Here is a 72,089-nt window from a genome sequence, read left to right as displayed (position 1 = left end):
TCTGTTATATTCTTAGCAAAACCAGAGGAGAGGATGTAAAAGCCCTTTGAAAAAGGTGAGACAGACCATGTCATGTGACATGTGAAAGCTTCAGATTTCCTTATTGCGCCTACCTTTTAGTTGCACAAGAGGATTATCTTCTTCCTTGCAGTAAATGGCTTTTGTTCCATGAAATGTAAGTGATTTCCACTGCCTCTGAGAGAGAATTTTTGATTCAACCATTCCTGATTTGGGCTATCCAATTCAATTATGTTTGATTGGGCCCTGCTCACTGATGGGCCAATTGCAGAGTCATATCATCAATATATGCCATACATTATAGCAAATGGTTTTTAAAATTGTTACAACAGTATGATTATTTAGAGTGGATAATTATTGAAATTGTTATAGGACAATTCTATTGTGTGAATAATTTTAGTATTTATACTTTTGAATAAAAAAATCTATTCATCTGTTTTTAGGTTACTGGATGGATTTAATTGAGAAACATCCTGATGAAGAAGTAATCTTAAAAAAAAGAAAAAAAAAGTATAGTTCTTTGTTATTTCTTAGCCTTGTGAGTCAGTTTTTTTTTACTATGAAATATCAAAAGAAAATATGAAAATAAAATCTATTGTTGAGGCTAAGATTTTGTAGTTACTAACTTAAATTTTTTGCATTCATAAAAAGCCTTGTCCTTTTTGTGGAATGTGTAAGTTATTCTTGCAAATTTGTATCATGAAATAATTTCACATAAAAAACAAATTTATCAACTTTTTTTTTAAAGATTTATTTATTTATTTATTTATTTATTTATTTATTTATTTATGATAGACATAGAGAGAGAGAGAGAGGCAGAGACACGGGAGGAGGGAGAAACAGGCTCCATGCCGGGAGCCTGACGTGGGACTCGATCCTGGGACTCCAGGATTGCGCCCTGGGCCCAAGGCAGGTGCTAAACCGCTGAGCCACCCAGGGATCCCCAAATTTATGAACTTTATTTGAAGTTATTGTTTTAAAGATTTATTTGTTTGAGAGAGAAAGAGAGAGAGAGAGTGAACAGGGGGAGGGGCAGAGGGAGAGAGGGAAAGTGAATCTCAAGCAGACTCCCTGTAAGCATGGAGCCAGATGCAAGGGCTCAATCCCCATGACCCTGAAATCATGATCTGAGCTCGATGCTCAACTGACTGAGCCACCCAGGTGCCTCTTATATGAAGTTAGTTTTATAGATTTTATTTTGCAAAGGTTCCACTGCTCTGAAAAACTGCTTGTAAAGTAGTCTACCTTAAAAGTTTAGCAAATACCTTATCATTTGTATTATAACACTCTGGGCTTGGGATCAAATAAATTATCTGCATTTTAGTAAAAATAGCTAATTCTGGTGTTACATTAATAACCTATTAATTTGCACATATGGATTCAGGTTTATAATAACAATGCCTACCAAAATGTTTGCTAAACATTTTGATAAAGTAAACAATATCATAGAGTATTTCCAATGTCTTTGCTATTGTCAGTGGATATGCAAATAGAAAATATTCATTACAAATGATCCTCACCTGTTCATTGAAACAGTTTTAGGAGTTTGATATTTAGACATAATAGCGAATGAGCAAATCAAGTTAAAAAATAAGCATAGTAATCAAATCAGAATTTCTGAGTTGTTAGATAACATATAGGTCAACTAATCCAAGCACTTATGTGGTGATTGAGTCCTATTACTGCTAGGTGCAGTGCTCTTTATGCAATACAAATTAATATAATATCTGGTTTTTGCTTTCCATGAGCTTAGATAATGGGAACTGAATTATAAACATAATGAGATTTAACTAAAAAGATTTAAATCAGTTGAAAAATGGGGATTTCTGGGTGGCTCAGTGGTTGAGCACCAGCCTTCGGCCCAGGGTGTGATCCTGGAGTCCCAGGATCGAGTCCCAGGATCCAGTCCCACATCGGGCTCCCTGCATGGGCCTGCTTCTCCCTCTGCCTGTGCCTCTCTCTCTCTCTCTCTCTCTCTCTCTCTGTGTCTCTCATGGATGAATAAAATCTTTAAAAAGAAAGAATAAATAAATCAGTTGAAGAGATCACCAATAATGATGGCTGAAAACAGTATATTACCATCTTCCAAAATAATCATTAAGTAATCTATTCTTTCCAGGGGAAGCCACCCAATCTATTCCATAAATTGTTATTATATGGAGGACAGTTCCATATACATTTTTTAAAACTTGAAGAACATTCATTTTGATAATTCAGCTCAAATTTCTCTTAATTTAGATGTTTTGGGAACATCTCATATAGGGCATCCCTTGAGACACAATACATATTTCAGTATGCTAAATCAGAATCTACGCATTGTTAAGGATGATGTTAGACTCTCCAAAGCAAGACCTTTTTTGATTCATGTGACAAGAGCTAGAAAGATGAGACTAATACAAGACAAGAAGTGGGCAAAAGAGATTTCAGTTGAAGTTTTTTACTTTGTGTGGATTACAGGTTGAAATGTAAATTTTTGAAGTACCACACTGTAGCAAGTAATTGCCGAGGAGGCTATGAAATGCTAACAGTGCTAGTCAGGTGGGGGCAGAGGGCCATGGGGATATCAGTTCCCTTCATCCAGGATTTTGAGCTCAGACTCTTCCCATCTCTTTGCTTTCTTTTTATAATTACAACAAAACAGGCTCTTCTCTCTTTCTCCTTCCCTTTTCCCATTCACCCCAACAGAAAGAAAGATCTCTGACTCTTGCGGTAAGTTCCGGTCACCACTACTTTTTATAATTAATTCCTCCTCCAAAGATTTTGACACTGAGACTCAAGGTCTTTCCCCCTTTCACACCTTTTTCAGATATCGCTATCTTATGTTGTCTCCAGCAGTGTAACATATTCTATTGTAAAGGGCATGACATGATTATTTTACTTTAGTGCAAAGGAATCTGAGGGTTGAATCTATAATTGAATCAAGTAAATTAACAGTTATGCATTATTCAATTACTAAATCTATCTTCTGAGTTTTGCAAGCTAAGTCTCTAGTCACAACCATGTCCTCTTCTTTGTTTTGTTCAATAAATAACTCCATCGAGAATCCACTTTTACCCTACCCTTCCAACATTTCAGCTCTCTGTATTAAGAAATGTAAGAAGTTATCTTTCAAAATATATATACTGTTGTATAATCTTAGGTATGTAAAGTATTTTGGAAATTGTCTCATCTCTCTCTTTAAAATGCGACAAGAAAGTTCAGAGCTGGAGAGATAATCATCACGAAGCAATTGGCAGTACTGCGATTCGGCAGGAATCCCTGAGCTCCAAATGTAATGCTCTTACTTACTACTCTTCTTGTTAGTAATACACTAGCATGTCCTTTTCCCTGTAGTATTTTTTTTTTCTTTTTAAATTTATTTATTCATGATAGTCACACGGAGAGAAAGAGAGAGGCAGAGACACAGGCAGAGGGAGAAGCAGGCTCCAAGCACCGGGAGCCCGATGTGGGATTCGATCCCGGGTCTCCAGGATCGCGCCCTGGGCCAAAGGCAGGCGCCAAACCGCTGCGCCACCCAGGGATCCCTTCCCTGTAGTATTAACTCCAATCATTACTATAGGGAAGCTTCTAGTCTGTAGTAAGATTTATCAGGAGTCTGGTAATGATTCAGTGTGATGTATTTTTGTTATCAGGTAATAGAAAATTAAACCAGATGTGAATAGCCATTCTGTATCATTAACTGGTGTTTTGTTTGTTTGTTTATTAACAGGTGTTCTTGATCTCATAGTGGGTTATTTTGAGATTAGACTTCAATTCTGAATTATTAATAACTAAGAGGGGGATAAGAAAGTTATTCTAAAATTTCCATACACTTGCTTCCTCAGGTTCTGGGATGAAGTATGAACTTGGTGCACAAATATACTTTTCTTTTTTTTTTTTTTTTTTTGGTGGAGTAGCCATCAATAGCACATGTCATGGTTGTTTAGGAAAAAGACCTTCCTTTTCTTTCTTTTCTGTAGCTTCCATTTCCTACCACCTGTCTCCTATCTCCTGAATGCCAGTGTGACTAATGAGTGCCAGAGGCAGCAGATGGGAAGGTAAGCTTTCCCTGTCTGCACTCTTATATTAGCCAGTAGGACTTCTTGTTCCTTCTTGTTCCTTCCCATAATATTCCACTCAATTGATCACTAAACAGTCAGATACAATGTGAGAGGCAATTGGTACTTGTTCGATAGAAGGATCTGCATCAGAATTTACCCAAGACTCAGCTGAAAGCAAGGTTTGACTCTACTTGCTAATCTCACTTAATCCGCAATCATGAAAGTCCTTTTGAGCTCGCCTGTGATGCAATGCATCCGTAGCCCACTTCCTGTGCTTTGCCCCAGAACTGGCTAGTAGGAGTTTAGTAGAGTTAATACGGTTTTACAGTAGATCTACCCTAACTCTGACCTCAGTATCAGCCTCATGATGCTACTGGCCATATTAAATTGCTACCAGGTTCATAAAGGAATCCATCCTTCCAGTTGTGTAAAGAGGCTCTAAATTGCGGTAGGCAGGCACTCCTGAAACAGTTCCCAATTCAGTATCTCATTTTCAAGTCAAAGGAGCAGTAAAATTACAAGGTTCTTCTTTTCTTTCCAATGGTAGCCTTCCTTTTGGTCATTTTGCTTCTTATTAGAACCCCCCACACACACACACTAGGGGGTCAGTGAAAAAAGAAGCAAAAGTCAATTCGGCCTGTTTTGGTGGTAGTGGATAACAAAATAAGCCACTGTACAATGCAGAAGATGTGGGGGTTATGGGAGTTCACCTTATAGCTATGGGAAACTGGGAAATGCCTATATACAAACAAATTTTCACTTTTGTAATCATTTATATTTACTATCATCTTGACTATTAATTTTTTTATCATAAAAGCAGGGGTAATAAAAACCTAAGCATCAGCTATAGGTATGAAATAAAAATAAACTCTCCCTCTCTCCCACAATCTCACTCCCAAGAAGTAATCTATTTGGGGTATTTTTATTTTGAGATCTCCTATGGTAGGCTCCATTACTCTAAATAATATACTCTGTCTCTACTGTTTTATTTAGCAACTCTACACAGTATCTCTTACTGTCAACTATAAAAGATAAAGTTTAGCCCATTTATATTTTCCTCTCTTTATGCTCATTTTAATTATTTTTAGCTTTTCTATCACTTACCTTTATGATTTCAAACATTAGATTTAAAGATTTATCTACACACACATACCATAGCTGTCTATCTATATCTATCTTTACCTGTAGCTACTATTTTTAAAAAATTTATTTATTCATGAGAGACACACAGAGAGAGGCAGAAACATAGGCAGAAGGACAAGCAGGATACCCACCCCTGCCCTGGGGATTCCAGGATCATGCCCTGAGCTCAAGGTAGATGCTCAACCCTTGAGCCACCCAAGCGTCCCTGTAGATACTATTTCTTGACTGTTCACTATGTAAAGTAAAAAATCAGTGTCCATTATATTTCAGTGTTTTGTTTATGGAGTTGACTCTAAGAATTGAAATTCAATGAATTCTGTAAATATTATTCATTTTAGATGAAGCAAATATGAACGTACCTGTGGAGAAGGTAATATTTTCTTTGAGTCAAAAACTAGAACCTCGTGAAGAAGAATATACCTCTAGTAAAAAACTCTTTTTACTCTCCATTAGTTGTTCAAAATCATGACACTTTTTGGTTCGCTTCCTGTAGACATTATAACTTTCATATATTTTTTCCTCAAATCTCTTTTTTTAATATTTTTATTGTTAAAAGAATCATATAATTTTACTTCATCCCTAAAAATCCTAATTATGCTATTTGATATAGAAAATTCATTTTCTTCTTGAAAATATTTTTTTTTCGGGATTCTTTAATTACTTTTCCTTATTTGGCTCAGTTGCTTTCAGCCTTATTCTCAGTAACTATGCTGGGATTTTTACCTCTCCCACCCTTCTAGTTCTAGAAGCCCGTGTATTGCTCCTCTTTGGATCCTCTTTCAGTTTGCTATAATCATTCCAAATAAAATAATCTTTCAGAAATAGTGGATAAAAGATAAGTATGTGTATGCTTAGAATATGGTGACTTTGGACTCATGCTTTTCTGATACTCTGAGTATAGTGTTCTATGTTTATATGGGGTGTGTGTGTGTGTGTGTGTGTGTGTGTGTGTGTGTTGAGAGAGAGGAAAGAAATGACATTTGCTGCATTGCCTTTGGTATCTATTGATATTGATTAGAGGTCTGGTGGCAATCTGTTCATTATTCATTTTTAGTAACAATAGACCTTTGTTTTTCTTGAAGCTTTTAGAAATTTTTTCCCTCTTTGAAGTTGAAATTTTCTTTCACCCTGCTTGTCATTCTAGCAGCTCTAAATCTGAAGACTTGGATCCTACTTCAGTTCTAATGAGTTCTATTATTTTGAAATTTATTCCTCCTTTCCATTTTCTCTGTTCTTTCTTTGGAGAACATGCATTAGCTATGTGTTGAGTATCCTACAATGATTTCCTAACTTTCAACTTTTCTATTACATTTTTTTATCCTTTTATATGTTGCTTTACATTCTGGGAAATTTCTTCAAGTGTTTATTATAGCCCTCTTATTGATCTTTTAAAAAAAATGCTGAACACATTCTAAATTTCCAAAAATTCCTTCTTATACTCAGATTTTTAAAATTTTGATATAGTAGCCTATTTTTATTTTATGGAATCAATATCTTCTTAATCTCTCTGAACATATTAAATAAAATATTTTCAAGTTCTAAACTATTCCTGTTCATTTTGAGGTCAATGGTTTTGTTTACTGTGATTCTTCTTTTTTGTGTGTTACTAGTTTTCCTCAAAATCTGAATATAATCAATTCTAAGATTTTTTTCCCCAGATTTTTATATCTCTGAAATCAGAATGTATCTTAGAATTAATACTACATTACAGTTTAGCTGGTGCTTTTTTTTTCCTTTTGTGGTATATAAAATAATGTGTTCTACAATTGTTACTATTTTTTTAAAGATTTTCTTTATTTGCAGAGAGAGACAGCACAAGCAGGGGGAGTGGGAAAGGGAGAAGCAGACTCTCCACTGAGCAGGGAGCTCGACAAGGGACTTGATCCCAGGATCATGACCTGAGCAGAAGGCAGACCCTTAACTGACTGAGCCACCCAGGCACTCCAATTGTTACTATCTTAATTGAAATGAAACAAATGATTTAGTCATCTTTAAAATATGTAAGAGTTAAGTCAGCTGGCATGGGTTTCTTATGTAATTATTTAGGCTTGTTTCTTCTAAGAGTATTTGCTCTCTAGGTAGTTGAGTGGGTTGGCAGTCTTCACTTTAGGTTGCACAAGTGGAACTAGCAGGTAGCTATGTCTTGTTCTAGTTTCACACTGAAGTGATCTGTACTCTGGGTTGTGGCACTCACATGATAGCTTTGCTTTTCCCATGAAGATCTTTCAGTTGTTTCATGTAGTTTTGAACCTAAGGATAAATGCTTCTACTATACTCAGGTACAGGGGTTAGAAGTTAGACATTAATTTTCATCATTATTCTCTGGAGAGATTATCATCTTTATTTTTGCCTTTTTACCCATTCTTAATCTGCATACCATCTGATTGTTCTTAGAGGTTGTGAATTCTATTAGATCTCCCCCAGATAGGGGATCCCTGGGTGGCGCAGCGGTTTGGCTCCTGCCTTTGGCCCAGGGCGCGATCATGGAGACCCGGGATCGAATCCCACGTCAGGCTCCCGGTGCATGGAGCCTGATTCTCCCTCTGCCTGTGTCTCTGCTTCTCTGTCTCTCTCTGTGACTATCATAAATAAATAAAAATTCAAAAAAAATTAAGATCTCCCCCAGATAGTAGCATTTTCTTGATAGTATTTTGACTCTGGTTTCCTCCACTTTGATTTGTCCATTAATATGATCATATTAATTTGTGCTGCTTCTTTATTTAGGTCGAGGATTGATGAGTGTCACCCTTGCCTGCACATTGTAGTCCTCTGGAGAGCTTTATAATACATTGATCCTTTGATCCCACTCCCAGAGATTCTGAGTTTTGAGTATAAACTCGCTAAATCTAAGGTACAGTCAAGATTGAAATCTATTGGCCTAGAGCAACTCTGAAATCCAAAGCATCAAGGAGAGGCAGCATGAAGTATTACTAGTAATACTAGTACTATTACTATTACAACTTCTATAGCCAAATTGCCTGAGTTGAAATTCGAACTCTACCATTTTAGTATTTAGTATCTGTGTGGTCCGAGGCAAGTATATTTCTCTGTGACTCAGATTTTTGCATTTATAAATTGGGGGCTATAAGCATAACAGTGGTTCATGGGATTGTCATACAGATTCAATAAATTAGTATTAAATAATGCTTAGATCACAGTGTTATATAAACATAAAATAATAAGTATACCAGTACTGAACATTATTTTCTCCTCTCTTACATTCTTAGCTTCTCACTCTCCAACACTTTGAGCTCTGCCTTTTCTCTGAGTCCATCATTCCATTAATAGTTTCATCGACTCCCATAAGTATATGAGATTCCATAGTCCAACACTTAGGCTTTTCTTTTTCTTTTTCTCTTTTCTTTTCTTTTCTTTTCTTTTCTTTCTTTTCTTTTTTTCTTTTCTTTTCTTTTCCTTTCCTTTCCTTTTCTTTCTTTCTTTCTTTCTTTCTTTCTTTCTTTCTTTCTTGCCAGCACCCTTGATTTTTCAGCCCTGTTGTCATTCTGATGCTGCAGACCACCCATTGAGTCATCCTTCATTCCTCCTCCTCCGCCCCTCACTTGGACTATTGAATGCTGTTGAGAGATATGATATCATTACTAATTCATAGTCTGGCATGTTACATGGGTTCTCAGCCAAGCTACTCAAAAGAATATTGTACACTTACCTCCCTTCTTGTCTCAGTTCCTCCTGTCCCCTCTCACTCTTGTTCTACTGAAATTGAATGTCCCTCACACTTCAGCAAGGCTGTCTGATGATCTAATTGCCCAATCAAATGAACTCTTCTCAATCTTCAATTTGTTAGGCTTCTCTATGGCAACAGACATAATGTGCGCTTCTCTCTTAAAAGTAGTTTCTCCTTTGACATCTAATATATTGTTCCCTTCTTGTTCTACTTTTTTCAGACTTCTCTGTGGGTTTCTTTTCTTTTGTCCACTCATTTAGTGTTGATACGTCATAATTTGTGACCTTAGCTTTGTAATCCGATGTTTCCTCCACTGCCATATTCTTGTGCTGCCATATATAAGCTTCAGCTCATAAATATTTATCTGTAGCCTGGAACTCACCCTGAGCTCTACTTCCTTAGATAAAAGTGTCTACTAGAACTATTCCATCTTCATAGAGTAAAGAACCTCAAAATTGAGCTTTCTTTTCCCCACTTCCCAATCTTGTTTGCTTTCAGGTTTTATAAATTTCAGTAACTAGTGAATGACTTTCAAGACAGAAGTCTAGGAATCACTCTTGATATCACACCTCCCTTCACTTCACACTCTAGATGAGTGTTTAAGTGCAGTTACTTCTACTTGTGTAAATCCTCTCACGTGTCACCCCATTACCTACTTCTGCTGTTGTATTAACTTCTCAGAATTTAGTCTTTTATTGGCCAAGCTTTCTATAATTCTCTTTACAAAAGAATTCTTCTCAAAGATCTTGTTAAAGAAAGTAAATATTTACCTGTTTCAAAATGAAGATTAAACTCATTTTGTCTTATTCTTTATAACCACTTTAAAGAGTTATTTGACCCATTTTGTGTGAAAGATTATTTCATCTTCTAAGGAATGGAGATCAAGCAATTATGTTTATTTTGAAGATACAGCCCATTCTGCACTGAGGAAGGGAGAAGCCAGCTTTCCTCATGCTAATAGTTGGAACCATTGAACTCTAGTTTTAATAGGCCACCCAGGTTGTTATTGTGACAGAAGAGAAAATAATATAATTTTCAGGAGAATTCAGATTTTTGTGTCTTTTTTTTTCCTAGTAAGTAATATAGAGGTTCTCAAGGTGTAGTCCCTGGAATGGCAGCATAATTATCATCTGGAAACTTCTCAGAAGCACAAACTGGGTCTGAGCCCAGATCTGAATTAGATGTTCTGGCCACAGCACATTGGCAATAAGTGTCTTTAAAAGCCTTTAGATGGGCAGCCCTGGTGGCTCAGAGGTTTAGCGCCACCTTCAGCCCAGGGCGTGATCCTGGAGACCTGGGATCGAGTCCCATGTCGGGATCCCTGCATGGAGCCTGCTTCTCCCTCTGCCTGTGTATCTGCCTCTCTCTCTCTCTCTCTCTCTCTCTGTGTCTCTCATGAATAAATAAATAAAATCTTTAAAAAAAAAAAAAGCCTTTAGGCAATTCTGATGCAAGCTAAATTTTGAGAACCTTTGACTTTGAATAATGTCTGCCATATAGTGGGTGTTGAGTAACCATTTATTGAGACAAAAGGGTAAGAATTGGTATCAGGAGATAAAAGGGCCTTGAGGTTACTGGTTACTCTATGAAGGGGAATATGGAAGGGCCCAGGAAACTTGAGTCAGAATTCTCTCCAGTTAGTTGCTATCTTCCTGTGAGAGGGACTTTTCAGGCTGCCTGCACCTGGGACCTGAGCCCTTCAGTTGTCTGGTCTTTAAAAGAGTAGACCCATCTCTTCATTTGCACCAAGAACTTTTTGCAAATTTCCAGGACAGCTGTAACTCCAAGAGCAGCCCATGGGATACAGTCAGGGAGGTTGCCAGGAGCTTTAGCATGGGGATATCTGTGAGTAGTCTGAGCTGGATCAGCCAGGGGAGGATACTGTCCTCACAGGTGGCACCATTTGTGATGGTGTTAACATGTGAGTTTGTCTGCAGCTTAGGTTACATCACAGACATAATGGCACACACAAACTAGACCCAAGCATTTTTCCCCATCTCACTTTTACTTAATTCTAGATGACCCTCTATCACCAACAGAGTGGTTTAGGAGGTCAGAAAGAAGCCCTTCCTAAGTGCTTGGCATGGCAGTGTGACCTGTAATCCATGATTAAAACTCAAAGGCATCAGAGAAGCTCAACTGGAACCACTGAAGGTGTAAATTTTTTCATGGCTAATACACCAGCAGGGTAGTGATTCTGAGTTATTTTTTTAAGATGCTCCAGTCTGTTGACCCTCATTGTTTTCCCCAAAAAGAGCCATGAAACATCATCCACAAATCCATCCTTCTTAATCCAGCTTTCTTAAAAAAAAAAAAAAGAAAGAAAGAAAGAAAATGAAAGAAAGAAAGAAAATGAAAGAAAGAAAGAAAGAAAGAAAGAAAGAAAGAAAGAAAGAAAGAAAGAAAGAGGAATGACCTCATTTCTAAAGGGAGAGTTCTGGATCCTGCATGACATAAATATAGTTGGGGAGAAGGGTTTTATTTACAATTAGAAGTGACACTAACCCACCATCCTTAAGAAAGGTTGTCTCTTGTTTCTGAAGGAAATAATTGTGGAAACAAAGTTTAGGGATGAGGAGTGCTTGTTTAGTGCTAGCAAAGAAGCATGTGAACTTAAACACAGACTACCACTACGATGCCTCAGAAGCACCTGATTAATGTGCCTGGGGAATGCTAGTGGCAAATAGGATGTCTCAGAGGCTCCCATCCTGACCTTGTATTGAGCTCACTGGCATCCTCGAACTGATTAACACTTTAATCTTTGTTCTGATTGCCTAAGTATTGTTGAACAAGTCTTTGGGCGAGAAGAGAACCGAAGAGCTGGACCAGTCATCCTCCTGAGGGTCTCTGAGGTTAGTGAGAAGGGTTCTGCTTCCACCCTGACGCTGAAGGCCTGGTTCAGAGAACACTAGCTAAAGAGCTTTCAACATAGGAGGTGTTAATTAGATACACTTGACATCAGTGTGGACTGGTGTTTCTCAGTGAACATTCCATTTTAACTCAATCAGCTAAAAATGGAACACTCTCCCCAACTCTGATAAATAGTGGTCAGGGTTGGGGGGGGATAAAAAATTGTGGTTACTTCCTGCAAAAAAATGTTGCCCCACCCTTCCATCCACAAGAGCTGATATGGAGGAAAACTGTAGCAATTGCTGAACCTCTCAAACAGAGCTCTGTGGACGTCCTGGGAGTCAGCTGTTGATGTCCTTGGCTATCAGCTGCTAAGACAAGCAGATCCCAATATCCCACCCAGAGAGGACTTGCTCAGCCTGTTCTCACTGGCATGGTTCAGAACATCCACAGTGGATTTGTAATAAGGGAGGCACTCTAGACCCAATGTCTTTGGAGGAAGCATGAGCTTAGGGGCAGAGCATGAGCCTTCCCTGAACAACTTTGGAAGAGGTCCATGCGGCGCCATCTTTTAAGCTTACATTTTTCCCAGGAGTACTGGGGTTTCTGAATATAGGTGGCAGGGCTGGGAGAAGGGAGTGGGCTTTCTCATAGGTCACAAGAAACCATTATATTTAAATTGTTCCATGGAAAACATGTATTCTGAAGAATAACCTTACTGAGGGCAGAATTAGGCGACTGTTAGGCCAGAATTTTTTGGAATGAGAGTTGTGGGTGGTCAGTGGTTGGAGTCGGTGGGTTGTGGCCAGAACTGGAAAGTAAGCAGGGAGTCTTGCTGTGAACTGGAACCAAATGAAACTGGTTTGAAATGCGAGGCCCACACTCTTTGAAGAACAAAAACTTAAGGACCTTCCATGTCTTTCTGTTCACATTCTGAGCTTTGATGCCTACAGAAAGTCCAAGGCATATGCTGTGATAACTCACCTCCTTTTAGGAGTCAAACCTCTCAAAACCCTCAAATTAAGCTCCTTGAGCTTTGATTTCAGGGACTTCCCAAGACTCAGGGAGCGGAAAGAAATGGAGAGTGCAATTATAAGCCAAGAGCAATGTTTTCTCTCACCATGATTGAAATGTGGAATGTGTTCAGGGTGAGAACACAAATAGATCTGAATAACCCTGACCGTTTGAAAAAGGCCCAGACATATGTCATGTATGAAGTTAAGGACCTGAGAGTGAATAAATAAAAGTGTTGCCAAATAGTGTCATAACCTCTGAATCCATGTAATCCTTTTGTGTTCCTCACCATGGTGGTGAATAGGACAGTAGTTCTGAGACACTGATCTTGTGACTCTGCTCACAAGGTCTTCAGACAAGAAGGCCCAAATCCATGCATTGGATAGAAGGTCTTCTAAATTGAAACTCTAAACTCTAAATCTAAATTTCTGTAGCCTTAGCTCCCATCACATTCGTGGTTCCTCAGACAGTGCAGGCCCATGGTGAATGCTCAGTACAAAGGCACATAAGGCAGAGTCTTCTTTTTGGATAATACCTCATCTTTCAAGGACCATCCAGGGCTATGGAGCCTTTTCCCACTCTCTCCTCCCTAAATATAACATTTATTATCATATACTTCTATAATAGCAACCATGAGACTTTGAGCCCCTTATGCAACAAATACATCATTCCGCTCTGTATCCCCAGAACCTAGCATAGTTCCAGGTATTCGGAGAATAGATAAAAAATATTGAATGCATGAGTGAATGAATAAAATAAACAAGAAAGCTGAAGGACAAGGATGCTTCGTGCCTTAACCAAGAACATATTGTAAAACCAAGGCCAGGACTGAAAATTAAATATAAAAATGTTAGCCCCTGCTCTGTTCGAAACCCCACCACAAATCTATGTTACATGAATCCCTTTTCGCTTTGTTTTGCATTGAATATCTATAGCTATATATAAAGTGAACGCCTGGTGAGTGGGCGGATGGTGGTGTTCACTCTTATTTAGTGAAATGTGAATATGTCAGAATTACAGAAAATAGAAAGAAAGAGGTTTATGCAAAGCTGTCAAGTCGCATGTCTGTTTTTTTCTAAATCTGAGATGGTGCTGAGATGGTTCAAACTTAATATTCACATCCATTTTATCATATTAAATATGATCATTAGCAAACAGTGTTTGGATGGTAGCTATTTCCTAACTGACAATAGCCATCCGGTGGTACCCACTTTCCCATATGCCTGAGACTGATACAATTCAGATAGTCTGGAAAACAGTGGGAGGAAGGAAGCAATTAGAAATGAAGGGGAAGCTGAGGGCAGAGGGGAGGCACCAATTTTGTCTCACGCAAGAATATCCCTATACCTATTCTTTTGAAACTTACGGGTGGGGACAGAAGTACTATTTTTAAGTCTGTTTCATATCCTCAATTGGCATGCAGTCTTGCCCATAGGATGACTGGCAGGAAACCTTGAGGGTGGGCACTAGTGTTTAAAATAAGCTCAGGCCATAGATTAAGAAAACAGGAAGAAATTAACTCTAGAATACTGTGGAAGTAGAAGAAGCTGGAAAAGTGGACGATGGTAATGCTAAAAATTCAGTGTACCAAGCAGTGTTCTATAACAGCTACTACCTGCCCCCCACCCTTAGCAGCACTTCACTGCCACCAGCAATATCTTTGCCATTTGGGGCTGAGGGAGGTGAATGGGTGGGAAGGAGGCCTGTCCCTTAGGAATTCTTCCTAAATCCTGCAAAAGATTCTTGAGCAGTAACATCACCCAGAAAGACAGAGGGAAAGAAAGCATCTGATAATAATTTGTGAATACTGAGGATCCAAAGTGAGGACGTTTTGATTGCATTCCTAATTTTAGGACTAGCTGGTTACAAACACTGAATGTCTGTTCACTGAATTCCTGTCCTTTTTAAGCATTCAGCTGGATTACATCACCCAACTTTTCCCCAGGTGGATAGGGGTTGTGTGCTGAGTTCTGGCCAAAGGAAAATGGGCAGAAATGGCTGACAGCATTTTACAGGCCCATGTCGTAATCCACAACTGGGTCTTTCCTCACTCACAGCCTGGGTGGAGAGGAATCTGAGCCACCTTTGAGGGAGTTGCCCCCAAACAGGTAGGGTCTGGGTCCTCATATGATCTACTTATAAAGCAGTCTACCAAACCCAACACTCACCCCTCATGAGCCAGTTGGATTTTATATGTCATCCTATGAATCCCTTGAGGTATGGAAGTTTATCCCTTGCAGAAGAGCTACAGCTGCTGCTTCCAAACCTTTCACAAAAATGACTCATATAATCTCACAAAGCCTGTCCTCCCATGTACTGTCACTCTCAGGAGCATCTTCTTCACATCTCCCTCCCATTCGGGTATGCAAGCAAACCGTACATTCAGAATGTCAAAAACTCACTTGTGGCTAGAATAGTAATGATATTTAAATAGCCAAGGAATCAACAGAGCAATTTTTTGGAGAGAAGGTATAAAGAAGTAAAGAGACATGATGAGCAATGCTTTTAGGCATTGTGGCATTCTGTCTGCCTTTGATGCATACATGTAATTTCAACTAAAGTGCTAGACCCAAATGCAGGCAGCCTTCCTCAGAGTTTCCCAAAGCTCTGGGATTTAACTAGAATAATGGGGCAATTTAAACAGCTTTTGGCTTTCAATTGAAAGCTGGATGTTGAAGCGAGGTTATTAAACAAATAAATAGACAAATAATGAATCTCTGTATATCTGAACTGTAGTCATGGGAGTTCAGAAGTTGGATGGGGACTAGGGGACACATACAACAGGGATGCTGGTGAGCAAAGAATTTCCTCAGTGTCCTGTTGTTTACTTGAATCTTTCTCTAGATACACAGCCCTCTTACTCACCTGAGTGATGAATTAGGAAGGAGTACTCCAGGCAAGGGCGGGGGGAATCTCTACAGTCTAAGGGATCCCCCATGAGCATTCTGCTCATTGCTTACTGTCAGTCTGAATTTTCTGTTGTCTCTACCCAAAGATAAAAAGGAAGTTCTTTCTTCTTTCTTCAACAAAGATGATCCTGTGGCTAATTCCCTTACTGCATTTCCTTACTTTTCTACTTCCCCTGTGGTATGCAAGCCATGTAGTAAATGCACTGATAAATGTTCATGTAAGAACTCCTCATGATTACAGAGCGAAGGAGATCTGTGTACCTGCCCAAGTAGTGGAGGGAATCAGAATGCTGGGCTTAGGAAACACAGCCAGCCTAGCATCCCCCTAGATGGCCAAGGTGGCCGCTGGGACAGAGGGAAAGGGATTCTGGTCACTTGCCTGGGGCGGAGAGTCAACTGCTAGGGATGGAAAAACAAATTGTTTGAGACTCTTGCCCATCTTATATTCAGGAAGGTTTCTCGGAGTGTCCTGAATGACCCAACCCACAGGGCACCATGTCACAGTCAGCAGTTGCTAAGCCATGCCTTTCACCTGTACCTCTTCCCTCCTCTGGATATCTTTTTTTTTTTTTTTTTAAGATTTTATGTATTTATTCATGAGTGACAGAGAGAGAGAGAGAGGCAGAGACACAGGCAGAGGGAGAAGCAGGCTCCATGCAGGGAGCCCGACGTGGGACTCAATCCCGGGCCTCTGGCTGGGATCAGGCCCTGAGCCAAAGGCAGACGCTCAACCGCTGAGTCACCCAGGAGTCCCTGGATATCTTGAACTTGTTTTTGGTTTAGAAACCTCCCTTCCTCCATACACACACCACTTGAATGTTGCTTTCTAGCAGGTTTCGTGCCAGCTACTTTTCTTTCCCTCTCACAGACACCCCCAATGATGGCGCTAACACAATATGGAGGGAAGATCCCTGAGGGACAGTTTGAAGACAAATTTCCCAAGAAAACTACTCATCATTAGTTATATTATTGTTCACAGATATATTCACTTCCCTGTAAGAATCCCACTATTGCTGTTAGCTCAGCTGTGTGATTACTTGAGCTAAAGGAATGTGAGCATACATGATATGTGCTACCACCTTCCAGAAGCTTTAGGAAGCACTGTCAGATCCTGCCAACTTTTTTTTTTCCTGCTTCTGCCTCCTGCCATGAAAATGGTACATACCACACAGGGATTTCTTCTTTAGCTTGGGTTGGGGAATAAAAAGACATACGGAGCAGAGCCAAATGGATTTAAACAGAGACACAGAATCTGCAGCCAACCTGCAGCCACCAACATATAATGTTGTCTGTTGTAAGTCACCAGGATTTGGGGGGGTTGCTTGTGGATGCAGGAAAGCTGATTTGTACACCACCTACTCAGAAGCATTATTAGGTATGGATTTTGTGAATGAGAGATGAAACTTTGGGGGATAAAACCCTGTAAGGTTCTGGGGTTGTTTGTTACAGCTCTAAGTAATGACCCTAATGTGCCATTAGGACCCCTTCCCCTAAGGGGACCCCTTCCCTTTTCAAGAATCTAGGATACTTATTAGCCCCTAAAATGGAGGAGCTATGATGAGGTAGAGGGGAAAGACTCCAGATCCTCAAACTGGGTAGGATTAAGAAGAAACAACTTGAGACTTCTCCAAAAATATGGACGCTGGTGAACATCTACCACTCGCATCTACGCTAAATCCATACATTACAAGTCGAGTGGGGTAGCTGTGGTGTGTATCTTCGTAATAGCTACAGAGATCTAACTTGGCTTTTCTTTTTTATCTTTATCCTATTTTATTCCCAGATTTGCTAGGTACTGTTTCTTAGCAACACGATTTTGGAAGAAACATGGTCCTTTCAAGCTGGCACTGCAACCTGCAGATGCTCTTTCCGATGACCTCTCTATTCCCTAAGAAACTTCTGAGATTCTCGATTTCTCACTCAAATCTTTTGAGTTATTCTTTCTCCATGATTCAAGTATATGGCAATATTTCTACATGCTTTTCTCTAGCCCCTGCTCTTAGTTAGACCTAGGATTTCTTATCCTAGCTGTGCTAGCTTTACTTTGGGGTATCTGCTTCAGTCAATTTACTCTTCCTTTTTATCTCCCTCCTCCTTATATATCCATCTTCACATTCACCTATAGCGTTATACTATAGGACACAGCCCTCTGTGAATCCTTTATGTTTCTGCACATTCTGTGAGCAGAAGCACTGACAACTTTTTGTTCTAGACTATCTTCTCAAGGATGTAGATAGCAAACAGCCTTGGAAAATTGAGATAGTGTCTTGCTCCAGAGAAGAGGGCAGGTTTGTAAGGATAATGTCTTCCTTCAGGGTCAATGTTGCATGGGTTTGCTTACAGCCCACTAGGAAAGATTGGGGTTGCCCAAGCTCAGGGTTCCTCAGCTGTGACAAAACAAAACAAAACAAACAAAAAGCACCAACTGTCACTTCAGCAGCATTCTTCTATGTCTACCTGTCACACTTAGAGGGGAGGGGGTCTTAGAGGACATAAAACTGGCAAAAACATGAATCTCATGCTGCCCGATGTGCTGTGAGAAGTCTCATGTCTATTGCCAACATCCATAAAACTATGGCAGGTGATTTTTTACAAGTTGAGCAAAATCTTGGACCCTTCACAGTTCTTGATATATACCACTTTCTATATAATTAAAATTTAAATTATGATATATAATTTATCATAAATTAATATCTGTAGGTATCCATGCTTGTATGTATTATATAAGATACCATTTCATTTAAAGATGGTGTTAAAACAATACACCCATGGGGCGCCTGGGTTACTCAGTTGGTTAAGCTCCTGCTTTCTGCTCTGCTCAGGTCCTGCTCAGCGGGGAGCCTGCTTCCCTCTCCCTCTGCACACCCCCACCCCTGCTCTTGTGCTGTTGCCCTCATGCTCTCCTGCAAATAAATAAAATCTTAACACACACACACACACACAATACACACACAGCACGCACAAACACAATTATAATTGTATCTCCAAATATTTAATGTAGTTCCTCACTTTTGTTAAAGATCTGTTGAGTGAATCCATTGAAAACCGAGGAATACATTTTTGCTACAGAATTATCAACTTTATAATACTCTAGTTACTACTGAGCCTCTCAACAGAATGGAAGAAAGCCAACATTGACTTCAGGCCTCCAAAACATCAACCCAAATTTAGTTGCTGTCTCCCAGAAGTGGATGCCTTGGTTTTATTAAGAATGTATGGAGGCATCTCATCTCTATTTATCAAGGACAGGGTTGGGAATGTGTCCTTCTCAGTGAATGCTTTTGACTACCTAGCCCTGACTACACTATCAAGTACAGCTCCATAAACATTGGTTCTTGAATACCTCATTCAAAAAAAAAATATTTTGAACACCTATTCTTTGTAAGGAAGTGCTAAGCTTTGGGGACTTAAACATGTAAACAGACAAATTATAGTTCAAAAACTAGTAAGTAGTAGAATACAATTAAAAACTCCGCAGAAGCAGAGAAAGGCAACTAATTGGTTACAAAAGAGAGGGGGGCAAAAAAGCCGAAGGACTGAGAAGGGGGTATGTATAATACCAACATTTTTATCCTAGCCTAATTTGGGAGCCTCATCTACTTCTTAGACCTTGATTTTACTGTGTCGAGGTAACCATTCACTCCTTTTTTTCTCTGTCCTGATATCCTACATTAGCTTTTTCTACCAGCCTTTTGCTACTATAAAAAGTCCTTGATTTGGTTTTTATCCCTCATAGAATTTTATTTCAGCCCCTGGCTTTCCTGAGGCTGACCACACAGAGTCACCCCTGTTTGGTTCCAGTACACTCTGTGGCAGGGTATCTATGTCTCTAAAAGCCCCCAACATGTGTTTTAATGTGCAGACATGTTTAAGAACCCCTGCTCTAGGACCTTCTACAACTCTAGCAATTCCTAACTGAAGTGGATTATGCATGCCTCCAGCTCAACTTTGTAGCTGGTTTTTGCCCAGTTAGATTCTTCCTACCTTACCTTGACTCCCTTTCCTCCCGCTCTGCATTCCGACTCTACGGGGGAATAGAGGAGCACTGGCTACGACAGTATGTTGTTTTGATTAAGAGTTAACAATGTAGTTCAGAAAAAGAAGTAGAATCCTGGTTTTTTGTGGGGTTTTTTGTTTTCTGTTTTTTTTTTTTGTCTCTATCAGTAGGGCTGCACAAAGTCTCACAAGGTGTAGAAAATCATAAGCAAGATTTAATGCTAACCTTTGTCCATCCTAGACCCAGTGGAGAAGAAAAGGAGGGCGGGGGGGAGAAAAGATTACAGCTTTCTACTTCTTCTAGTGAAATAGCACAAATAGAAAATGGAGAAAAAACTGGGAGTTGCCATGGCAGCCTGAAGCTCCCCACAGAAATCATGACCTTCCTTGTCCAACCATGGGAAGAAGAATACCTTTCGTAGTAAGTCCCAGCAGATACCATGGTGGCTCTGTGGACTAAGCATGTACCCCTGCTCCAGACATAGAGCCACAGTGATGGGCTCTCTTTATTCATGCAGCAAGCAGCACCTTCCTACTGAGTGTGACCAGACATCCAGTGGTTAGGATGCTCAAATAGAAGAACCCACCAATTTCTTAAAAATATGTAACTGCAAATCAACCTCACTCTTTTAGTTCAAACAAACATTTTTACATGTAAAGCCAAGCAGTTGAATTCTAATCGTGTTGCAGCAGTCAGATTTATATTTAAGTCTTTTAGCCTGCCAGCTAATTTAGGAGATAATCTAAAAACCAGAGAAAGTATTATTATACCATGATATTTATTTGAGTATCCAGGCACTCTTAAAAGCACAGCCTTGAGGATTCTTTCCAATTAAAGTTACTGGTGCAGCATTGAGTGGGCTGAGTGTGTCCAGGCATCCCTAGCTTCATGCCACTGTAATCTCAGACCTGGGGGCTGTTTGATCAATTGATCAATTAATACACTGTCTATTTGATTCATTAATTTATTAAACCTTTATTGAATGTCTAAGATGTGCTAAGGAGTATGCAACCTGGTGAAGATATAGAGATAAAAAATGAGAAAAAAAACCACCATCTCAGGAAGTTTTCCATATAAACAAGTGGTTACAGTTTCAAAACATTGTGATAAGTATAGTAATCACCAGATAAGAAGTGCATATATACGTATAAAGAAGTATAGGTTTGTAAAAAGGAGCAAATACCCCATTTCTGCTGGGAGTGAGAAGAGATTACAGTCAGGGAAAAAGTTAAGGTGGCTCAGCTCAGTTTCAAAGGATTTAGTAAGAATTTCTCAATTGTAAAATGTTGAGGAGAGTGTGTAAGCAGCAGGGATTACACAAGCTAAAGAAGTATGAAGACATGTGGTGCAAATAATGTGTAAAGTGAAGAATACGTGTGTGAGGAGGGGACACTGATGAGAAAGAAAATGGTCAAATCAAGAGGACCTTTGTCATCATGCTACAGAATTAAGATATTATTCTGCATATGATGAGGGGAGGAGAGTTAAAACAAGACACTGCTTTAATCAAGTTGTGTGTGTGTGTGTGTGTGTGTGTGTGTGTTTCAGAAAGCCTTCAAACACTGAGAGTGGGCAGTCATGGGGAGGCTCTGGTACTCTGCTATGACTGCTGACAGGGACACTAGCTGAGAAGTCACAGATGATACGATTGTGATATGTTGAGTGGTAGGACTTGGAGATGTGAGAAGACATTCCTGAGAAGTGACATGACAAGATGACAGTGTGAATGTGGAGATGAGGAATGGAAGGGGCTTATGTTCTGGCTTGGGTACTTGGGTGAAGCACTTGTTTACCAAAACAGGAACATGGGGAGTTGGAGAGGACGGATTCCTTTTGAATGGGGTGAGTTTGAAGTGCCTGTGGAACATCTAGAGGAAGATGCCTGCTGGCGAGCTCCATATACCAAGAGTGACTGATGCTGATCATGTAAATTTGGAACTTGTGGCTAGAAATTGAGCAATTCATCAGCTTTTCCAGGGAGTATATTAAGGGATTAAATACAAAATTCTAGACGGGTGTGTCTAGTGTTAGTGTGCATAGTCACCTGGCGATCTTAAGTTTTGATTCAGTAGATCTGGGATGGGCCTAATGCTCATTTTGAACAAGCTGCTAGGTGATATGGATTCTGCAGGTACACAGACAACATTTCGGATAGCAAGACTCTGGAAAACATTCTAGTGTTTAAGGACAACCAGATGATGAGAAATCCACAAAAAGGACTGAGTAGAGGACATCAGAGAGAGAGTCAGGAAGAGAAAGGAGGAAAAAAGAGGTGTACTGTCTTGGAACCCCAGGGTAAACAGAATTTCACAAAGAAGAAAATGTTCAACAAAGTCAAAGGCTGCTGACAAGTAGAACTAAGACTGGTAAATATTGAATGAAAGTGGCGATTTGCAAGTAATTTTGAACTTAGATCGGGGAGTTTTTATATCATGAAGAGAACAGAAGCCATTTGTAGTGGAGAGATAAGTAAATAGTACGGGAGGAAATAAAGATAGTGAATATGTACTAATTTTTGTAAACAAAACAAAAAAAATGGCTGTTATGGGAGACAAATTGTGTGATGATTTAAAGGACAAAAGGTTGAAAAAGTATCATTTTTAAGATAGAAAAGGCATGCTATTTGTGGTAAGCATAATAACGCTCCCACACAAAAGACATTCTCATCCCCATCCCCCAGACCTGTGACTATATTACCTTACATGGCAAAAGGGACTTTGCAGATATAATTAAATTAAGGATCTTGAGATAGAGAGATTACCCTGGATTATCCTAGTGGTCCCAGTGCAATCACAAGGGTTAAAAGAAGGAGGCAGAGGGGTAAGGGCCAGAGGAGTTACAACCACCATGGAGGTGGGAATGATGTTGTTGCTGTTTTTTTTTTTTTTAAATATTTATTTATTTATTTATTCATTCAGAGAGAAAGAGAGAGAGAGGCAGAGACACAGGCAGAGGGAGAAGCAGGCCTCATGCAGGGAGCCCGATGTGGGACTCGATCCCCGGTCTCCAGGATCACACCCCAGGCTGCAGGCAGCACTAAACCTCTGAGCCACCGGGGCTGCCCTTGTTGCTGGTTTTGATGAGGAAATGCTGCTTTGAGCCTAGGAATGAGGACAGCTTCTAAAGCTGGACAAAACAGGAACTGATTCTCCCTGTAGAGCCTCCAGAAGGAACAAAGCTCTACCAACAGGTCTTAGTTTTAGACCCATGAGACTTCTGAGGTTCAGAACTATAAGGTAATAAATTAATGTTGTTTTAAGCCAACAAATTTTTGGTGATTTGTTATAGTACATAGATAACTACAGTTGACCCTTGAATGACTTGGGGGTTAGAGCATGGCCCCCTGCACAGTCAATCCGCATATAACTTTTGCCTCCCCCAAAAAACTTAACTACTAATATCCTAGTAATAGCCTACTAATAGCCTACTATTGACCAGACTTACCAATAGCATAAATGGTCAATTGATGTATATAGTGTATTATTATATACTGTGTTCTTACAATAAGGTAAACTAGAGGGAAAAAATATTAAGAAAATCATAAGGAAGAGAAAATACATTTACAGTGCTGTACTGTAAAAAAAAAAAATGTATAAGGGGACCCACACCATTCAACTCCATGTTCAAGAGTCAACTGTAATACAGGGATCCTTAATATGATGAGGAAAAGAACCAAAGGAGAATTGAGATGTATTACATCAAACAAAAGGAGACGAAATAGAAATCCAGCAAGATATAACTACTCTGGAGGTCCAGTTTTCTCTAAGACTTTATATCGGATGTGAAGCTGTGGATGAAATAACTGTACATCATCATCTCTTGTGCATCATCCCAACCACTTCTCTAAGAATACACATCATCGGGGGTGCCTGGGTGGCTCAGTGGATTAAGCTTAAGCTTCTCCCTTTGGCTCAGATCATGATCCTGGGGTCCTGGGATCTAGCCCCACATTGGGCTCCCTGCTCAGGGAGGGATCTGCTTCTCCCTCTGCCCTTCCCCCCGCTGTTGTGTTGTCTCTCTCTCTCTCTCAAATAAATAAATAAAATCTTAAAAAAAAAAAAAAAAGAAGAAGAAGAAGAAGAAGACCCATGATCAGATCCACTCTTGGACTGTCACAGATTAACACAGGGCAGCTGTCCCCAGCTCTGTTACTTCCAGATCTTCCCCCTCCACTCTCTTTTTGAACCCCTGTCATGAAGGTCATCTCCTTTCAGTGAAGAAGTGTGAGAGATTCCCTTGTGGTAAATTACTTAGGAAACAAAATAGAAGATCAGGAAGTTTAGACTTCCTGGAAAAGAATCTAAACTATGGTGATTACAGATCTGTGTTCAAATTCTCACCCTTACTAAATATCAACTTGGAAGACTAACATGTCTGAGCCAATTTTCTCGTCTGTAAAATAGGAGTCATAAAGCCACCTTCCTGAGGATAAAATGAAGCATCACATTAAAAATAGCTGGACATGCTGGAGGAGCACTGTGGTGTTGGCTCTCCTATCCATTTTTTTTAATTTTTTATAAATTTATTTTTTATTGGTGTTCAATTTGCCAACATATAGAATAACACCCAGTGCTCATCCCATCAAGTGTCCCCCTTAGTGCCCGTCACCCAGTCACCCCCCACCCCCCCACCTCCCCTTCTACCACCCCTAGTTCGTTTCCCAGAGTAAGGGGTCTCTCATGTTCTGTCTCCCTTTCTGATATTTCCCACTCATTTTTTCTCCTTTCCCCTTTATTCCCTTTCACTATTTTTTATATTCCCCAAATGAATGAGACCATATAATGTTTGTCCTTCTCTGATGGACTTACTTCACTCAGCATAATACCCTCCAGTTCCATCCACGTCGAAGCAAATGGTGGGTATTTGTCGTTTCTAATGGCTGAGGAATATTCCATTGTATACATAATGGAATGTAAAATCTTATCCATTTTAAGTGTTTTGGGGGAAGAGTTTTGTTGGAGTAAGGTGTGGCAGCTGACTCAAGGTAAGAAAACTCAGAAAACTGACTCCCCCCAATAATCTTCACTTTGGGTTGAGTGCTTTTGGTTGCATGAGAACACTGAGCAGTGGGGGACGGGGTGGGGGGAGGAAGACCCTGCGGATTTCTTGGACCTGGTCCCCTCTGAGGGTTCCTAGGTTGAAACCAAAATGGGGAGAGAATTTCATCAATTAGCCCTGCTTTTTCTAGCTCATTGTATACCCTGTCTTGTCTGAATGCAGTTATGCTTCAGGAGCTTCGCAGTGCTGTCTCGAAGGTCTCCCCGCAGCACCCCCAGGCCCGCCAGGCTTCTCCCCGCAGCGGGTGCTGGGGCTGCAGGGGACCACGCAGCCCTCCCGGTTTCCATGGAGACGCTAGGTGACGTCTGCGCGCCCCTGAGCATTTGTATTTAAATGAGGGGAAGCGAGGGGGAGTGAGGGGAAGGGATGTAAAGGAGCAGGGCAGGGCACCCCAGCAGGGAGGGTGTGGTGGAGGCGAGCCCCTGGGTGCTCCAGGAATCCGGAGGCAGAGGGGTGCTTGCTTCCAGCGGAGGAAGGATGTTCTAGGCCTCCTTTGTGATCTCAGGTTGCAAGGCACGGAAGGAGCGCAGACCACTGGGCACCCTGTTTCCTCGAGGGGAGACGCCCAGGTGGTAACCCGGAGCCTCGGGGCTCCCTGCTGCTGCGGGAGGCGCCCCGCCTCCGCCTGCGAGGTCACCCCGAGGGCACCCCGGGCGCCCGAGCCTCGAACCCCTTGCAGAAGTGGGGGGGAGGGGAGGACGGGGTGCTTGGGCAGATGCTCTGATTGCACAAGCGCCCCGGTGACGTCAGCTTCACTCCAGGTGGGACCTGGGGTTGCAGGTGGCTGAGCGGGAGCCCGGGCGGGAGGACCGGCCGCCTCTCTGAGATGCTAAGCAGGTGGTTCGGGGTCGCCGGGGGAGCTCAGCTCCGGGCTGTCATCACTTGAACAGTGCCTCCTGCCCTAGGTAACTGCGGGTCACAGGGGCTCTGCTCCATAAACGAAGTCTTTGAAAAAAAAAAAAAAAAAAAGCCCTCATAAGCCAGCAGGTGCCTGCCGGCCTTACAAAGAGAAACCAATCGTATTTTTTTTTTAAGATTTTATTTATTTATTCATGATAGAGAGAGAGATAAGAGAGAGATAGGCAGAGACAGAAGCAGGCTCCCTACATGGGACTCGATCCAGGGTCTCCAGGATTGTGCCCTGGGCCAAAGGCCAGCACCAAACGGCTGAGCCACCCAGGGATCCCAACCAGTTGGGTTTAATAAACACTCTCTGAGGTCTGCTATGGGCCTAGCGTGTGCAAAATGAGCGGGCTTCTCTTTGCCTTCAAGGCGCCTGTGCTCTGATGAGGGAGCCGGATACACTCACAAATGACCACTTGTGACAGGCAGCAGATGATCATACCATGGTCAGTCTAAGAAAGGTGACATTAATTCTAATACAAGAAAGAAAAGGATAGTTAGTATTAGATGCCTCTGAGGTCTAGCCCTTTATAGTAGATACACAACAGGGAGGACAGGGGAAAAAAAAAAACTTCTGTAGGGATAGTCTAGAAAAAGAAGTTTTACAAAGGGCCCTATTTAAAATGCCAATTCTGTAAAATTGTCTGTCAAGTGACATAGTGAACTGGTTTTCCAATTTTTTTCTCTCTCTCTGATGAGTTATTTCTATTGCTGCAATTTCTAAGGGAATTTGTATTGGTCTTAGCTTTGCTTGGCCTCTACTCAAGTTTTACCACTCACGAAACCACACGGTTTTGGCATTAGAGGTTCAAGGTTTAATGGCTTCTTTTTTTTTTTTTTTAAGATTTTATTTATTTATTCATGAGAGACACACACAGAGAGAGGCAGAGACACAGGCAGAGGGAGAAGCAGGCTCCTTACAGGGAGCCCAATGTGGGACTTGATCCCAGGCCCCAGGATCAGGCCCGGGTCAAAGGCAGCACTAAATGGCTGAGCCACCCAGGCTGCCCTAAAGGCTTCATTTTAAGAGACCCAGAGGCTAGAGTTGCGAGAGAGAATGCTTGAAAAAGTGTACAGGTTCAGGCTGCTTAAGAATTATATGAGTGTGAAGGGCACTGAAAAACTTGTGTGGTTGAAATGGGACTGAAATGCAGGAGGTGTTGGTGCCAGTCGGGACTCCTTTGCACACTCCGGGGATATAACAAGAAGGAGATGAGCAACAGCATCACAAACACTAGACGAATTTTTGAAACACCTATCACTTGTGGTCTGACTGTAGTACATACTCCGCAGTCATGAGCCTTCTAGTTTTAATTCCAAAATTAGGAAAAAAATCAGGAATAAATTAAAGGACAAGGGAGCCAAAGACTAATTTATGGTTTTAAGCGTTTAGATGGAAGGTAACAGGAGGTAATGGGATTCAAAGGCGGCAATTCTTTCTTAAAAGAGTGAGAGAAATAAAGCCATATATATATGTGCTCAAACTAGCCATAGTTTCTGTGTCCTTGAGATATTGGTTACCAAGGGCCTATTTTCTAGGTCTTACTCTCAGTTGGTTAAGAAGCATATTGATAATAAAAACATCTCACTGGAGTTTTGGCAATATAGCAGAATATTAGTAATTTTTAGATGACAAAAATATAAAAGCACAGAATGCCAAGAATCTACTTATTTTCATTTTTATTAATTTTTCATTCTCAGGCACATGGTTTACCACAATATCTTTGGACTTCTAGTTTACTCTAAGGCCATTCTGCCCAGCTTCTGGATAATTGAATAAAACCTGGCTTCTTAACCTCAAATAAACACCCACAGACGCATGGGAACCTCATTTATCCAAACACAGTCAAATGTACTTGCATACTTCTGTACTGGTAGTCGATATGGTATGACAGTTCCTAGAAATGAGCTTGGTGGTTTAGGAAGTGCCCAGTTGACACCACTAGTAGCCAGAAGCAGAGTCAGTGGAGACAAAATAAAGTCACAAAGGAGAAAATGAGACATGAGAAATGGAAAGATAAAGAAGATTTAAAAAGTAGAAAAAAAAATGAGAGATGAAGGGGAAAAACTAAATAGAATAGGATGTCTTAAGCACTTAATGAACAGGTTAGGATCTTCCAGTTTATTCTCATCTTGATTTAGAGAGAAATTTCAGAGCTGGAAAGGATCTGGTGATTATCCAGTCTGTTTTTCTATTTCACAGATGAGAAAACAGGAGTAAGGCGGAGATGAGTGACTTGTCTAATATCTGAGTTGATGAGGCTGATGTTAGCTCCCAGCGTCCTGACTCTGGGTCCAGTATTAGTTCTGCTACATTCTTTCTGATACTTGTAAAGGCTAACTGAATCTAAAATTCCTTTGAAATTAAAATACTTTCCCATTTTTTTCTTGAACTTCTAAAAACATTTTTACATTTAGATTTTTGCTTTACAGCTTACTAAGTGCTTTATCTTATTTAATGTTTGTACCCATTCTATGAGAAGTAAATTGCAGCTATAAAATGACCCACATGGGACTTAACTAATTTTGATTTGTAATGTATTTTTCCCTCAAATACTTTCTCAACTTGTATTTGTGGAGTACTGAGGTAAATTAAAAATAAATAGACCATATTATTCCTACTCTTCTCTACCGTATCACCAGCTAGGAACTAATTGTGTCTTAAGGAAATGGAATATATAGAAGTAGGAGGATGGACAGCGTGACAATAAAGAAAAGCAAAAAGGAAGTAATAACATGGCCAGAAAAAAGAAATTGCAGAACTTGGTGCTATGGATGATAGCAGTTCAATCTTCTGATGTTCTAGACATGTATGAAGGGGAAGCACTATCTCTAGTTGGTTCTATAATAGTGACCCTTGTTATTTCTAGAAAGTTCTCTTTGAAGCTGATGAATCCAGTTCCCAGAAAGAGACCTAGGACTAATGTTGGGGAATAGGAGCACCTCCTCCCCACCACGAACTGCACTCTCCGAGGCCCAGCCACCCAAGGCAGGATGGTTTCAATCACTCCTGCCATCCAGCCATTGCTGACACTACTTGGCAGCCAGCCTGCCTCTAATGGAATGTGTCCTGCAGCTGGGAATTAGGTCATCAGTAATTCACTTAATAGCATTTTATGAGCTGGGCTCTGACACAAGAGAGTGATCTGGTCTTACCAGCAGGAGCTTTCCTTGATGTGAGAGGAAGGAGGGAGGAAAATATACCATCCTGAATAATCACACACTATATTCATTTCCAGAAAGTAATGGGTGAGGGTAAGAGAACTGGGACTTTTTTCAGATTATTTGATCCGGCCAGCTACATGATCTTAGGCAACTTACCTCTCATTTCCAGACTTCATTCCCTCTAACATCTCATTCCAGCTCTAACATTGCATACTTTTGACTCTAAGGGACTCTTCAAGGAAGTTAGAAAATGCAGAATTTGTCACTTCACCCTTTTCCCTCCACCTCCTTGATGGTGCTCTCTAGAAAGGGAGATGGATGACCCTGCTCTCTGCCACTTGTGTTTTGGAAAAAGAAAAATCCTGATTTGTAGAGTTCACTAATTTCTGTAGTGTATTCCCAACATGGCTGAGTCCAGGCTGTCAATGATTTAACAACTGGCTAGGGAGATTTCTGAAAATCTTACAGTTGGCTCTGATGAGCTGATATGAGCCACTCCAGCACACCACTGGTGCTCCCCTCAGCTAGAAAGAGCTGCCTCAGTGAATAGTCTCTCATGCGTGGACACAGCTAGATGGTCCACACACCAAACATGGAACATATATATCCTTGCTTTGGTTTTGGACAAAAGAAATATTCACAACTTCTCTTCTTTGATCCTATTCTAGCTGCTATTGTTAATTTATCTGAAATGCTCTCAGAAATTGGTAGAGAATTCTCATTAGAAAAATATCCATACTCATACCGCCTGTCACATGAGTTCTCATGTCTTCCATCACGGGTTCAGGGAGCCATTTTACTTTTATTTTTTTCTTGCCCTCTAGCACCATGTATCCTTCTTGTTGAAAAACCCAATATGTATCTCATGAATTGTTCAAAAGGTTCACTGCTACACAGGGCTTAGAAGTTGAAAAAAATCACTAGTCTTTCCTCCTTTTCACTTGAAGCTAGAAAAGGGTCCTCTCATTTCAGTGTACAAAATCCCCCAGTTCTAGGAAAATTGGGGTGATAGAGGCTAAAATTAGCACCTGGAATGGTAATAGATAGAATCATGTGTCAGTTTCTTTTATCCCTTCACTTGAATTGTGTGTATAGATAGTATTCAATTAACAACTATCTTCTGAGCATTTACTACATGGAGCACTGCAAAGAATCATAAAATGAAAGAGAATGTATAAGCTATGATACCAGCCTCCAATTTATAATCTGGTTTGAGAGATAAGATTAACATTCACAAATTAATGAAAATCAATTAAAAACATTTTATAATCAAGTGTTTAATGATGTGGCAACAAATTCTAAATGCAGCAGGAATGTAGACAAAAGTTAAATTACTAAAAGCAAACATTATCCAAGGAAACTTAATGACCAGCAGTGGGGCTTAAGCTGCCCATAGGGGTGAGGATTATGTTTAGTTTCTGTTAACGATACAGGACTATCCAGGTTGGAGGAATTGCATGTAAAAGGCTGATGGCAAAAAAAAAAAAAAAAAAAGTAGGGAGTGAGTAGAAATAGGAGGTGGTAGAAAGTGGAGAAAAAAGTGAATCCCTGACCTAAAACTGGGTCATAGAATGTGTGTCAGAGGGAAAGGGTGATTGTATACAAATGAACAAGGGCCAGATCACATACGATAATAGATTTCTGATCTTCAACCTCGGCAGCAACCAGTACAGGAAGCTCAACCTCAGTCAATCTGGACTTGATTCCTGATTGTCAACACCCCTCTTCTTTGTCCCTCCACCCCTGCTTCCAGTTCAGGACCAACAAGAGAGAAAGCCAAATACACTCCCCAGACCAATCACACAGGATGTCCTGCATCTAGTTAGTCGTAAAGCTTTCCATTCCCCTGCCTGCCTTTGAGGCTCTGCCAAATGTGATGTAGATGAATTCTTTGCTATAGCTTGGTCTGAATAAGCCTAATTGTTCTCATTTGTGTGGTCTTTATTTATTCCCACAGTAAGAGAAGAGCACACCTGTAATAGTTCTGTCTGTCTCGTATTATTACATGGAAATATATAATCAGAAATATATATATATACACAAATATAATAGACATCAGATATATGTATATTATAGATATCAGATAATCAGATAGATGATAGATAGATGATAGATAGATACATATTATATCTTTCTCTATGTATATCTTTCCCTTTCCCAACCACCCAACCTCCTTTTCTCCTGATAGCTACACTTTGGTAGGCATCTTTACTAATTTTCTTAGAATGCCCATTAAAAATACAGGTATATTGAGGTGTTCAGGGTGAAGAAATTAATTTATTTCCTCTGGATCTAAAGGGCTGAATGCCTTAATCCTATCCTGCCTTTTGAATCTGGCTAGCCTTTTTCTCAACAAAAGGCCCTTTTGCTGTTATTAGTCTTTTCAGAATATGTACCATGTTATAAAAGGTTTAGTCTGATAAAAATATTTTCTAGTATATTTTAATTGAACACATCTAAGATGGTTAATCAGAGTTTCTCATCAACGTAAGCTAATAAGCATTGCTGTCATGCTAGATGATATATTTCTGGCCAAGTCAAAGAACCTAAGTGTTTTAAATAGTCACTGCAACATGATCTCGATACATATATTGATTCTATCATGGCTTTCTGAAATTCTGAAAATAGTTCATTAGCCCCCATTTCCATTCATACTGTGAGGATTTATTATGATCCTGGGAATCCAAAGTTGGGAACAACCCTTTAGTGATATTATAATAATTTTGTTATTATAGGGTTACTAATTCCTGAAAGCCTGTTTCTTGACACCATGTTCCAAAACCCTGAGAAAAATTACTTTCTGGGTTTTACAGATAGAATTTGATCATTTTGGATATTTAAAGGAATTTGACACTTCTACCTAATTTATATTAAGGGACTGGGAGTTGAGATGTAGTGAGCATGAATTTTTCTAACGTAATATCCTCTTTTTCTCCACCATATGAATAAGAAGCTAGAGGTAGTGAGGTGGGCAGCAAGATTTAGTTTGGCTGTGTTAAAGCTCCCCACCATTTAAACTCTTGGGTCTGAATCTCAGATTTATAGACTTAGATACTCAGTTTTCCAGCTCATCCTTGAGTGATTATGCTTTGGTAAATTTCAGCAACAGCCCCCCACCTTATGTGTTCTCACTCTACTCTGAGTGTTTCCTTCATTGCACTTACTCCCCACATTCTAATGACACCAGCAAGAAGTCTGTAAGTCACTATTGGGAAGGGGAGAGATTATTTTAGAAAATGTCTCTTGTTGATGATGACTCTCTTCCATAGCATGTGTGATCTTGTTGAATGTAATCATAGGGATCTTGATTCATATGGGGTCATTCATTCAACCCTTGAATCATAGGGTTCATCACCAAGGGTCTTGTCTTCCTCCTGAGGGAAGGATGCTCAATCATCTCTTGTCATAAGTCTGCAGAGTGTATTTTGGGACATGTCTTAGGTTAAGATGAGCCAGGCTGTTGTAACAGACAGACTCAGATTGCATACTGGCTTCATACAACAAAAGCTACTTCTTGTTCATTCAAACAGTCCAAGATCAGTATTTTTTATAAACACCTGGATTTCTTCATGTGGTAATTCAGGAACCAAGGCTTTTTCCATATCATGGCTCTGCCATCCTCCAGGGCTTTGCCACCTCCCACCCCCATTTGCTGAATACAGATGGGAAAGAGTATGGAGAAAGCACATCTCCTTCCTATAATACCTTGGCCCTGAAGGGGCACATATCACTTCCATTCATATTCTCTTTATGAGAACTAATGCAAGAGGGGTGAAGATATTTAGTCTGCTTATGGGCCAAGGACAAGAAGAAAATGAAAATTTGGTGAACAGAGAGCAGTGTCTGCCTTAGGTATTTGTAGCCTCTGCCATTTTTTGCTACCCTCTAAAGATGTAGGAGCGTGAGCAGAGTTGCAAAGGAGCCATTATATATATGATCTTCCTTTCCCTGGCCTCTCTCACTTATTCAGCAGGTAATTGTCATTGTCTTTTATCAGGGAAGAGAATTGCAGCTGATCAATCATCTCTAATTTTCTCTAGTTTGCTAGGTTTTGACGAGGATGGATATCTCTAGCGTAAAATGTCCTTAGCCATTCTACCCTCAGTCAACTCCCAGTGGCTGTTCTCTGCTGCTGTGACAGCTGCTCTTGGCAGAAGCTGCTTTTGGCTCAACTCTGCGTGCCCTGAGGTTTCTCAGCAGTGGAACAGTTCATGGTTATGTTTTCAGCACTCCCTCTTGAGGGCCAGTTCATAGCCTCTGGGCCTCTGGATTCTCCCCAAACCAACGACAGCTTGGGGCCCTAGATTAAAGAATAGTAGTAGAAAGGTGAAGGAAGAGCCTCTGTCTCTGGTTCTTCTGGGAATCCTAGAGTTGCATGCCTGCATCTCCCTCTCTCCCTTTCAACTCTCTGACTGTAGTCTTGCCTCAGCTAGCTGTCTGGGCAGAAAGGGATTTGATAACCGGAATCTCTCTATGTTCTAAATGATTGCCAAGAGCTGAATCTGGCTTTGCTAGTAGAGAGACATTTACTGTTTAAAAACAGACACTCTCTAATGATGGAATACAGGATGTGAAAGATGAATAGCATGCCATACTTGAGCAAAAGTTGCTTTTCCTTCTTGCTCAGAGCAGTAGCTTAGGATCCCTTCCATGTTCGCTCTATATAAAAGACCTTGCATGGAATCTTGCATTCGATGATTCATTTGTTTTTCCATTCAATATATATTTTTGAGCACCTATTATATTTCAGGTGCAGGAGATATAATAGTAAAGAAGACAGAAACATGATGTTAAAAGGGGGCCCCGAGTCCCCATAAAATAAGAGGTTTTGGGACCGTGTGGATCCAGGGAACTCTGAGCAACTCTATCTCTAAGCTGGGCAGGTAGGTGCTATCTCACCCCTTTTGCATCCTTCTATGCTTTGTTGCACAGATGTTAGAGTAACCCACATGTTTTCCTGAGGTAACTGGCTTCAGTGTTAAACAAATCAATATATTTAAAGCATTCATAAGCTCCCAAAATATGAAATAAGACAATTAAATGGTTGCTCTTATTACTGATACCATTATGCCCTTTAGGAAACCATGGGAGAGAAATTAGTCCAGCTGACAATTTTAAATAGCTTTTATTTGTTGGAAAGCATGCTCAGGCCTCAGTACCTCTCTCGTGTGTCTAATGATCTCTCCAAATCACTTCTCTCATTCCCATCTCAGGTAGCAGCCACCAGTTGCTTCTGGACAGGGGCAAGAGTTCAGCAAACCTGAGTTGGTCAAATGTCACAATGTAGCTCAGTCATGGGTGGGAAATTTAATGAATCCTACAGGAAAGAAAGATGAAGATGTGTGATGGGAGCACTGACAGCATAACCCAGGGACACCGCAAGCCTTCGCAAGCATGGCCAGGTACTGTCTCTCAGCATTCCCATGAGGAACAGAGCACGGGTTCAGAGGCCGGCAAGTGGTAAGGATGGAGAATGAAGCTGGTTCCTGTGCCACAATTTCAACATCGTCATCTTCCTCTCCTGTGTTGTACCTGCCACTGGACCCAAGGAGAGGGAGGCACCCAGATGAATGTTTCATGGGGATTACAACCTCAAGTTGAAGATGCTATGCAATTCTCACGAGGGATCAGAATCACTGGTCAATCTGAGTATTTAGTGAGTCTTCTTCTGTGTCCAGAACTGCAGGAGGTGCTGTGGAAGGAGGCAAGAATTTATGATGCCACGTCGACCCTTAAAAAATTCATAACCTCCATGTGGAGACCAGACAAACACAGAAAACATTGGCAGAACATTTCAGTTCTAAGCTCTCTGGCACTGACTAGAATGGCATTTCAAGGTCCATCCTGGTCTTCGTAGCCACCTGTAGGCCGACACTCTGGGACAGTAGAGGATACGGGTCTGTGGTCCAGCACACTGAGATCGCGCGTCTCCCTGCTGTTTAATGGACTGCAGGACCTGTATCTTAAGTCTCAAAGCCTCAGAGGCTTCGTGTATAAAATGAAGAAAATGCTTTCTCCTAGGGTTTGAGTGGCCCTTCAGAGAGTTAAAATATATCCACTACCTGGAAAATAGTAGATGTTCAAAAAAAATATGTGTCCACCCCCATGACCACATGGCTCTCCCACAAGAATCTCAGAGGCAAAGTATTTGAAATTAGACATGGGGTCTTCTGCACACCACCCCACACAGCTTGCTTGTCTATTTGATTTCAAGTTTCTTTCCAGTTTGTTTCTGGCAACACGCTTTTTCTGGTCATCAAGGCTTGAAACCATCACATCATCTTTGACTCAAACTTACCTCCACATCTGATCTGTTTCAAAATTCTACCTATTGTTTTACTTTACTTCCAGTACCTCTCTAAGGAGAAATCAGCGAGGGGATGGGAGAAATAGATAAAGAGGATAAGAGGTACAAAGTTCAAATCCAGAGGCTCATGAATGGTCATGAATGGGCTTTAGGAAATCCATGAACCGGGATCCCTGGGTGGCACAGTGGTTTGGTGCCTGCCTTTGGCCCAGGGCGCGATCCTGGAGACCCGGGATCGAATCCCACATCGGGCTCCCGGTGCATGGAGCCTGCGTCTCCCTCTGCCTGTGTCTCTGCCTCTCTCTCTCTCTGTGACTATCATAAATAAATAAAAAAAATTTTCTTTTAAAAAAAGGAAATCCATGAACCTATGGCGGGAAAGGACAATTTTCATAAACTCAGAAATGTATCTTGACTCAGGTCGTATTTATCATCTGTTTGCTTCTTTTTTTCTGCTACCATGTAGGTGCAGGGTTTTTTGTTTGTCTGTTTTTTAATCATTTTCTGCCCAAATACAACAGCTTCTTAAATCATCTTTTTCCAATTAGTTTCATTCTCTGTACCACTGTCACAACAATCTTAAAACCTAGTTCCAATCATGCCATTTCTCAATGTTCAACACTTTCAAATTTCTTTCAAATAAACTAAAGATTCTTAACTCTCTAACTTTGGAACTTTTATATACTGTCACTCCCTCCACATACTCGATGCTCCAGTAAAATCAATTGCTCACTATTCTTTAAATATGCTATCAAAAAAATTAATTGGGTCTTTTATGATGTAAAACATTAAGGGAAAAATACAAAACAAATCATCAGTGGACATAAAATGAAGATTTCATCACAAAGTCTCATTCCAAGATGTTCCTCCCACTTGCACACATCTTTGTACTCTAGACTCCTCCAAACATAATTTATAATAACCTGAGTTAGTGGATACTTGAGATAGGTTAGCCATAGACCAACCATTGTTTAAAAGAAAGGAAGAGAAAAAAAATAAATAAATAAAATAAAAAAAAATAAAATAAAATAAAAAAAAAATAAAAGAAAGGAAGAGGCAACTTTTGTTGAAAACCCCAGAAAATTTCTTTTTATAAAATCCAAGCTTACGAACCAGAGTTCCCCTACTTGCAGCAATTCACTGCATTCTTTGACAGACTTGATGGCCTATGTTTGGGTGTACACCCGTCCTTCTCCGAGAACGCCTTCACCTACTTTAACATGCAGAGTGGGCTACTCACCAGCAGCAGTATTTGCACAATGCTGCCCCTTCCTTCCTCATCTTGAGCAACTGGATAGTGAGTGATACTCAATACAACCTGAGTCAATCAAATTTCCTCCCAGACATGGGGGAATGCGAGTCAGTCATGACATGCAGATGAAACTCCCAGATGTAAATGGCAGGAACTGTTACAGGAATGCAGAAAGCTATTCTGTAGCCAGAAAGACGACTAAGTGGATGATCTGAATGAAGCAAGAACAGAAGAGAATGAAAATATCCTAAAGCTTTGTCAGTTCCTGGCTTCAGACTTTCCAGGGATCTGGCTCTCTTCCTTTCCTAGATTCTCTGAGAGACATTTCTCTACCTGCCCTCCCCACTTTATTATGGTTAAACTAACTTGAGTTGGTATCTCATACTGCCAGCCAAGACTCCTAACTAATACAATAACCTGCTTCCAGGGTTTTTTTTTTCCTCCTCAATCTTTCAGTTCACATCAGTTGAGCAGCTACTATATGCCAGATACTCTGTTAGCTTTCCTGCAGGGGCTTTTAAAGAAAGAGAAAGAGATAATTATAATTTAATAAAAGAAATCCTTCATCAGACATATGTGCAAAATAGATAGACATTGCAAATAAATCAAGACTGAAGGAAAGGAGCATAAATATTTTGAAAGTAAATGGTTTCTTAACTAAACCTTGAACCAAGATTTTTTTAAGCAAAGGAAGGAAGGATGCCAACGTGTGCAAAGGTGTGGAGGCAAGCAGTTTGACCTGTTCTGGGAACTGCAAGTCACTTCTTACATTTGGAATCTAGTGTATATATATTCGATTTCTCCAGGCAAGATGTGGCAAGATGTTAAGGCCTGGAACAGATGTAGACAGTATTATTTGCCATATATAGATTCTCTCTTTAGGTGGTAGAAAAATTATTGAAATTTTTAGGCAGCAGATTTAAGGTCTTATTTACAATCCCTCAGGCACCCCAATTTTGGATGGCATGTCCCAGTATCTTATCAGCTAGAATCAGTGTGAAATAGCTCTTGTTATTACCTGCCTTAGGATGCAGGTCCAGTTATGTCTATGCCTCTCTCTGGAGTAATTACTTTTGATACATGGATAGAATTCCTGTTCCCTGTCTTTTACCAATTGCTCAGTTTATGATTTCTCTCTTCAGTGTGTTCTCTCTCTATTCCTCATCATACACACCCATATCTTTTCATTCATTTTCATAATTCTGTATTTTAATATCTTTTGTGATTTATCTCTTAACATAAATCATTTTCTAATTTATTTTTACAGTGATTATCACAATTAAATTTTAATAGTAACCACATAGCAATTAATCTCATTACAATTAAAAATGATATAAAGCCAGGAGGGATATAAAACACTTTGGATGTCAAGTCAGGACCCAAAAGGATCTCCACAAAACTAGAGTGATTGTTGAATGCTAAAAAAATCCACATAATAGAGATAAAATGTAAGATCCACATGGGTCCTAAAAAGCCAAGTATTCAATAATAATATAGGAGATACCGCAAGAAGGAGAGCTTTTAGTTACCTGTAAGCTCTATGTAAGTCTGCAGCATACTATGATCTTTCTCCAACCAAAAATGCCTCAATGTCCATTAGTGGGCATATACCTGTCTTAAAAGAAGGAGCCAATGATCCCATGATTCTTTTTATTATTTTTTTTATTATTTATTTTTTCCATGGTTCTTGATCCGTGGCATGTTGAACTCATTTAGGCTCATCACACTTTAAGAAAGACATAGAAAAGTCTTTACACATTCAGAAAGCTATGACTGAGATATAAGGAGACTCAAAAGAATTGAGGATTTCTGATATTTAGTTCAGAGAAAAGAGGATTCAGCTATTTTAAAATATGCAGAGAACTGTCATACAGAAGAAGAAAGGGGGTCAGATTTGTTCTTTATAGTCCCAAAGGGAACACCTAAGATCACCAGGATTGGGTGAGAGATATATAGACAGACTTTGGTTTAGAATAAGGAAGTTTTTCCTTGGGGATAAATCTGTCTGATGGCAGAACAACCTGCCTCAGAGAGGGTAGTGATTTCTCTGTCCCTAGAAGTACTCAAGCTGAGGTAGCAGGACTATCTATGAGCTTGCTATAGAAGGGATTTGAGCTTTATCACTATTCTTGGCTTAGGTTCCTCAAGTTTCTTTAGAGATAGATACTATTTACACCGACAAGAATAACCACATACACCATCTTCACTCTGAGAAACCTTTCCTATCCTTTGAGACAGATATAATCCTTCAAATAAGCTTTTTCTCTATGTTATAGAATCACCCTTTGTGTAATATAAACTCGTATAAAATATAAATTCATATGGTGTTTACTGCCTTTCTCTTTTAATATTTTTCAAATTGTTTTGTGTAGTGGCTATGAATAAGTTTTATCACCTCTCATAGACTATACACTCCCTAAGGACAAAGAACTGTCTTATTCACTTGGGTATCCCCTAAAGTGCTTTTCACAAACCATATACTTAATAAATGCTTGCCGAGTGAATGAAAGAATGAATGTTGCTGATTACAGACAAATAAAGGCAAACGTCCAGAGGACTTTTATTAATATTAATTCTTCTTTAAATTTTTATGAAATAATTTCAAACTCAAAGTACAATTCAAAGAGCATCCATATTCCCCTCACCCAGATTTCTCATTGTTAACATTTCACAGTATTTGCTCCATCTCTCTACTTTCCTCCCTGCTGCTCTCTCCATCTCTCTGTATGTATGTCAAAAATGTGCATACATTTACATCATATACACATATTTTCATATATACATGGGCATTTACATATACACATACTTACATAGACATTTATGTATATATATACACATAATATGTTACACTTCCATTATCATTAGACTTTTGTTAACCATTTGAGAGCAAGATGAAAATAGTATTCCCCATCACCCCCAGAACATACCAACTTACCAAATCAGGGACATTCACCTACACAGACATTGTATCAGCCATTAAGTCAGGAAATCAGTAATAATATCACACTTCTGTTTAAAACACAGATCCTATTCAATTTTGCACACTGTCCCGGACAGTGATGACTCTTCTTTTCTTTTCTTCTGGTCCAGGATGGCATCCAAGGACTCCTTGCATTTAGTTGTCATGCCTCTTTAGTTTCTTCCAATCTGTGTACAATTCCTCACTCATTCTTTCCCTATCTTTTATGTTCTCAACAGACAGTGGAGGGTCTGTAGCTGAGCTGTTTAATATGGCAGCCACTAGCCACATGTGGTTATTTAAATTAAAATTATTTTATATTAAAGGAAATTAATAATATCATTTTTCTGTCACACTAGCACATATCAAGCATTGAATAACCACATGTGGTTCATGTTACCAAGTTGACAGCGTGACCATAGGATTTTCTATCATTATAGGGAGTTTGATGGGATCCCACTGGTCTTCAGAATGACCCTCAACCTGGGCTTCTCTGATGTTTCCTCATGACCAGCCTCAGGTCACTCTTTCTTTGCAAGAATACCACAGAAATTATGCTGTGCTCTTCGTGCTCTTCTCAGTGCATCACATAAGGGAAATTTCTCTTTATAACCTCTGTTTAATTTGGACTTTTTATTCCATACTATCATCAGAGACACTTACTGAGTTCTGCTCTGTATATGGCAATATGACACTACAACAAAGCACATACTACTTCAATCCTTGATATCAAGGAATTTGTCAGCTGGGAAGCTGGATATACTTCAGTTGCTAAGAGTCCAAGCTTCAGCCACAGAGTGATCTACATTGGAGTTCTAGCACTGCCATTTTATAGCAAAATCTTCCTGTTCAATCAACATGCCTGTGTTGATTGCATCTTCATGTGCATGCCATTGCAGGACGTAAGTTTATTGAAGAAACTAAGACCTTCTGGGTATCCTTTATAGCACCTAAGTTAGAAAGGTGTCCCAATGGCTCTAAATGATGGAATGGAAGAACTCATAAATGCTGAGATGATTCAAAGACTTTGTAAAGTTTAGGAATGCTGTCTTGTGTCAAGCATTCGAACGTTGTATGTTAACGGAAGGGACTATATTGAACAGTCCTCCATCCTGAATGCAGACCTACTTATAGCTGGCTAAGCCCACCCAGAAGTCACTCATATCTCAGCATGCAGTGTTCCTGGTAAAAAGGAACTAGAGGATTAAATATTTATGCCCTTCCAAAGTCCAGGAAAAAAGGAAGAGAAGGATATTATATAGTTACATAAATTGGATTTCTTCATGAGACATAAATCATATTAATCTATCATTAGTACCTACATGTTATGGGCTAAATCTCCATTTGCAGGTTGCTGTTAAAAACAGCCATCTTTTTTTTTTTTTAACAGCCATCTTTTTGTGACTGGAATTAGGTAGAGTCCAAATAGGGGTGCGCTTGATAAGCTTGAACTCCTCAGTCAGAATAGGTCTGTGAACTTGTCCAAGGTACTCACCTCTCTGCACTTCAGTTTCTCCATGTGTGAAATTGAAATAGCATTAGTTTCTACATCATGGGATTGTTTCAAGGATTAGGTGAGAAAATGAAGGTAAAGACATTTCTTAGCATGGATCCAGGTGCAGGGTAATGGTTTAATACATACTTACTGCTGTATTTTATGTTTTATTTCTTTTTTCCATCATCCCACCTACCTCACACTTACATAAAATCATGGAACTTTACAACTGAAGATGTTATCACAAGTCAGCTAGTGACCCACTCATTTTTCAGAAGAATAAACTGAAATTTGGTTTATTAGTACATGTGTTAGCTGAAGCTGCTCAGGGGCAGAGCCAAGGATAGAACCACTTTCTACTATGTCATACTGACTGTGAACAAGAACTGTATTCTTCTGTCTGCATATTTATTAAGTACTATTGAATGCCTTGCATAGGCTAAGCCCTGGGGATTAAAAACAAAAAATGATGATATAACTTCTTCTTAGGAAGTACTCACAAGGGGCTGGGGTGAGGAGGCAGGCAGGAAATCCATTGCTATGCAGTAAGATAGAGAGGCTAATATAGAGATATAAGGGGGCTGTGAGACACTTTGACTCCCTTAGAATGCCTGAGTTTTGACAAATCTTTTGAGAGAGATCTCAGGGATTCTTTTAAAAACTACCTTACCTTAATCATGTTTTTTTTTTAAGCAAAATACCCCTTGACACACAGGTAGCCAGTCCCCAGCAGGGACTCATTTCTTCTAATATCCTATCCCCTCTTAGAAGAGCTGTTTGGGTGAGTTTATCAATATGTATCCATGACCTCTTCACATTCAGCCTCAATATCATTTTTAATTTGAGAGAGGAAATAGATGAAACAATGACCCGAGAGCATAGATTTGTTTGGGTGAAATCCATTTGTGCTACTGATGTGTTGTATGACTTGGTAGGAATCGTTTGTTCACACTGCTGTTTTCTGCTTAGCTTCATCAAAATCTCCTGCTTCCCAGGGCTATTGTGGGAAATATTTGGCCCAAGTGATGCATAATGCTTTGTAATTATGAAACATTTTGCACTAAAAACATTCTTTTCTTCTGACTATTCTGATACAATTATGATATTTGCAAAACTATATCAGGAAAAAAATAATATTTAAAGATACCTTAGAGTCTCCTTTGTATTTGAATGAGCTTGATCATTTGGCAGGTAAATTAAAAATTTTCTTTATAGAGGATTTGGAATGTATATTCAATATGATTGCAGCTTAACTTTTGAGTCAAGAAAAGATAGAAGTCCTAAGGATTATGAACAATACCAACTTTAAGGATATATCATCCTGAATCCTATAATGAATTGTTGAATTCACCTTATTCATTTATTCATGCATCATCTAAAATGTGGTCCACTGAATTCTTATATGTCAGTTGCCAGGCCATGCACGAAAGATACAGGGTTGAATAAACACCTTGTCTAGCAGTTAGTTAATAAGTAAATGAATATATGAATCCATGAATATCTGATCTATCCTCACCCTATAGAGGTCTTCACACTTCACACTAAGCAAGATAGAAACATACATAGTGAATCACAATAGGATGTGATAAATGCTATAACAGAATAATGTCCAAAGTGCCAGGGAAGGAGACCTATTGGTTCTATCTGTTAGCTGTGTCAAGCCATGCTTCAACTGGCAATATTAAGCTCAGATATTAAAGAATTAGCCTACTTATTCCCAAAACCAATTATGAAAATACTAATTTATTTTAATATTTTTAAATTTTTAAAGACTTAAAGCATTATGGCTGCATGGTTCGAAATTCAAGAGCCATAAAGGGAATACAAGAAAATTCCTATCGCACACTTGTCACCCAGCTATCCATCCATCCATTCCCTTTCCTGAAAAATCTAATGTTATCAGTGTCTAAGGATACTTTATATAGAGATCAGCAAATATAAATGTATATATAGTGAATGTACAGATCCAAACACATGCACACATACATACACTCACAATTGTCCCCCTTTTATAGACAAATGTTATATACTATAATATGCAATTGTGCTTTGTTGCATTAAAAAAAAGTTTTTTTAATTTATTTATTTGACAGAGCATGCACACAAGTAAGGAGGAGAGGAAGAAGTGGGGGAAAAAAAAAGAAGTGGGGCTGATCCCAGAACCCAGAGATTGTGACTTGAGCCAAGGGCAATCACTTAACCAACTGAGCCACCCAGGAGCCCCATGTTCTTTACTGCACTTAACAATATTTTTTGGAAATCACTTTCCATCCCTTGTATGTTGTTTTCAATCTTTTGCTGTAATAAAAAAAAAAATCTTGCGACAAATATTGCTGTACACATTACTTTTCTAGCAATACTACCGAGAAATAGGATTGCAAGGTCAAGGGATAATTACATGAAATTTTGATAGATTTTGTCAAGTTGCATCACTTTGTATATGCATGAGAGTGTCTGTTCCCCCACATTTACTCTTAAGCTATTTATTCATCATTAACAGTTTGTTGTAAAAACCCTCCTGTTTTTTTCTGGTTTATTGTGTCCCCCCCTGCTTTTAAACACCTTAATTAGACATTGAATTCCTATCTATGACCTGAATCTGGTTTTGGCTAATGCTAAAATCACTCAAACTTTCTGATAAATTTCTTTATCCAAGAAAAAAGGCACCCCAAATGTATTTGCAACCTATACATATTTGCTTTTTAGAACTTTAGAAACAAGTGACCAGATTACATTTTAAAAATTGCTTTTGTGGGCACCTGGGTGGCTCAGTTGGTCTGCCTTTGGCTCAGGTCATGATCCTAGAGTCCTGGGATGGAGTTCTACATCGGGCTCCCTGCTCACCAGGAGTCTGCTTCTCCCTCTGCCCCTCTCCCTGCTCATGTGGTCTCTCTCTCTCTCTCAAAAATAAACAAATATTATCTTTTTTAAAAATAAAATAAAAATTGCTTTTGAAAAAATTTTGGAAATTTGTCATATTTATAAAATCTAATGTTTTTATCAAGGTACATGACATGCCTCTCCTTTACTCAAGGCTTTCTTTTCTTCTGTCAATAAAGTTTTTTTTTGCTTTGTCTTTCACATCTTGCACATTTATTTTCATTAAATCTGTATTTAGTGTTTTTATTACTATAATCATGTGAAGGTGGCTCATCATTGAGACTCTTGTCTTCCTACTCCAATCAGATTTGTTGCTCTGCTACTAAACTATTAGCCTGGGCCTTTCCTTCCCAATTACTCTGGAGATTGCCTTTGGCTCTGCACTGTTGCATCTCCTGTCTCCTGGGGTCCATGTGTTCCTCATTCTTGTTTTTAGCTCCCATTTTGGTCAAGTATGGTCTCTAGCAGCTTCATGAAGAAAGCTTCTATTCTCTCACACTTGATGTCTCGCTTGTCTGGGTAAAGAATTCTAGGCTAGACCTGTTTCACTAACATTTGAAGTACTTTGAAGGTAGGTCTCCATTATCTTCCTGATTCTTGTGGATGACTGTCTAGAAGTGTGCAGCTATTCTTTCCTATATAACCTATTGTTCTCTCTGCAAATTTTGAGAAACTTGATTTTACTCCTAATGTTTGGAATTTCCATGACAGGAGTGTCTTTCTTTCAATCACTATGCTGGAGATTCAGTGGGCTTGAGATTCATGTCTTTTGGTTCTATAAAACATTCTTATATTATTTATTTGAGAAATTGTTCCTCATCATCCCCACCCCCCAGCCCTTTTTTTCCCTATGGGACCCCCACTGATTAGATTTTGTATCTCCTGGTGTGATAGAATGAATGTGGATCCATTCACCAAAAGCTAACCTAGAATGTATTACATTATTTGAAAACGTCTTTCAGAAAAAAAAATGAAAGGAAGAACATCTTTCATGAGAGGCACACAGAAACAATGTGTTCAATAGTAACAGCATAGAGTTTGTTAACATAAAAGGTAGTTAAAATTAGAACTGTTGATACTATATTTTAAATGCATGTGTGTCATATGCATAGTAGTTAAAATTGTCTATGAAGGCAGACCAGCCTGTGTTAGAATTTGGCTGTACCACTTACTACCTACTTAAATTCTCTGAACCTGTTTGCACACCCACAAAATGGGGATGACAATGACACTTGTGATATTTAATGAGAAAATGTACTTAAAGAACTTAAAGAACTAGGTACCTGCCTAGCATATAGCAGGTACCTAGTAAACATTTTAAGTTGCTACCAATGGGATGGGTTGTTAAGGGAAAGTTGACAATGTTCAGAATACTTTGCCTACTAGAATTTGATCTCATAGAGAGCCACCATATTTTTCTATAAACATCTTGATGTTACTTTTTAAGACATGAACATTGCATGAAATGGACCGTTTGTCTCACTTTAAAATAGCATGTCTTACATTCTTAAATCCCAGAGAGCCTTTTTTGTTGTCGTGCTGATGAATAGCTCAAGAACATCTTTATCAAATGGCGTGATTTAGTTCTCTAGTTAGATACAGGGCAACCTACGAAGGAAGATAGGCAACCAAAAGGAAGCAAGAAAGTTGGACCCTAACAGAAAGAGGTGATGAGATCAGAAGAGGAAAAATAGGTAGAGAGGGGACCAAGACCAAAGGCAGGGAGTGAGAAGGAGAGACCTGAAAGAACCACTAAGTTGAGATGCTGTTTTAGTGGAATAGTTTTGTCAGGGTGATAAGTGGTCTTCCCTGGAATATTCCCAGAACACTCCCATGGGTCAATCTTATTAGAAACAAAAATAAGAAGGTTGTTGGAGATGGAGGCACAAATCCATCAGAAGACGTTTGACTGCCAAGGCCAAGCCATGTGCAGCTAAACTAAGAGGGAGATACATTAGCTGTTGCTGGCTGCTCTCTCCATGATGTATGGAGCAAGGGCTTTCCTGGGAAAGCATCTTGTTGACAGAAACAAATGTTAGTTTTTATGCCTATGGTTCATTTACTGCCTTGATTTGGTCATCTAGTTACCTGATTGCCCTGGTTTAAGGTGTTCTCTCTGAAACCAAGATTATAAAATAGGAGATATACAAACCATGGAATTACTTCTGCTCCTGATTTAGAATGTTGTGATGTTGACACTAGCTCACTTGATCATCTCTGAGGCTCCTGCTATGGATTGAACGTGTGTGTCCCTCCAAAATTCATACATTGAGATCCTGACCCCTAATATTAGGAGGTGGGACCTTTGGGAGGTAATTAGGTCATGAGGGTGAAGCCCTCGTGAATAGGATTAGTGCCCTTATAAGAAGAGATACCAAAGAGATCTTTCCTTTCTCTTCTCCATGTCAAAATATATGGAGAGGAGGGCCATCTGTAAAGCAAGAAAAGGGACTTCACCATGAGCCTGACTAAGCTGGCACCCTGATCTCATGCTTCCAGCATCCAAGGACTATGAGAAATAAATGTCTGTTAATTAAACCACCCAGTCTATGGTATTCTGTTATAGCAGCCAGAATTGACCCAGACAGCCCCTAAAGTACTTAGATTCTGCAAGAGTTGATGGTGGAAATTGTGATTTGGGCTTGGATACAACCGTTTCCTAGTCATGGTTCTGCTGGTTATTCTGGGGAAAATCTCCTAACTTTTCAAAGACTTTACTTCCTTTACCTATAAGATCATTTTATTCATCTATCAAGGTGCTTCTTAAGCCCTTGAAGTCAAGGACCCTTTAGGAACCCTGTAAAAGCCACAGATCATCTCTTCAGAATCATGTCTATTGCAGTATTAGAGATTAACAGGAAGTGACCACACATATGCAGATGTCAGTAAAGCTACATTGGATTTCTAACTTATCTACACCAAAATGCAAAATATTTGGGAAATGAGGAGCCACACAGAGCAGGAGCAGCCACAGTTTACATAGTTTTTCTTGGGCCCAGGTGCCTAAAAAAGACTGAAGACACTACTTGTACAAATTAGAGTCTTCCCTGATTCAAGAAGGAGGGGCTTGCTGGGCCGCTTCCCTTTATTTTCAGGGCTTGCCTCACTATTGATGAACTTACAGCCTGTGAACTCCTAGTCAGTAAATGTTTACAAAGGATTGGTTCCTTATTCTTGAGTCCCATGGCATCAACTCAGCCACCTCCTCATATAAGGAGAAATCCCAGTCAGTGCCCTGATTTCTTCCTTCAGGTATTCAGCATTCCAGAAAGCACACACACACGCACACACACACACACACACACACACAATTTGGCATATAATTTCAGAGGGTTCATAGATTCTTCCACCATCATCCCAAATTTATCCCATGGACTCCAGTTTGAGTCTCTAATTTGCATAACCTTCATGATGTTTCTGACCTCTAAAATGTTACTGTTCTAAGCAAGAGATTTTACTTATCATCAATATTCCTTCAGACTACAGTGGGAGGATTTGGGGGTGGAAAGAGCGACTTTCATCTTGTAGCTTTTAGACCAGCAATATAACATTTTCTTTTTGATCTATTTCTTTTCCTATTTTAATGCTAAAGTTGACAGAGTTTGCAGCTATCATGAAAAGTTCAGAACTTTATCTCTCACTCTTGTTCACACTAGAGATTATTATGTCCCAGAATAATATTTCTAAAATCCAAAGCAGAAGACTTGGGGGAGTCATTCTGTGCTGACTTCAGCTGAGAGTGAAATTAATGTCTGTATTATGTGTTATATCTTAACTTGATCTAACCTAGTGCTCCATCTTGAGAGAGATGAGATATCCTACCCTTCACATTTCATCTGAAATTTCACCTCTGCAGACTCTCATTTAAACAGAAATTGGTTTCATGTTCATGGCCACCAACACTTTCAGTTCACTTAATACTGTTCAACTAAACATCCAGTGGAGCCCTTACTGATCTACTTAGCCATTCATTCCAAAAATAATCTATGGGAATGGATAACATTTACTGAGCATTTACTGTGTGCTGGGCACTATGCTAAGCACTTTGCAAATACCATGTCCTTTAATCCTATTTTGATTGCTTCTTTTCAGGGATTTTGGAAGTTATATTCGGTTTTTCCACAGTTTTGGAACAGCAGGTGATAACTGTTAGCTACAACTGGTCCCTGAAGCCGTAGGGCCACTCTTGCTGCTGTTGCAGCTACTCTTGTGGTTAGTAAGAAAGAGGAACTAAGGACAAGCTCAGTGACAGCTGAGTGGGAGGGGGCAGCATTGGGTTCTGAGTGCCCCCAGAGGTGACCTGTCTCACCTCCAACTGAAGATCCATGAAATCCTTCAGAGAAGAGAAAGATCAGGGAACTAAAACTTATGAGTGCCTACCAAGTATCATGCTTATCTGCTTTCCGACATTTTACTATCACTCTACTAAGTGAGATGGGTGTTACTACCTCTTTGTGGAGAGGTCTGAGGCTCAGATCACATAGCTAATGCCTGTGGAGCTGGGGTTTTAAGTAGGCCTGTTTGGAACACCTGGGTGGCTCAGCAGTTGAGTGTCAGCCTTGGCTCAGGGCTTGATCGGGGGACCCGGAATGGAGTCTTGCATGGGGATCCCCACAGGGAGCCTGCCTCTCCCTCTGCCTATGTCTCTGCCTCTCTTTCTTTCTGTGTCTCTCATGAATAAATAAATCAATCTTAAAAAAATAAGTAGGCCTGCTTGCCTTCAAAACTAAGCCTCTTTCCACTGTCTCACAATGAAAAAGAGAGGAAAGAGGAGAGAAAGGCACAACAGAGAGGGGATCATGCCTTTACAAAAGCAACATGGGTTCTAGAAGTTGAGATTGACAGGGAGAATCTGATCTGCTTCTCAGAATTCCTCACTTGGCTACCAGGTGGCAGGAGGTTGGATTAACTCTCCAACAGGAAACACTAGATGTTGAACAGCAAACAGAGATAAATAAATAATACATAGAGTCATCGACTAACTGAATGCTTCTGTATCAATGGATTGTTTTAAACTGTGAGCCACATTCTCTCACAATATATGCTCTACACCATTTTGAGCTGCTGATTATATATTTTTTTCAAGATGCCTTTGAGTCTTTTCTCGCTTACCTTAAGGGTTTTATCACATATATCCAAGGGATGATAAAGTCTAAGTAAGCTACTTTCTGAAAATTCTTTTGCCCTTTGCAAAGGAATATTGCCAGGGAGAGAAACTCTTACTATCATAATTTAGGGTCTTTGAATCAGAGCTATGAGAAATCATTTTAATTAAGGAAAATCCCTATGTCTTCCCCAACAGCTGGTTTCTTGCAAGTAAGAAAGCCTAAAAATGAATCAGAGAAAAAGGGTTTGCACAATTTCTAAAATAACTTGATATATTTAGAAGTGTGACTCTGTGTGTGTGTGTTGTTGTGCAAATGTAGAAAACCAGAGAATTTGTGTGAGAGAGTCGTAACTATGTTGTAATTTTCAGAATCTCTAAATATCACATGAAATAAACTGCATAGCTCTATAGATCTACATATAATGTCCTATTATTCCTAGCTGTGAGCTCCATATTGCCATAACAGTGTGAAAGTATGGATTTAATATTTTTAAATTCAGGAACTACAGCTGCTGTGTGTGCATAAATGGCAAGGAGATTATCTTAGGTATATGCTAGTGCGCAGCTAAATATCAGTGAGAAATGGCACATTAGGGAAGTGCAATTTGGAGACAGGTGTATGGACCCCTTGTCTCCTCTATAATCTGTGATGTTATTTGGTGGTTTGTCCACAGAACAACAGGTGGTGCCTAATGTTAAAAGCCCAAAAGCAGTTACTATGGAAACCAGATGCAAATTTAGATCAGTGAGTCCACTCTGCTGCATTTAGAAAAAAAAATGTGTTATAATAGAAATGAAAAAAAAATGAAATATGATTCACATCCATGTCTTCGGAGTCTTAAAATATCTGCCAAATACTGTCAAATGTTGAAGTAAGTTACAACTTCTCAGACTTAGCTTCCTACAAAATCTCTAAAAATGATGGAACTAGAGAACATTTCTAAGATTCTTGTATTTCTGCATTTTTCTAAATTCATTTCCTAACTATGTGGCTACAATCATATCAGGTCTATTGTTTAGAATGCATGAAATTCCATGAATGTACAGATAATGAAAAATAATAATTGAAATACTAAGTGCTTATTATAGACACTTTAAAAATATGGAAAAGTGAAAGAAAATATTCAAGCCCCTCGTAGTACCAAGACTCAGAGAAAACAGCTACAAATATCTTAGTGTTTTTCCTTCAAGTCTTCTTTTTATATAATTATTTAATGTACTTGAGATTATATTGTATGTACATATACTATAAATACATGCTATATATTCTGTTATTTTTTTCATTGCACATAACATCATAAACCAATACATTAAAAATACTTAATGGGCATAATTTTAATGGCAGCATAATATATGACCACATAACTTCCCTTAAGTTATTTAAATTTGCTTGGGTTTCTTCTTTTTGAGAAATCAGATGCTTGATTTTTGTAAGTATCAGTAATACTGCAATGGTTGTATGCATATACTTCAATCTCATTTCAGATACATGTCTATAAGCAGAGTAGCTAGGTAAAGAGTAAAAGTTTAACATTAATGCACACTACTTTTGAGATTTCATATATATATGTCTATACATAGATATTGGATATATATATATATTTAGAAAGAGACTTTTCAGTTACAGTGACAGAAAACTAATTAAAGCTGACTTTAAAAGAGGATCCAAACAATGTGAATAATAATAATCACTAACATTTATTGAGCATTGTCCATATGTCAGATACTACTTAAGTACCTCCTATTATAAATTCATTTAATTCTTAGAGCACTCAATAAGGGAAGTCTATTATGATTCCTGCCTTACAGCTCCCTCTGTCTCTTGTCTCTGCCTTCCTCTGTGTAGCTCATTCCCAAGCAGGTGTTCTCTTTCTGTCTCTCTAGCTGCTTCAGATTCACACCCTCCCAGATAGTGTCCAGAGAACGAAGCTTGCCTCTTTTCTGGTTGCTCAGGCAAAAGTTCCAGAATTAACTCTGTTTGGAGTTAATTTAACTCCAATCAGTTAACTCTGATTCTTGGCATGGCCTTGGCCCCATTGTCATCCTTGGCCCAATCACCAAAAGAATGTAGGGTCCTGGAGCTAAGTCTCATTCAGCCCTGGAGTTTAGAATGGAGTTTGCTCCACCAGAGTGAATGGTCTCAGAATGGGGATGGAATAATTCTCCCCACCCCAAGACAAACCAGGCACTGTATAAAAACAGAGTGAATGGAAAATAGATGGTTAATTCCAACATAGCTGCAAGTTGACTTCAATGAGGATTCAAATTTTGGTAGCATTTAGAGAAGGGAACAGTAGCAATACCCTGAGAGAAAAACTATCTCCCTGGTTCCAGTTTTTGACGAGTAGTGATTATTTATTGATTGATTGATTGATTGTGATTCACATTTAGAGTATAGGGGACTAGTTTTAGTCTAAAAGAACTGTTCAGATGCCAGACACACCTAAGATAAACGTGTTTACTGCACATGTAAAATTCAAATATAAATACATAGACAATAAATGGAGATCTCTATCTCTACCTATCTATCTATCTATGAAATTTCTAAAATTCTAGTAAATTCACTCTTTCCAGCTTAAGGCACACATCACTGTTTTCCTAAACCTGTGTGGTGTGTTCAAGAAACTGTCTAAACAAAGGACATTTTTCCCAAGTAGAAGACAAAATATAAGGTTTCTTTACTGCTTTGCCACAGTTTGAGGTATGATATAGACTGTAACTATTCCAAAATTAGAATAATCAGCCACAATTTTAGTGACTGTGATGCCATATTACACTTACCAAATATGTCTGTTTACTAATCTTAGCATTCTTTGCTATGTAATAGAGGTAATGTAGAATAGGAGAAAAAAAAAATGTCTGAGCTGTACATGGATTGCCATGGAAACAGCAGCTGACCAATCAGTGGTGAGTACTCAGAACATATGCCTCCTCTATTTGACAGTCTTGATGAACTGATGTTCTCATATTGAATACTTTTGGCTCTAGTGCCACTTGTAATGATAGTTTTTTGACATCTAAATATGTGACACACACCTGTTATAAAAAAATATATATATATATTCTTAGTTTTAAAATTTTCAATCTCCATGTACAAACACCCACACAGGCAGTTATTTCTCCTTTCAAAATGTTCCCTAAATCTTTCATATATTCTCCTCTCCCAATCACTTAACATTTCTTCATGCCATCTAATTATCTTCTCTCTCCTTTACTATCCCAAAACGCCATAGTCTAGTTGGCATAGAGCAGTTTCCACAATATCAAGAAATATCTAAACATGAGACAATTTTAAACATTTTCAATTTTATATTTAATAAGGAGACCAAGTAAAAAATGTATTCATAAGAACTACAAAAGGGTCCACCCCCCAAACCATGAAAAAGCCAGTTTTGTATTTCCCTAATGAGTTCAGGAAATAAAAACAGATGTGTTTCTCAGGAAAGCTTGTGAAAAATGAATGAAAAATAAAAGCCTTTGGAGGCATAGTCTAATTTATAAAAATGAGTACATTACATTTTTAAATAATCTGCCAGTTATGGAACTAGTCCCATTGATTAGATAAAATATTTGTAAATTTCTCTCAGGTGGTGAACCCTTGATCTGCAGAAAAGTTCAGGCTCTCTGGGACTTCAATGAATTTCTCGTGGTGTGACATGTTCTTTACAATAACATCAGTGAGCAGGAAGGGGTATGTACCATGATGCTAAAGACAAAATCAGGCCTTCTGGTCTTTGCTATTGTTGTTACATTAAGATTTAAGGGATGGACTTCCACTGAACCGATTGAACAATGAATAATTGTTGCTGACATTTAAACCTATCTCCAAATCACATACTAAAACTGTGGGGATGATTGAGCATAAGACTTAGAACCACTTAATGTCCAACTGATTCACTAGTAAAGCAATGGCTGATTTGATAATATAGGAATGCTCTTGTTCTGTGGGGTCACTAAAGAATTAAGCACTCTAAAAAAACAATTCTTTTCTGTATATAAACCTTGGCTTTAAACATTTCTAATACCTTTTCGACTTTGTTCAGAAATTGTTCTGGGAGCCTGGGATATGTCAGTGAATAAACAAAGATTTCCTGACTTCACAGAGTATACCTTCTAGCAGAGGATGAAAACAATAATAAACAAATTAAGCAAATTAATTATATAATATGTTAGAAAGTGAATGTTCCTGTTAAGGTGGCCAGTAGTCTCATAATTACTAAAACTTTATCTTTCCTGATTTCCTCAGAACATTTGGTATTGTTGAACCTGTTCTCCTTATTCTTTCATCTTACCCACAGTTGGATATATGTTTTTTGAGTGCCTACTAAACATTAGGTGTTGTACTGACTGCTGGGGATCTAACAGCGCACACAGCATATCTTACCTGTCCTCTTCTCTTCTAACAGTTCTCTCTCTTTTCTTAAGCCACTCAGCACTGATCATTTTAGGAGGCCTTTTCTCTTTTATCTGCTCCATAAATATTAGGGTTCTACTTCTAAAGGGGTTTATCCACAGTCTCCTTCTTGATTCACATGCTTTTTTGGTGATCTCATTGATTCTGAGCTTTCAGCTATTATGAATATGTGAAAGACTCAAACTCAACATCTCATCACAACAGAATACATAGAAGGCAGAAGAAGGACGTAATCTCTACCCTCATGGAAATTATAACCCAGTGGAGAAGACAGACAAAAAGAATGTAAAGAAGCAAATGAGTAAAAATAACTGTACAATTGTGACAATTTTCATGAATGAAACAAACAAGGAGATGAGAATAAGCATAGAGGAGACCTGCTATTAGAATGGGCAGAGTGGACTCTCTGAAGAAGTGACAACTGACAGAGTGATGAAAAGAAATAAGCCTTGTGGGAATATTCAAAGGAAGACTATTCTGAGTGAAGAGAATGTGCTGAAGTCCTGAGGTGAGGAAATCTTGCTAACCTTTGTGACTGGATGAAAATGAACACAGGAGACAGTGTTGTGAGATTAAGAGAGAGAAACACAGTAACTAAATGATACAAGATCTTAAAGTCCTGAAAAAGAATTTAGATATTATTCTAGATAGAGTTGGAAGTCATGGAATTGTTTTTAAGCAAATGATTAATATAATCTGACTTATTTTTCTGCCATTACTTTTGCTACTAAGTAGAAAAATGGAATTACATGTACAGAAGGAAGAGGAAAGCTCTCACTAAAGACACCACCAACCTAAATTCCATCCCACCTGACAGTTATTACCTGAAACTCCTTTAATAGGGAACAATTTCCTCCACAAATGGCATTAGAATAATTGCAAAAAAATGACAATGCTTAAGGAAGGAGGGAAAATAACCTACTAAATTCCTGGGAGCATATTAGATTACTCCTAAATTATCCATGTATTATTTTCACGTAAAATGCAATGTGAATATTTTTCTAAAATAACGTAGAAGAAAGCGAGATTCAAAAAGAAGGTGACCACATAAGTATCTCTTGTCCCAGAGGAATGAACATATTTGGGCTTTTAGTGACTGCTATGTATATTACCTGACAGAGAATTGATTGATTCCTAAACAGTTGACTGAAAATGAATTTTCTAATTAGATCCCATTTTGCCCTGGTTTCTGTTTTTAAATTTAAAAAAAAAATTGTTCTAATGGTTTATCAGCTCGAGTACTGGAATAGCAACATAGATTTGGTCACTTGGAATCTAATTATCCTAAAACTATTCTTGTTACCAAGAGATTAGAAATGGGTTATTACTTGGGTTTATTGTGGGTAATTAAAACATCTGGATAACTATGGATATTCCCCTCCCCATTTAATTAGAAATGTTTAGCATTGTGTTAGATTAATAACCTCAGAATCTTCTGGAAAAAAAAAATCTGGGATTGAGATTTTCCTAATACTATATGCTACTCACAAACAAAACAAAAATAAAACAAAATTTGAAAGCTCATCAGAATTGTATGTCATTCATTCATTCATTCATTCAGTACATGATTTATAGGGATGGAAAATGTTAGCCCTGGGTATGAAAAAATGAACAAACAGCAAAAAACTCAAGCTGTCATGGAACTTACATTTTAATGGGGAGATTATAAACATAACAGCTAAAAAATAAATAGTATCAGATAATGATAAGTACTATGAAAAAAAGCAGGTAAGGGAAATGGAGGGTTGGAGGTTGCAATCTGAAAGGTGTCAGGAAAAACTTAAGGTAGCATGAGAGATAAAAGCAAAAGGAGGTAAAGAAGTAAACAATATTGATATCTAGAAAGAAGAACTGTTCTATTCTAAGCAGAAGAACAGTACAAATGCCCTAAAGTGGGATGTGACCAGAATATTCAAGGATTAGTCAAGTGAAACAATGGGAAAACAGTAAGAAAGATAGCCAAAGAGGTACTAAAGATGTACCAAAAGGTCTTAACTATTGTAAAGACATTTTCCTTTATTTGAAGTCAGATAAGAAGAAATTGGAGGATTATGAACAGAATTACATGATCTGACATATTTTTAAATGATTCCTTGGCTGTTGTGTTGAGAATAGACTGTACGTGCTAAAGAGCTGAAGCAGGGAGGTCAGTTAAGAGACACTATTGCAGTAATCCAAATGAAATCAATGGAGAGTAAATCAGAGTGGAAAGTGGCGATAAGTGATCAGATTCTGAATATATTTCAAAGGTAGAGCCAAGAGGATTTGCTGATGGATTAGTTATGGACTGAAAAGGAGTCATGACAACTCAAGGATTTGAGTCTGAGTGGGTGGAAGGAAAGTGTTGTCATTTAGAGAGAGAATTCGGTGGCCACTTAGGTTTGGAAGAAATGACCAGGATTTGAGTTTTGGTCATGTTAAGTTTGAAATGCCTGGTAGACAGACAAGTGGACATATTGAGTGGGCAATTAGATATACAAGTCTGAGATTCAGAGAGGTCCAGGCTGGAGAGAGAACTTTGGAAATATCAGTACATAGGTAGTATTTAAAGATAGGAGACTAGATGAAGTTACCAACAAGAGGTTCAGTGTAGCTAGAAAAGTGAAGAGGTCTAAACCTGATCCCGGAGCTCTCAAAGTTTACCAGTTTGGTGATGTAAGATGAAATCAGCAAAGGAAGTAGAGAATATGTGGCCTGTAAGATTAGAAGAAAGCCAGGAAAAGATGATATTGTGACATCCAAATTTTAAAAAAATGTTATAAGGAGATCAAATGACATGGAAGTCACTAACAACCTTGATAAGAGTGGCTTCTGTTTTGTGCAAGATGGGTCAAAATCTGCCAGAGATGAGTTTAAGAGAAGATAGCCAGAAAGGGAAGTGAGGCCAAGAGACATGTTTTTGTTTTATTGTTGTTGTTGTTGTTTTTAAGATCATATTTATTTATTTGATATAGAGAGAGAAAGAGTGAGAGAACACAAGCAGGGGGAGTAGCAGAGGGAAAGAGAGAAACAGGCTCCTTGCTGAGCAGGGTGCCCCACAGAGGACTCAATTTCAGCAACCTGGGATCATGACCTGAGCCAAAGGTAGGCACCCCTGTTTTATTGTTTTTAAGATGAGAGGAATCACATCATTTTTGTAAGCTGTTAGGAATAACCTATAGTGAAGGAAAATTTGATCCTCCAATAGAGAGAAAAATAATATCGGTTATCATAGTTAATGTACAAATGGAAAGTTAATCATAGGAACATGGACCATAGTGACAAAAACAACAGTGGAGTGTATGGGCACAGGATTTAGTCTTTGGTTAAAGGTGGTAGTAGAAGCTTGTGGAAGTTCTCTTCTGATTGCTTCTGGTTTTTCAGTGGTCAGGGAAGTGAAGTCATGAGATGAGACTGAGGCTAGAAGAGAAGTTATGAAATAACCATCTTGGAGAGTGAAAGAGTGAACAGAGCAGGGGCAGCTCCGCAGACCTGCTTAAGGACAGAGATGAAGCACTTTGTGAGTTTTTCTCCAGTCACATTCAGGTGCCAGAGCACAGGGACGGAGGAGATAGACTGTTAGAATTAATGAACATACAGTTGTGTTAAGTTGCTGTTGTGACAAAGAGGGAGGCAAATGTGTTGAGGATACACGCAAGTGTATGTATTCTAACGATGGAGTGTGGACTCCAAGCTGCATAAGGAGGCGGGTAGAGGCTCCAGAAGGGTTAAAGACAGTGAAAAGGTGACAAGATCTCTCAATGGCCAAGTATCGTAGTCAGGGCTCTGGAGGCAACAAGCTGCAAAGATAACAGTGATAGTGATGGGGTCTGAGAATGAAATGAGAGGCCATCAAGCAAGGATCCAGGACAAGGGGACTAGAATTGTTTATGTGGACATTAAAATTGTGAAGAATTATGGCAAGAACGGTGCTGAGAAAAATGACAGTAATCCAAGGACTAAAATCTCCAAAGAACTTGTTTTGGAGGTTAAAGTGGGTAGAAGAGAATGAAAGCTGCCATTCTGTTTTGTTTTTCTTGTAAGTCTACATCTGTCTTGAAACTATCAAGGCACACTGAAACAGGCTTTATTTCCTGTCCTTATCCAGATCCCGTTCCTTCTCCTACGCTGCTTCTCCAGGGAGGAGATATTCCTCTCCCTGACCCTTAGTTTCTCCACCTCTAGCTTAAACAAATGAAAACCTTCCCTTTGGCACCACTTTCCCTAACATTCCAATATTCTCCTTTGCCTATGCTTCTCTATCACTCTTCTACCCAAATCTCAAGACTCATTAATGGGAAAGTGAATTTGGGGAAGATCAATACCAGAAAGAAGGGTAGGGCCCAAGTAAGGAAAATGGGGCTGACCTATCTAATTTGTATCATCTCCTAAAATCTGTTCTACTAAAACTACCCACTGAGCTCTTTCAGACATCTTGGACACGGTGTTAAGTTTCATGCATGAGGCTCAGTATCAAAGCATTACCTGAATAGATACAAAATGCTCTATGGTGTGTGCAAATGGGTGGAGTAAATTTGATTACGCATTCGGAAAATGAACTCAGGGCTTCTACAATGGATGCCTCTACAAAATAACTGCAATAATGATGATTACTATGGCGTCTACTGCAGTAACAACAGATGAAAAATCAGTTCCCTTCACAACTGAATTGAGCCCTTTGACTTTTGGCTATAGCACAACACTGCTTAGTAATCAGTAAAACCTATTATTATCTACCTTACCAATGGTTGCATAGCACAGAGCTTGCCAATTAGCATTTTAAAATATTTGCGGTATAGACAGTGACCCTAATTGCAAAGATTATTTTCTGAGAAGACGTAAGAGGTGACCAAATGACACCTAATAAATCTACTTCTGTAAATGCTGGGTATGGTGGGTTATAGACCTTCACATGTGAAATGAAACATGGGAAAAAATCTATAGCATGATTATAGCTAAACATTACATTTGATTTCTCCTTGGTCCCAAGACTTTAACTCAATTTAGTTAATTTGACATTTTTGGTATTAGCATGGAGACAAATTCAAGACTGAATAATGAGCTGATCTCTCATATAGCACTGAGAGGTTTGGTTATTTTTTAAATCCTTTTCCAATAGCCAGAAATCTTCATTCCCATTGGCAAACTTCCTGAACAATTCCTCTTGATATTAATGTAATTGCCTCTTTGTCATACACAAAAACCTTATGGCAACCCCATTAGTTTGATCTTTAAATGGCAGACTCTCCAATTAGGCTCAATATTGAAGCATAATTAGATTTGATCAATACATATGTAGCAGATCTAAATGACTAAATATTGATAGTGTTGTTTTAGTAACTTTATAATATTCATCTCGGTGCATACAGATTTAGTACCCCAGGACTTCTTTCTCAAGAGGCTGCAAAGTAAGGCTCTTTAAACACATTTTATGAGAGACATGTCCTGATGTACATTGGTAAGATTCAATTCAAACGTGGAAGGCCTGCATCTTTTATGGGGTTATCTATAACGTTGCCACTGAAAGTATGATCGATAGACTACCTGGGCATCACATGGGCTCTGGCTAGAGATGCCATACTTAATGAACCAGGCCCTACTCCAGATCTACTGAAATAGAACCTGGATTTGAACAAGTCCCTCTGGTGATTCATATGCACATTAACATTTGAGAAGCTTTGATCTATGTGATTAGCTTTGTAGATGTGAAAGAATGAAAGAGGAATTTGGAGAAATCATGCAATGAACATTCATTCATTCAACATGTATTTTTTGAGTACTTTGTATCGGCCATTCCTTGTGCTAGGAACTAGCGACACAGCTATGAACACATACATACATACGGGTAAACCCCATATATATGGGGTTTCCTAGTTGCTTAGATACTTTGCTATGGGCCCAGCACTGTCCCAGGTAATGTAGGACTTTGAAAGGAGTGTAGTTCATTTTGCTGATATTTATAAGCAATTAGTACATGTGCAAGTGCTCTAGGAGCTGCAAGAGCTTATAAAGGTGTAGGCCCTACCCTCAAGGAGTTTACATATAAGGGCAAGACATATTCCTAACTCTTATAACCCAATTAAGCCCAGAAGGTTTACATATGCAAAGCAATTTGGGAACAATACAAGTAAAATAAATTGTGTGATGTGAATTACAAATGGTATTGTGATTAGCAGAGGGAAAGTATAATATTTGAAGAAGTGTTTGGATTAGGTTTCAGGATGAGAGCAGGGATGGCTCTTGAAAAATACAAAGGATACTTGTTCACTGTGGACTCCAGAAAGGAAGCATTTCCCACTGTATTCATTTGTATTTTTATTCAGAAAATAAAAGAGAAAAATAAAGCTAGATTTGGAAATTTGGGAGTCATTGAGTTTCTTTATAAGAATTTATGCAGTTAACAGAGTGAACTGAGATACCTGTACCTCAATTATGGTTTAAAAGGTCAAAATAAAGGGATAGAAAAGGGCCAATATTCCACTCTTTTATAGGAGCCCTGAGCATATCTGACCCACATCTTCAGAGGTAGGAAGAGCCAGTCCAGTGGGACAACAGGGTTTACAAGTCAGAAGACCTGAGTTTTTGCTTCCCAGTAACTCACCCAAGTTATAATGTGGTAAAGGACATCATAGTTCTCACTTCCTTTACTGGTAAAAGAAGGAATTATTTCATTTCTGCTGCTGTCTCAGCAAGCATGGGATAATCCCCAGGCAGTGTCCCTTACCCCTCCTCCATGCCATCCCATAGGATCACACATCTAGCATGAGTGCCTCTCATGGAAGTTGGAAACTGAGATAATGTGTCTCTCTGGTATAGTTGCTTATAAGGTCTCACAAAATACCTACAACAACCAGAAGTCCTAAATTTCCAGGATAATTCTGTTTTCAAATATTCTATAACAAAGTCTTCCTAAGTACATTTTTTGCTCAGTGTAATGAAGCTGGGGGAAAACTGAGCTTTGAAACCATGTGGATGAGTTCAGGTCATCAGACAATTCACCTCTCTTACCTGAGACGTAACTTCTGGGTCAGTAACATGAACATACTATTCCATAGGAATTGTTGTAAAGCTTACATAATATACGTAAGGCCTGACACAGCATAAGAAGCAAATCCAAATAATAGACAAAATATTATATAGCTATTATATATAGCTAGGGTAGATCATATAGCCATATATAGCTACACATAAAATACATCGTTCATATATATTTTTCCTCTTAATCACTTGAGGCTATAATTTTCCATGCATTTGTGCTCACTGCCCATATACTTCCACCAAAGAGGAAGTGTGATAAGTATATTTACTTTTCAACACCCTTTCCTTCACCCCTTTTCATTCCGTGCAATCAGATCTCCCATGGAAATCAGATCTGTCATGGAAAGGTCACACACACCCTGAATGAAAATAAAGAAGCCTAAGTAGCAATACCTTTTCTCCTCCCCCTACCCATTACCATCTGTGCCCCAAAGAAAGAAACTAAAGTCTAAGCATAATTAAATAAGCTTGATTCTTTCTCTATGTCTTTTTTTATGGGGCATGAGAATTATATTTATGGCAGGTGCTCTATGAATTGAACAGGTGAATGACTGAAAAATAACACCATCTACATTTACTAATTCATAGAGCAAAGTTGGTCTCCTACCATGTGTCAGTCACTATCATATGCACAAGTTCACATTCCAGTGGGAGACACCAACAATTACAATATAATGTGATAATACCTATAAGAGAAATATGTAACTAAGCAAATCCTAGCTGCTGTTAACAACCAAAAGAAAGTGCATAATGGTTCAAATATGATAAACATCTCATATTCATATAGAATCTGAAATGTGTGACTGTAACATGTGCAAATTCTCCTTGACATGGTTTAGGGACTCATGGTCCTTCCTTCTCCTAGGCTACACCATGGCCTAGGTCCAGTGGTATCAGTAGAAGTGGAAACAGTTGGGGAATGGACATGCACATCACTTCTGCTCACATTCCATTGGCCATAACTCGGAGACTTTGAAGTATTTTCCAGCAGTGTGGGTAGAGGTGGGGTGGGGTGGGAAGTGTTATAATTTCATTCAAAATGGATACATTATGTACTTAGGTCCTGCTAGTTACAATATTAGACATTAATCAGAATCAGCTGCTGCCTTTGGGGAACCTGTGGTCTAAGATCTCGGACCAGCAACCTCACCATCATCTGGGAGGTTACTGGCCCAGACCTAGCAAATGAGAATCTGGATGATTCATATGCACACGAAAGGTTGAGAAGCACTGGTCTAGGGTGTTCCATAGGTACTCCTCTCAGAGAATGTTGTTCTGAGGCCCACCAATTTGAAAAAGCTTTAAATTCCATGAGGAGGGAAGTGTGCTGGTGGGCCTGGGTAAGGGCTGCTGGAGAGAAAGGAACTGATTGGAAGCCCAGGGTAGGTTGCTGAGCGCAGGCTAGTGGTGCTTTCTACACAGGGCCTCAATACCTAAGAACTTCTACCTGACAGACTCATTAATGTCCTCACAAAGACTGATGTTATACATGTCCACACTCTCTCACACAATTGCTTGTATGTCCCCAAACATCGTATTATATAAAGCTAAATCTTTACACATTGCAATTTATAAGTACTAAGGACACTGATTCGGTAAACACAATGTTTTCTGTGCATTCTGAGGGAAGGGAACCCTCTCGTGCAAAGCAGTCACTCAGAAGGCCTGCCCTGCATATTTTGTACTTGAATATAAAATCAAAAACCATAAATGCTGAACTGAATCTCCTATTTTATAACATATGCATGTGCAGAGAATTTCTCTATTTGTCGTGACACAAATACAGTTACAAAAACATTTAAAAATCTGACAAATTTGGACTGAAATTTATGTCAGCCCCCCAGGTTAGCACTTATGACTTCACTTGCCTTCGTGTGTTCTGTGTTGTAACCACTTCGCTATTAGCCATGTTTCCCCTAGCCTCTCTGTCTTTTGCTCTTTTCTCCCCTTGCCTCTTCCTCCCTCCAGAAACACACTCTCACTATTCTGACAGCTGGAATATATATGCCATGGTAAACAGAAAATGATTGAAAGACAAATCTAAGCAGACAGTATAACCTGGTGTGAGAGGAGATGGCTTAGAATTTATAATTAGAAGCCTATTTCAGCTTCCTTCATAGGACTGTTGAAATTCTTTTCAGGGGTGTCTTGACTGCCTTGAAAATGAATGTCATTGAGGACATTTTTTTGCCCTCTCTTGTTTCCTTGGCAACAGGTTGATGATGCAGCAGCTGAAATCCACTGTCTCCCTGGAGATACTGGTGTGGGCAGGCAGCAAACCACTGGTAATGCCTGCCATGTGTACTGAACTTGACCAAATCTTTCCATTCCAGTCCTACTATATGCCTTATACAAAGATATCTACCCAATAGAAGAATGGCTTTACAATATAATTGTTGGCATGACTATCAGTGAAAGAAGTATTCACCTGCTTTTTAAAATGGTTTACCTTTCACGTAAAACTTAATACTGAGTTTTGAAATGTAGAAGTCTTGGGTAATTGTATGCATCAATTCAGTGTCAGAGTAATATATTGAAAAAGAAAAACCCCTACCTTGTTCTGTGTTAATATAAAGTCTGAGAGAAGGGGGCAAGGGATCAGGGGTCAGGACTCTTTCCTCTAGATTTATATCAAGCGTATGGTCCCTATCGGGTAACCACAACCCAACAGCCACTCTCCACTTCTTGAATGTTCTGAAACAAATCATGCCTGTGATCTGTGGAGAAAGCATGGAAGAACTATAAATGGATACTGTCTGTCAGTGTTCTCCTCTGGAAGATAAGAGAGCAACTAGAGAAGAAAGTTCAGCTGGGAGGGGAGTGCCGTTTAGGGAAAGCATATAAGATGGCTCAGGGGACAGACAGACACAGCTGACAGGCAAGGCATCTGGACTATCGATGGACCTATTGCCAAAGGTAGGATGGCCCAGACACTCAGGGATGAATGAATGAAGGCTTTATGGAAACATGATAAACAGAGGGAAACTTGAGTAATAAAACCATAAGGTTGGTGCAACAGGTAAGTAGGGAAGATGGAATTAGACAAGGGAAAATTACAGCTGAATTCAATTAAAGAGTAGCATTTAGAATGGATTGATTTTTTTTTTTCTTGAAGTAATTGAATGCAACCAACTGCTGAATTTATGCCGAGAATAGATCCAGAGAAAAAGAGAAACAGAGAGAGAGAGAGAGAGAATGTTTTACCTGAAGAGGATGCAGAGGAAAAGAGAAAACACAGAGAGTGTGAGGTCTGGGCGGCATCTGAGAGACAGGTGGGTGTGGTTATGTAAAGGAGAAGCAGGAAAAGGAAAGATAAAGTCCAAGGGACTCCAGTACCAGTCATGAACTGCCAAAGGAAGGAGAATGCCTGCTATGGGCAACTCAACTGAAGAGAAATACACAGAGCATACAACAAACATATTTGGTAAACATGTACACTAAATGGGTAATAGCTAAGGAGGATTCTAAAAATTTACAAATTTTCCACTGCCCCCATGTGATTGTAAATATTCTGGGTGATGAGTTCTGTCTGGAGTCTGGAAAGATATGAAGGTAACTTTTTGTCCTCTCAGTTCTGGTAGTCTGTTCAGGGACTGAGGAAATATCTTGGGAAATGACATTTTTGTACAGTATTTTTTTTTAAAGAACATGTTCACTGATCTAACCTTTTGCTCCCTCCATTGACATGAGCAGCACAGCCTAAATGAATCAACACCATAGTTTTCCTTCATGTTCAGGCTGAACAAATAGTGTAAAAATATGAAGAATAAAAAAGAGCAATGAGAGAATTCTCCCCTGATGCACTTAGCAGTTAATTGCACTGGCTTTAGAGTCAGGTAACCTGCATTGGAATCACTAATTTAGTTTTTAACAGCTGGATGATGTTGAAGGAGGTAATTAATTTATCCAGGCATCCACACTTTAATCTGTAAAATGGTAAAAATACTACTAATAATACCTACATAATAAAGCTATTCTTGGATTAATTCATGAAATGCATGTAAAGCTTTTAACACAATTCTTGGCACATAAAAAAAAAAAGCCTTAGCTATTATATTTTATGGTGATCAACATACTTAACTAATCAAACTATTTGTGAAACCTAAATTCCTTATTAAGTTTAACATCTGGATTGGGCAGCTATGATGAACAAAATGGAGTAAATGTCTTATTTCCAATTTTTTATCTGATAGTACCTCTGATTCTACCTTAGATCTATAACTGGGCTTGCTAATGCTTCCAAAATCAGTCAATTTATTAATATTAAAACGTTAGGCAATGATCGACAAATTAATTTTCTTCCATCCTCTTTTGGTTATTTCCCTTTTAAAAATCATATTTGAATTTAGTTAATTCAGTGAATTTAACTTACGGTAGATTTAGAGAAGCTCTATCGTTCTAATCAAATGATGGTTCATTATAGATTCACTGACAATTTTCAAATCCTCGTTTTAAAATGCTGCCTCTGATGTTCTTTATTTTCCATCCCCCTCTCTCTGTAACCTACATAGATTTTTGGGGGGAAAATGAAAAGGGAATAGAATTAAATTCATCTTGGCCAAGTATCTTTTACTGCAGAGCAGAGTTCAGGTACTTGATAAAGGAGGGGTAAATGTTCTAGGTCATGTTGGCATCAGCAGCAGCAGTAGAACATGAGGATAAAGCAGGATGTTTGAACCGGGAGAGCAAGGCAGAGGCACAGGATAGTGAGCCAAAAAAGCAGTGATGATTATGCAAGAGAATAAAAATGGACGCAACCTGTGGTTGGGTAATAAGGAAGATTAGACACTACCTACCGGAAAGGAAAGCCGGAGCACAAAGATAGCTTGTGAGTTAAGTGGATCAAAACAGAAATTTAGGCAAACAAGCTTCCCACAAGAGGAGCAGGCTCAGAAGTGGGTCAGGAAGCCAAGTAGACAAGGAGCGACAATCAAGAATAGGTCCAGCAACCATGGAATCTTTGGTCTTTTGCTTCTGCAGACCATCCCACCCAGGAATTTCTTAGAATTAGAATTTTTGGTTGAGACAGAAATCTACAGCATCAACAGTTTAGAACTGGATAGTCCTAGGAGAGAGGTCAGCCATCAGATTGGAAGAAGAGGTAACAGCTCAAGACAGATGCTGACCCAAAACTTCTTTGATGAACTAAATTCAGATAAATCACCAAGATCAAATGGTCTCTACCAAGTAACTTTTAAGAAACTTAAAGTTGGGGATCCCTGGGTGGCTCAGTGGTTTAGTGCCTGCCTTCAGCCCAGGGCGTGATCCTGGAGTCCTGGGGATCGAGTCCCACATCAGGCTCCCTGCATTGAGCCTGTTCCTCCCTCTGCCTGTGTCTCTGCCTCTCTCTCTCTGTGTGTGTCTCCCATGAATAAATAAATAAATAAAATATTTAAAAAAAAAAAAAAGAAACTTAAAGTTATGGCTTTGGAACACATGTCTAAAATGGACAGTCTGTCTTTGGAAATCATTACTGTGAGGGGAATTTTTTTTCTTCCCCCCCACCCCTCCCCACCCCCAGATTCTCTCTACTTCAGGGCCAAATACCTTAAAATCCACTCAATTTTCAAACTTGTATTTTTAAATCCAAAGGACAGTCCTTGGGGGGAAGAGATGCATGTTAATCAGAATTGCAGGGAGCCAAAAAAAAAAAAAAAAAAGAATTGCAGGGAGCCAATGTAGGTCACGTTCAGGTGGCTCTGAGGAGAGTAACCTGACTTAAGCCTGCAGGGGGGCACTGAGCCACAGCTAACAGGAACTGAGGAAAACCAGGATAATAAGGGGAAATTACTGGAGTGAATCATGGATGGGACACACACACACACACACACACACACACACACACAAGTCTGCTAAACAAATGACTAGTGGGCCTTCCTCAAGGTTTACTTATTAATACATAGGCTCTGTTTCCCTTCATTGACTTTGTACTTCAAATAGGTAGGTACGAATGTTCTGTGTGGAAGGGACTCCGTGAAGACTGCTGAAGGGAAGTAAAGGTTAGGACATGGTCCCAAAGGCAAACGAAAGTGTTTGCTTTACAGGCACCTAGAATAATCATATGTGAAATTTTTTGTTATGTTTTTATATATATCAATTCTTTATCTAATCTTTTTAGTGCATTGCAGTCCTCAGGGGGCACTACCTTTGACTTTAAACTCATTCAGCAAGATCTGTGTGTTTTGGCATTTTTCCATTATGTTCAAGCTGAAAAAAAATCAAGCTTTATGGTTTTTTTTCTAAACCTCGATAGAATCAGGAAGAACCAAAGTCATTTTCTGGCTTATGAGAGGGAAGGACTTGCTTCTTTTGGGCAAACTGGTCCCTTGGTCTGCAAAAAGCACCTAAATAACTACTAGTTACAAAAATGCAAAGCAAGGACATGCATTGTTCTTCAAGAACAATACCAAAGCTGTGAAGGAAGCAGATCTTCTCAGTGAGAAACCAGTGGTTCAGTTTGGTGATGTGAATTATGATATGGGTTTGAGCCAGAGACAAATTGCTTCAAATGAGGCTGCTTCGGGGCCAAACTGGGATGGGGGTAAGAAGGATATTTATTTTCTCTATCAGAATGTAGACTACCCCTTGCCTATACATTCTTGCTTATATTTCTGGTGAATGTGAATATATGCGAATGTGTGTGAGTGTTATCAAAGATCCTTGCATCATCGAGCTCAGTCCTAAAACCTAAGAACTACAGATTGGATTTTGATTTCCCACAGTAAAAATCATTTCAAGGAGATAACTAATGATAGCAAACCAGTAGAAATTCCATGCAGACTATGCTTTTGATGACTTATATTTTGAATAAATTATATTTATTTATATATTTTGAATAATTTAAAACTGGCAGTTACCGGCAATTCCGTTACTAGACATATACTGAAGAGAAATATGCAAGACCTTGTACATGAAGTTTCATAGCAACATCTTTCATAATAGCCCCAAAGTTGAAACTTTCCAAATGTCCATTAGCTGTTGAACAAATAAACAAAATTGGTATATCTTTACAGTAGACTATAATTAGACAATAAAAAAGAATGAAGTTCTCATATGTGATACAATGTGGATTAACCTCAAAAATATTAGGCTAAATGAAATAAATCAGTTACATAGCACTACATATTGCATGTTTTCATTTATATGAAATGTCCAGAGCAGACCAACCTACACAGACAGAGCAGAGATGGTGATTGCAGGTTATGTAGGGGGAGGGGAGCAGGAATTGAAATCACTGACCACTACTGGATATGAGACTTTTTTTTTTTGAGTGGAGAGAGGGTAATGAAAATATTCTAGAATTTGATTGTGGTGATGATTGCACAACTCAGAGAACATACTAAAAATGACTGAACCACATATTTTTAAGTGAACTGTAGGGTAAATGAATTAAATCTCAATTTTAAAAATAAAAAGCAAACACTGAATAACTCAGAGTTTGGGCCAAGGTCTTCTCTGGGATGTAAACCTGTATGATATACTGGGCTGTAGCAACATGGGCTCTGATATCAGACTACCTGGATTCAAAAACCAGCTCTGCCACTTACCAGCTGTGTGATCTTGGGCAAATTACATACCTGCTTTGTACTTCAATTTCCTCATCTATAAAATTAGGAAAATAATTGTACCTGTCTCATGAGATTGCTTTGAGGATTAGATGAGTTAATAATGTAAGTCCTTAGAACAGTACTTGGCACTTAATCAGCACATACAAACATTTGTTGTTGTTATTATTAACATCTGTACTGAAGTGATGCCTTCATAAGACCTGGAAACAAGGTCTTATACTCTGGTGGGTAGAAGATAACATTTCATTTATAGAAAAGTGGCTATTCCCATTGGCAGTCATCCCAATAAGTCACTACTCTTTAGATATGTACTGAGACTTTGGAAAGTAGGACTTAACACTTCACCAAAGTCCAGCTTCTTTTCCTCTGAGCCGATGGGGTTGGCATCAGATTCTAAGGACTGTAGACTTAGCAGATTCCTGGTGATGGAATTAGGTCAGTCCCTGCCTCAGAGAAAGCCTTGGAAAGAGACAGGAAGCCTTTTAACTGATTAGGCAATGATATAAAGAAACTGTGAATGCACACCTGACCCTTGAGCTCTAAGGGTAGCACTTCGAGAAGCAGTTGAAGGCAACTTTATTGATCGTGATTCCCTTCTGCCATCCAGAACTCCAGTAAAGTTCTATTAAAAGACATAGCCTGAACTCAGCTAGACTGTGGAAAGTGAAAAGAAGGGTGTACTTCATATTGCCAATAGCAGAGGACAGACAGCCTCTGGCCCCAAACCCATGCTATGCCAAGGCCAGTGGAGTAGTTGCAGAATTCACTGGAGAGCTCAGAAGTCCCAGACTCACAGAACAACAGAGGTGCAATGGTCTTTAGATGGAATAGAGATTGGTGAGTCCAGAGCATGAAAAATAGTGGAGTAAGAGGCAAAAGCCCAGAATGATAGAGAAGCCTTGGCACTGCCTGGAAAGGGCAAAATGAGATAGTTGAGGGACCAAAGTCCACTACACTGGCCAGTGTGGCTTAGAACACCTATACTTGGTGTAATCTCACGCATACCTTCAGACTAATAAAACTTAATATTTATTACATGCGAGACAGTCAAACTTTCAAAACCTGAGAGTCAAATTAAGGCAACATCTTCCACATCGTTTTCCATACGAAGAAAACTTTTTGGATCTCTCTGCATTCTATCTACCCTCAACTTTCTGTATTTGCCTTTATCACTGTTTTATTTACACTATTTTATGACTGTTACTTGTCATTTTCAAACATGGGGTGATGGGCTTCTTGAAGACAATAACTATGGAATTTTAAATGTTTTTGTCTCTTTTTATTTCTCCTTTGCTTGTTAATTTCTGGGTCACCTTTGCTTAGCTAAGCTCCTGACTTAACTTTAACACTCAGAAGTACTTATTGAATGAATGAATCTTGGGATAAGGATAATTTATGTATGAGAATCTTGGTCAGATTACAAACAGCCTTGGGTGGCAAGATGAGACCCAATTCTGTTCCTTTCCTTTCCATGAGATTTGCTGAGGTGTTCAATTTGATGCGCCCATGCAGGTCAGCTCCTCCCTTTTCTGATCCAGTCTCCCATTTTTTGCTCCTCTGTGTCCTATGAAGTTCCTGTGAGGCTACCAAGAATGTTTTGCTATGCACAGATCTTTTTTTTTTTAAAAGTGTTTTTTTTAATTTATGTATTTAAAAGAGAGAAAATGTGTGTGTGGGGGGGGGTGGGGATGAGAGAGGGAGAGAGAAACCCCAGTGGACTCCACACTGAGCATGGAGCCCAATACAGGGCTTGATCTCAAGACCCTGAGATCAGAACTGCACTGAAACCAAGAGTCAGATGCTTAACCAACTGAGCCTCTACGCACCTTGCAAATCTTTTCTTAAAAACCTCCTCCATGCATATGCTTAACCAATACTGGACCTTGCTCTATCTTGATCCCATTGGCTGACATCTTTTTTTTCCAACTGACAAAATGTTGATGGTTCTAGAATTAGATCATTTTATTTCGTCTCTCTTCATTCTATATCTGCTCTTCTTGGGTGAAATGGGGCCATAGAGTAGGGTGAAATTTCAGCAGACTCAGAAGGCCAGAGTGACTACATAGGGAAGTAGACTCAGAGGTGGATGTTAATGCTATACTGTGGAATCTGAATCTTGTGGGGTTTTATGTATGTGTTTGTTTCTTGAAGGGAGGTTTTTGAGCAAAGGAACCACACAGTAAAAGCTCTAATTCTGAAAATGTGTTTTAAATGATCTAGTGCTAACAGAGTTTAAATCAAGGAGATCAACTGACTTAAGCTGACCATAGGAAATGACAGTATTTAGAGTGTGGTAGATGGATTTAGGGCACTTCCAAAGAAGAATGTATAAGATTCAGTGACTAGCAGATATGGAAGAGAAGAGGGAAAAAGTCAAAGATGACTGTAGTTTCTGGCTTGACTAACACATAATTGATGATGATGTATAACCAATAGGAGATTTAAAAAAGACAAGAATAATTAGCTATGGCCTGAATTGTTTGTATTATTGAAGTAAATAATTTCCCTAGGTCTCTCATGGTCAGTATCTCCCAGGGATGGGTGGAAGCTTATCAGTTTAATTGGCACAGGTGTAAGTAAGGCCTCGGGTGACAAATGACAAAAATATATCAACTGACAACATCTTCAGCAAAGCCTCATAGCTCTTTCCATATTAATCAGGATTACTACAAAGGCACAGCATAAAAGAACTAACATGAAAATCAAAATATTTCAGTCTAAGTCCAAGTTATGCCACTCACCAGCTGTGGAATATAGAATATTTCACTTCTTTGAGCCTTATTTTTTTTAAATCTGTAAAACTAAAACATAATACTTGCTTCACAGTGGTTATAACAACTAAATAAAAATGTAGAGAAATTGGGTTGTGGAGTAGCAGATGCAATAGCTGGCTTGAATAAATGCAGTGCCAGTCATAGGCGTCTTTAGGCTCAGGGTTTGAAAAGCCAAGATCCAGGGTGAGAAGGACAGCTCTAACACTTTGTTATAATTTCACATCTACAATGTTGATGAATTTTGGGAAGATACCCACTCAATAATCTAAGTGGCTTCCTGAGCTACATGCTACATTCTCATACTTAATGCACTTTATGGTGTTTCTAAGGTCAAAGAGGTCTCAAGTATCGCATACTTTTGTTTTTCAGATGATAAGTCTGAGGCCAGAAAGGTTATAAAATTTGCCTGAGGTCACAGAGACCAATAGGAACATGGGTGAGAACCCATGTTTCTCAACGCCCAGTTCAGGACTTGTCCACTATATTATGAGGCCTTTCCACTGCTACTGAAAAAAATACATCTCACTCGGACCAAGGAAATATCTTTGAGAGCCTATTTTTGTCTTTCTTTCTTTTTTTTTTTTTTTTCATAAGATTAAGTTTACTGGGGTAAGAATGATTTATGGTCTAAAATTAATCTTTGCTGGCCCATCTGCTTTCCCAAACTGCTGTACTTCCCTTGGTCTTTCCTTGAAAATTAACATTTTTTTTTCTCTTACCTCCTCCCATCAAAATAAATAAAAAAGTAACCAATGGATAGAAAACTTCTACACATACTTCAGCACTTCTAAGTCCTGAGGAAAAAAAAATCATAGAAGTAGACAGGATGTTGTTAACCAGTGCTTCCACCATCCTGCAGTAAGGGAGAACATGCATTGTGCAGTTTCAAATCCAAAGTCATAGGAAATTTACTTTCTTCACTTCTTTTTTTTTTAATATTTTATGTATTTATTTGACAGAGAGAGAGCAAGCACACAAGCTTGATTCCAGGACCCTGAGGTCATGACCTGAGCCAAAGGCAAGACGCTTAACTGACTGAGCCACCCAGGTGCCCCACTTTCTCTACTTCTCATGCCACTCCTCCAACCTGTCATAGCAAATGTACAAATTGCATTTTAAAAAAGAAAGAAAGAGGGACGCCTGGGTGGCTCAGCAGTTGAGCATCTGCCTTCGACTCATGGTGTGGTCCGGAAGTCCTAGGATGGAGTTCCACATCGGCCTCCCTGAATGAGAAAGAAAGAAAATTACATTTTGATTATCTGATCTTTGGGGCACCTGGCCAGCTCAGTTGGTAGAGCATGCAACTTTTGACCTCAGGGTTGTAAGTTTGAGCCCCCCGTTGGGTATAGAGATTACTTAAAAACAAAGTAAAATAAAAACGATTGTGTTATCTTTGTCATCTCCATTCATATAATTACCACTTCCCAACCCTTTATTAAGGAAACTCTTGACAGAGGCCACTCTGACACTGGGCTTGCTTGGCAAGGGGAGAATATGGAATGGGAAAGGATTTGTCCTGTGTCCCATGTGGCTG

At 39.1% G+C, this 72,089-nt stretch overlaps 2 long non-coding RNA genes across 4 annotated transcripts; one reads left to right on the top strand and one right to left on the bottom strand.

The window, feature by feature from the left end:
• The first annotated feature begins 25,089 nt into the window (after nt 1-25,089).
• Nucleotides 25,090-63,121, top strand: LOC144305184 (uncharacterized). Of its 2 annotated transcripts, none has more exons than XR_013372231.1 (3): nt 25,090-25,619; nt 52,370-52,473; nt 62,429-63,121. It is a non-coding gene; the product is annotated as an uncharacterized LOC144305184 (long non-coding RNA). The 2 variants fall into 2 exon arrangements; XR_013372232.1 differs by lacking the exon at nt 62,429-63,121 and adding an exon at nt 53,401-54,686.
• Nucleotides 33,889-65,202, bottom strand: LOC144305183 (uncharacterized). 2 transcript variants are annotated; one of them, XR_013372229.1, is made up of 4 exons: nt 65,010-65,202; nt 64,586-64,716; nt 36,330-36,552; nt 33,889-34,474 (listed from the first exon to the last, which is right to left on the bottom strand). It is a non-coding gene; the product is annotated as an uncharacterized LOC144305183 (long non-coding RNA). The 2 variants fall into 2 exon arrangements; XR_013372230.1 differs by lacking the exon at nt 64,586-64,716.
• Nucleotides 65,203-72,089: the final 6,887 nt, after the last annotated feature.

This window comes from Canis aureus, chromosome 35 (assembly GCF_053574225.1).
Source record: "Canis aureus isolate CA01 chromosome 35, VMU_Caureus_v.1.0, whole genome shotgun sequence".
Taxonomy (NCBI): domain Eukaryota; kingdom Metazoa; phylum Chordata; class Mammalia; order Carnivora; family Canidae; genus Canis; species Canis aureus.
The sequence above is the reverse complement of the archived record's forward strand: the minus strand, read 5'-3'. Positions and strand labels throughout refer to the sequence as shown.